The 70329-nt window shown below is 39.5% G+C and overlaps 1 long non-coding RNA gene across 2 annotated transcripts; it reads right to left on the reverse strand.

Annotated features, from left to right (window-relative positions):
- Positions 1-33535: 33535 nt before the first annotated feature.
- On the reverse strand, positions 33536-42977 carry LOC108504399. Of its 2 annotated transcripts, XR_001877093.1 has the most exons (5): positions 42856-42977; positions 40204-40272; positions 38949-39085; positions 35170-35289; positions 33536-33712 (listed from the first exon to the last, which is right to left on the reverse strand). It is a non-coding gene; the product is annotated as an uncharacterized LOC108504399 (long non-coding RNA). The 2 variants fall into 2 exon arrangements; XR_001877094.1 differs by lacking the exon at positions 38949-39085.
- Positions 42978-70329: the final 27352 nt, after the last annotated feature.

Consider the following 70329-nt stretch of genomic DNA (forward strand, 5'->3'; position numbering starts at 1 on the left):
TTACTACTCTCTTGGTAGTGCCCGCTACCAAGAAAACTAGTTACTAGTAATGTCTACTACTACTCTCCTGGTGCCTACCACTTCTTGCCTTTTTAAAGATTTTTTCAAGTCCATCAGGTCAAACTATCCTGTTGTTCCCAGCAGTCTAATCTATTTGTACAGTTATATAATACCAGGATCTAATATGATTTTTAGCCTGTCTTAAGCTCCTCAAGGAAGGAATTAAGACTCTCGAAAGTTGTTACCTCCATTTGTATCACCTGGTCCAGAAAGACCAACCTACAAATCTGCTCCCGTGTAGGACAGCATTATCAGCCAGCATTTTAACAGACATTTTCTGTTTATTCTGCCTGTATATAATTTCATTTACATTTCTGTATAAATTTATTCAGCCTGGTAGTGCCCCTCTGCTCCCTTAGAGAAAGGCAGGTGTAATCTATGACTCTCTTGGCCACTGTCAGAGGCCGGAGATTGAGCTAGAAGGGTGTTTGCTCTGACTCCATAGAGTCACTCTCACTATTTTCTTCAAACTTCATTTGCCAGCACTTGACTAAGAGAAAAGAGTAACTTTCAGAACCATTGACCTGCCCTGCCCTACTGTGAGCTCCTCCTATCTCTTTTCAAAAGTCGGTGGGAGAGCATGGTATAGCAGCTCATGGCATTCTTGCTTGGAGAAGAAGAGCAGCTTTGTTTGGAAGACAAACATAATGAAAACAGAACACAAATTGCTTGATCCTGTTCATCAATATGCTGAATCATGAGCTATTATTATTTTGTTGTTGTCATCTTTAATTAAATTTTCATCTTTAATTAAATTTACATTAAAATGTACCTTGTGAGTAATCTATGTGCCAATTTTTTTCATCTATTTCTAATAGATGAATAGCTCTTTTTAAAACTTTGACTCAACGTGGAAGTACTGAAACAGATTTGGTGAAATGTAATTTAGTTTAATTGATGTGTTTTACAATGTTCCTCTAATATCACCTACTAATCAAACCACTGAATGATTTTCGTGTTTTAAAATGTGAGATCATAGATGTGCCAAGACTCTACCAGTTTAATGAGTGGGATATGAAAAAGGTGTGAATGAGATACTAGATTATCTACTGAAATATACTTTAATTGGCTTTTTTCTCTCAACAAAATTTGCTTCAGATTAAAGACAGCTCTTTTTTTTCTGGGAGCTTTGAAAATCAAGCTTTTAGCTTCCTTTTAAATGCCATTTGGAATAATTAGTCACATTCTACTTTTGTACAGTGGTAGCACAAGTTGGCTACCCAGACGTCAGCCCCAAGTATTTTGGCATTAGTCCAAAATCATTGTGCAACTGCCAAGGTAATAGAAAATATCCTATAATAGCTGCCTGTCATGTTTTGCTTTCTCTGTTGTCTTTACTTGTTTTCTTGAAGAACACCAGCTTGACTAATCCTGCCTGTATCATCAGCATATTCCATATATTCCTATCTTAGGTGACTCTCTGCTCCTACTGAGGTCTATGACAGTATCACCGAGGAGGATAAGGACTTTGAAAGTGATGGACAGGAATTTTAGGGAGGCATTTTGAGAAGTACCTACTGGAGCTGGGCACACATTTGTCTCCTGAAACTACTCAGGGGTGGCAGTGTAAGGTTGGTAGTGTCCTGCAGTGAATGAGACTGAAAAGTGATGCCGGTTATCGAGCCAGCTCTTACTAATCATGCTGTCTCTGACTCTCCCTCTTGCTTGTGCCAACTAAATGTTATGCCACGAACTTTTGGCTATTTCAACCAGACAGGAAAGTTTTCAGCTATTGTAGTGAAATCTCTGTAAGGCCTGAATAATTCACCTCCCGAACAAAATCCAATATAAAGCTTCCCCTGTGCTCTCTCATTCTGAAGGAGACAAATTTTCTACTTATTTTGGTAATGTTCAGCTGTTTTCAGTGCATGTAAAACATCCTAATCTTGTGAATTTCAACGTTGTGGAGGGAATGTCTATTAGGTGAGATATTACCTCTACTGGCTGTATGGGATCTGCTTCCCCAGTCCAAGATAACTTTTCTATACTGGGGCAACTCTGTAATTTGGGGATGGAATACCATGTTCTGGAAAGGTAGGACTTAGCAACTCCCATTGAGTAGAGTCAGTAGTCAAAGCTGTTCCTTCAGGAGGTGCACCCAGGTCGGGTGAACCCTTCAGTAATGTCTGTTGGAGAAAGTTGATAATTTCTGGTATCACCACCACAATTCCTTAGGTCTTCAATTGGATTTACAAATTTTATATTTCCATTTGCTTCTCTTGAAAATAAGCTTGGATGAACCGACAAGCTTATCTGCTTTTTCCAACTACGTTAATTAGCATTGTGAAGATCGCTGCCTCTCTGTCAAACCTTGTCTTTCTTACATTAGATCATCATAGCTACAACATCACTACCTCATTAACTGTCTAGAGCTTTCTTTGCCACACTGTAGTTATCTTAATATTTAGTGTTCAATGTCATGAGAAAGCACTAGAAATACAAGTAGTCCTGAATGAGTCACTAAAACTGAGCTCAGCTTTGTGAAGAAAAGCAGATAGAAACTTCATTTTAGCCCAGGACTTTATTGCACCTTTGAATTATGTGCTGGAGGATGTGGAGCAGAAAGTCTAGCTCTGCTACATAATTTGGCCCAAATATGTGCATGGGTCATAAAGAGAGCACCGAATGTCCTCAGTGTCACTGAGGACAAGCTGTAGCTTTTACTCCATGACTGACTACTTTGGTTCCAGCAAAATGCATCGTAATCAGAATGTTTTTCAAAATGGTTTTGGCAATTAACATCTGTAAGTATCTTGAGTGATTTGTTTTCTAAAAGAGTTAGATATTTAAGAAGAGGAAGGAAATGTTTATCTTGTTGTTAAGCTCATAATTAGGATTCTGAGAGTGCAGAACCCACTTTGACTGCAAATTATTAATACCAGTTTTGTTTATTCATGTTAAAGGAATGTTAACAGAGCAGTTTCATGCATCTATTTAATCATTCAAGGTCTCTTTACTTGTACTTGGTTTATGTTGTAAAATATTATCTCTAAAAAAATCTTTCATTAACCTTAAGTAAGTGTTAAATAAATATTTGATCTTGTGAGCAAACTAATTTCATCTAAGGGTAAAAGCATCTAGATATACTGCTTTGTTTTTTAAATGATGGTTTCCCAGATCTTATCAAACTAGGGTGACCACTCAATAATTAAACTGAAGATCATGAAAGAATTAAGCTAGAATTAACATAAAGCTCTGTTTTAATCCAAACTCTACCTCAAGAAGCAGCAACCCAAATGAAGAATTACTGAGATGTTTGATATGCTGTCAAAAATTACAACAAAATACATCTCTAAAACAGGCAGGAGTGCAAGTCGGGTTTCTAGGGAAACCCAAGATCTAAACATTTAAGATCTACATCTGTAGGTGTGAGGAAAAAAAATGGACAGACTGTTTCACACAGAGAGCCTACAACCCAAAGTTGGGACAAGACAAGTAACAAATAAATAAACAATAATGGGATGGGGGCAGAAGGGGCAGAAGGAGTGATCATTTGTGATTGAGAGCCTCATCTAAACAAATAGCCTTATTACTGGTACTCTGAATCATATTCCTCTCCAAATCAGTCACTTGAGGACACAGTCAGAGCTTTGATCTCTGGAATCATAGAATTGATTATGGAATTGTAGAATCATAGAATATTCTGAGTTGAAGGGGCCCAACAAAGATAATCAAAGTCCAACCCCTTGGCCCTGCACAGGACAGCACCAAGAATCACACCATGCCGGAGAGTGTTGTCCAAATGCTCTTGGACTCTGGCAGGCTTGGTGCTGTCACGACTTCCCTGGAGAGCCTGTTCCAGGACCCAACCTCCCCTGACACACCTTAAGGCCACTCCCTTGGGTCTTGTCACTGGTGACCACCGAGAAGAGATCAGTGCCTGGCCCTCCTCTTCCCCTCACAAGGAAGTTGTAACTGCAGTGAGGTCTCCCCTCAGTCTCCTCTTCTCCAGGCTGAACAGACCGAGTGACCTCAACTGGTCCTTGAATGGATTCCCTCTGGACCCTTCACTATCTTTATAGCACTCCTTTGGACACTTTCTAATAGCTTAAGGTCTTTCTTATATTGCAGTGCCCAAAAATGCACACAATATTCAAGGTGAGGTCACCCTAGTGCAGAGCACAGTGGGATAATCACCTCCCTGGACTGGCAGGCCCTCCTGGCTGCCAAGGCAGTGCTGACTTGTATTCTACTTGCCATTGACCATGGCACTGCACTCCAGCCGCTTGCTCCCCAGTCTGCTCATATATCCCGAGTTGCCCCACCCCAGGTGCAGAATATGGCACTCGTCTTTGTTAAATCATCAGTCACAGCAGGGGACTTCCAAGCCCTCTAATTTGTTGAGGTCTCTCTGCAGGGCCTCTCTGCCTTCAAGGGGGTCAACAGCTCCCCCCAATTTAGTATCATCTGCAGACTTACTTAGTATTCCTTCGAGTCCTGCATGCAAGTCCTTAAAGAAAATGTTGATGAGCACAGTCTAGGCATCTAAAAGACTATGGAAGAAAAGCACATATATTTCATAGATCTCTGCTACTGCTTTCAACTCTTGATTTTTGTTTTTTTAGAGGCATCAGCATCTTTTCAGATGCAGGAAACAGGGAGAGACGTCTTTTGTATGTAGGACAGCACAACAGTGCTGCCAATGGTTGCAAGCCAAGAACTGTGGTGTTCTGTTCACACTATGCCAATCCTTTTGTCACAGTGTTATCTCCACACCTAAACACTGAAACCATCTGCATACACATGACACCAACAGCTATTATGTGGCGCTTGCAGCTGCATCCCAGACACCAGTTATTGTACTGCTGGGTGGCTAGAATAAATTAATTCTTCCCATCAATTATGCAAATACTTCCTCCCATACTCTTCTGTCATTCATTTAGGTGAATGACAATTGTATGGTTACATGGTCAGACAGGTAAACTCTGCCTAGAAAAGGGAAGAACTGCTTGCAACCTTTAAAAAGCACATGAACATCTTTTCATCAGCTGAGATGACTCAAAACTTTTAGTAAAATAATGATGTTTAAAATGACCATGAGAAAATGGGAATTTCCAAAAAGTGTAGTAATTGCAAGAGATGAAATAAGTACCTTCCTCTGTACTATCATTGCCAGGACTCTATTCATGGTACTGTGTATTTAACCTCCCAGTTGGAGTAGATGATTTTTGTAGGCTCATTCCATCAGAACTATTCTATTCTATTCTATTCTATTCTATTCTATTCTATTCTATTCTATTCTATTCTATTCTATTCTATTCTATTCTATTCTATTCNTATTCTATTCTATTCTATTCTATTCTATTCTATTCTATTCTATTCTATTCTATTCTATTCTATTCTATTCTATTCTGTTCTATTCTATTCTATTCTATTCTGTTCTATTCTATTCTATTCTATTCTATTCTATTCTATTCTACCTTTCCATGCAGATAAAAACAAAACAAATCCAGATTAATGGAGCTCACATTACCATTAGCAATTAAAAACCGTACCCTTACAAAGACTGAGAGACTCATATGACTAGCAAGATGAGGAACCTTAGCCAACTCCAGTTTAGCCTAAAACTATGTGTGGATAGGCATTCAGATCTAAATCTGTCCCTGAAATACCTATAACTTACATAGGCTAGAAGAAGAAGAAGATCTCTGAGCCCACATTGTGAAACAGGAAATAAAGTGCTTTAAAGAAATTTATCATGATTATATCAATTTATGGTGGACAACAGAATTGAGTCTAGCCCAGATCAGTCACATTGCTTAAGTAAAATTCACTGCTTTCCTGGCAACACTATTTAAATTATTATACTGATGAGCTCCACTGGCAGTATTTTCACTTTGACTGAAGGTGATAAGTGAACCTTTCTTTCAGTTTTTGGAGGACATGTGAAGGAGTGCTGGTTCACAGAATTCAAGTGAGTATCTGGCCCAAAAGCCTGTGTGCTATCTTACATCTCACAACTGTCTCAGAGTATTTCAATAGCTCTGTGTACATCTGAAAACCCTCTGACAAAAAGACATGAGTGCTCCCATGACAGCAGGATTTGTTTCATTAGCCTAATGGGCCTTTGGACCAGAAATCTCACAGATATCCTGTGCCCTTATGTGACTCCAAACTAGAAATGAAGAGGCTCTAGCCACCTCGTGGAGTGTGGTTTCTTGTCTCAATGATGCCTCTGTGCTGAAAATAGATTGCTTGTTGCTGCAGTGCTTTTGGTAAACTCCAAAATCTGTGGTGTACTGACACAATAAACCATGGTATGGCTTTAGGTCTAAAACCACTGAGGTGGCTTGAAAGTTGCTATCAATTTACCATGGTTAAAGAGAGGGTTTTAAGAAATGCTGCTCTGCAAGTCTTGTCATTTAGCATCTCCTAAAGGAGTGCTTGTCACTCCTGTAACACTACAGAGCTGGGCCATTGATGTCCAGAGCAGAGGAATACATAATTTGATCTAGAAATTAGAGCCTTCTCCAAAGGGACAGATTTTTGAAAATCCATCTGCCTAGAATGACATCTTTGACCTTCACCTCTTCTGCAGACTGCACTGTCCTTTCCAGTCAGGTGACCATGATATCTTTTGAGGGACTATCATCATGGCACTGGTATTTCTGCCCTATCAAGCCGGAGAAACAGACTCCTGCTTCCAGTCTTTCCAAGGAAGCTGTGAGGCTGAGGTTTATGAAAATAAATACAAAGACACATACAAGAAGTTATCTGCATGGTGAGAAACAATTACTTATGATTGCCAATATCTAATTTGTCTCCTACAGGAAAAAATGGATGACTTTTCGTCTCTGAGCGCAATAGATACAGAGCATACCTTAGATAAAGGACACACAAATAGCACTACATGTACTGCTGCTGTTTCAGTAGTAAAGTTAATTCTGCTCCTGACTTAGATGAGTTAACCAGCTGAGATAAACCTCATTAATGTAATGTCTTCTGGGGATGCTTTCCTTTAGTCTCCTTAACTGCTGTTACTTTCCCACCTGGACTGCACTGTGAGGGAAATCACTTGATCTGCTGCAGTTAAAGATGTCTCACCATTTCCATTATAAGCTTCTTCAAAAAGACAGTGCAGGCTTCAATCTAGCATCAAAGTCAGAGAAGTAAAGTAAAGGTTTCACCATGTTTTAAAAAAACTGTCTTTTATGATTCTTGTAAGCAAGAGTCCAGACAAAATACATTTGCTCTTTGGAGCACTTTGCTGCATTTCTATTACACAAAACAGCTATTAATTTCTCGGCATGTTTGAAGACATGTTTTTCTCAGCATGTTTTTCACCTCTGTGAAAAAGAAGAGCTAGGTCCTCTCCTTAGATTAAAAAAAAAATAAAATAATAATAGTCTTATTGGAATTTAAATGTTTCTTCTTATCCCTGAGAGACCTTTTTCTCTATATATCAATAGCTGGTTGAAACACTGGAGTGTGAGGATGCTGAGCTTTTATATCCACATTCCATTTTTCTTGCAGTTAAACAAATGTTTCCAATTAAGGAGGAAAAAGTGAGAGATTTATCCAAAAGCAAAACAGGCTGGAAGGGCTTTCACTTTCTTTGTCAGCAGCTTGCCTCTCTCCTGCTGCTGCTGTTCACAACTCTGTCAGCTCTGCCAATGTGGCTGCTTGTGAGACTGTACTAAAGAATTGATTAAGGTTAAAAACACATGAAACTTTGGATATGTTCTGAGCACAGAGTAACGTTAACTCCAAACAGTCAGTGACCCAAGAGATGGAGCATTTTTGCCAAGCTTTTTTTTTCCCTTTGGTTTTGAACAGAAATATCAGCCCCAGAGTAAGAAATTTGCCTTATGTAGTGTGTTGGTTTTGGCTGGGGTAGGATTAATTTTCTTCACAGTGGCTGATATGGGGCTACATTTTCGATTTGTGTTGAGCACAGGCTTGATAATGTAGAGATGTTTTTGTTATTGCTGAGCAGGACTTACACAGAGCCAAGGCCTCTTCTGCTTTTCATAATGCCACGCTGACAAGAAGGCTGAAGGTGCTTGGGAGGTTGGGAGGAGACACAGCCAGGACAGGTGACCCAAACTGACCAAAGGGATATTCCAGACCATATGACATCACGCTCAGTTTGTTTTCCTGACTCCAGAAACCTAGAGGCTGACCTTGAGTCTCCCCTGGTGCTTTCTGCCAGAGGCTCCAAGTAGGGCCATACTGTATTGTGCCAGGGAGCACTCCAGTATATAAAGTGGGGAAAAGAAAGGAGGAAGTGGGAGACACCAGGAATTATGGCATTTGTCTTCCTGAATAGTCATTACACTTAATGGGGCCCTGCTCTCCTGGAGGTGGCAAAACACCTGCCTGCCCATGGGCAGCAGTGAATGAATTCCTTCTTTTGCTTTGCTTGTGTGTTCCTCTTTTGCTTTCCCTATTAAGTTGCCTTTATCTCAACTCACGAGTTTTCCAGCTTTTACCCTTCTGATTCACTCCCTGATCCTGCTGGTGGGGAAGTGAGAGAGCAGCTGTGTGGTGCTTGGTTGCTGGCTGGGGTTAAACCACAACAACTGGTCAGTACAGCAAAGCAACTGCAGGCTTCGGAAATCCAGGACAAGGGATGGACAACAAAAACCAGGCACTGTAATGTACTGTTGCAGCATTTGTTGACCTGTCTGGATCTAGATGCCTCTACTTGCAGATAAGTACTAAGTCCCATACTCTGCTACTGTGGGACACATGGAAAATTACTGTAATTGTGATCCTACAGATGCCTAACATTTTCTTGCCCAGAAATATTTTTATTTCTCAAGCACAGATACTTGAGATTAGTTCTCTTGATGCTTTTCCTAGTCTGTTCCATATTTTACAAAAGGCCATATCTTACCAGTAATCCCTGGAAGTATTAAAGTAGGAGCTACAGCATGAGATTGCAATCTTGTAGGAAGGAAGCAGGGAAGAGAAGACTGAAGTTCACACAAGTAGCTGTCACTGCATTAATATTAGGTGATACAAAATTGAACTTTGTGCCTTCCAATAATTTCATCCATTCCATTCTATTTCACATTCTGAAGGCTTCAAATGTCATTTTTCACTGAAGCTTTCTCTCATTTTTCCCCGTCTCAGCTCCAAAATACCAAACCATATAGGCCTTAGATAAAGTTCTTTTCTTCTTCTGTTTCCATTATTAAGTTTATTCCAGGGCTAACTCTTAAAAGTGTGGCATGAGCAGCAAGAGAATGGCAATTTAGTCTTCTTTGCTGTCCTGGGAATATGGGGGCAGTTTGGGAGACTGGCAGAGAGCAGTGCAGAGGTGTGTTAGTCTAGGACCATGGGGCAGCCTGATCTCTAGCTCTCAACTAGACCCTCATTGCATGTTTGGCCCATGTTCTGCCCAGAAACACAGACAATGGTGATTTTATTGTCATGAGCATAATCCCTAAGTCATTCCTTGCAGAGATGAAAGATCCACTAACAAGAAAAACATCTTTGCCACTGGATTTTGCTAAACAGCTTGATTTTGCTCTGAAATGTATTTTGAGTGATCACAGAGACACTCGTGGCTGAAATATGTCTTTTACTGTCTCCTTCTGGACAGTTCAGGTGTCTTGTTGTCTAAGCTGCATAATGGATATGAAGTGATACCTTCCTGGGTGACACATTCCCTCCCTGTGTCAGCTCAGCCCTTCCCTGCCCCAGTCTCACAAGTACAGCCAGATTGTGGCTGTAGTACTGGAAATGGTTGTCTTACAACACAGTCCATTAATTCACTCAGACAGAAAATAGGCTGTTTAGCAGCATATATAAACCTTATGAGCCATGGTGTGATTGCAGCTATGAGAAGATCAAATCTGCACCAAATCTTAACCCAGAGAGGTGGCTTAGCAATGCTGCCCTCTTATCACCACAGCAGAGGAAGTACTGCTAATTTTCCACTCTAAGCTGTCAAAAATACCAGGTAAATATGACATTGGTGGCTCTCTGTTGCTAAAAAAATTACAAGAATAGTGTATAATTAACTGTTCAAAATTCAGCTTTATAAATACCTCAAGAACAGAGCAAGCAATGGATGAACTTCCACTTCTGGGAGGTAAGGCTGGCAGTGTCAGGGAGTTTCCAAGAGTTTGAAGAGTTTCCAAGCCCAGCTGACCTCATCCCATACAGAGCAGAACACCTTATGCACCTGGATGTACAGCAGCACAAAGAAAACTTAAGATAATATTATGCATTTGTATTATGCATTCACACATCCTAGCATAACTCTGCTAATACAATGTTTTGTTTTTTTTTTTAATCTATTGGATCTTTCAGAATTCTGTATTGATAAATAGACATTACTCTTTTCCAGTCATCACTCAGCTGCCAACATGTAACATAAAGGGGATACTGTAGGTGATATCTTAAATATTTTAAATGTCTTAACTTGCTGAAAAATAAGTCTATTGCTATTCTTCTTACAACCTCCTGCTTGTTGCTGTTACATACATTTGAAGGGGAAAGTAGCAGTGTTAGAGGGAATTTATAGCACAGCTTTAAATCTCAGCTCACCCAGTTCCTTCTTATCTTTTTTTTAATCACTGTGTGTAAGCTAGATACTTTAATTCCTGAGAAGAACGGGACCATCTCTCTTCTTTCAAACACTTAATGTCCTGTCCAGTGTTAATCTGTTCCAAAGTCTCCACTGCTGTTAATATCACAGTCCTAGGAAGCAGGTTTCCCGATCTGCATGAGAAAAGTGATCTGATTCCTCATCCCACATAATAAAGGCATTACAATCCATGTGGCTTTTCCCTGGATTTCTAGAAAGGGCTAAGTTAGCAAGAAACTGTTGAATCACTCATGATCTGAAGATGTGTCAGGTATCAAGAGTTATCTAGACACAAAAGCATTTGCAATTTAAGAGGAAAGAGGTGCCTAAACACCTGCTGAAAGCCTTTATGACTCCCAACTCTGATCTCAGCTTCAGGCTCCATTCATGCATGAGGGATTGGCACAGGAGACTGAGAGAACTGTTTTAAAAGCCGATATTACATTTTAGAGAGTTGCAGGACTTCTCTTTCCACTTCCTTTAGTGGACTTCCTGTACAATGGACAACCACCTAATAATGAAGAGAACTGTTCCATGTTCATATCTCCAGGTCTTATGCAGAGCTGATAAACTCAGGTTTTTTATGTTTCACCCACCCTCCTGAATTTGCTGCCAGTGGAAGAAGCTATAAAATATAATATCTGTCTTACTCAGTAAGCTATTTTTCAAAAAATTTAATGAATTGATCAAATCCTGACCTTATTTTACTATACTAAAAATGCAAAGTATTGCACAAATCAAGAAGCTGTGTATCTTTTAATTGTTGTTATGTAATCCATTTGTGTCCCAAAGTGATTTCCATATTTTTTATTGTTAAAGTATAAAGAAAAAAATTATTTTTGTGTTTTCTAGAGTCATAGGTAATATTAAATATTGAACTGCAGGGGTTGTTTCTCAGTTAAAAGCTAACATAGATCCTAAAAGCATAAGTATATAACAAAGATAGATTTAGTACTAATTTTGTGGAGAGCTTTGCACTGTGTGCCAATTCCAACCCTAAGTTATTGTCACTTGATAAGAGAATGCAATTTTATAAGACATATTTTGTGCTGTCACAGAAAATATTTGATGAATACTGTGTATTCAAGCAGAATAAATATCTGAAATAATAAAACAAATGGCCTACTGGACTTTCTTGAGAAAGAAATTAGTATTTTGTCAAGCACTTACATTCCTTTACATATGTTAAATAACATCAGAGAACTAGGTAGGATGCATATCTATATAGCTGTATATGTATTCTAAGTTTATAAACTGGTCTCATGAATAAGGAATAAAGTGATAGAGATTAAGTACTTAGAATTCTGTATAGCTTTTGATACTTACTGTCCCACATAGTATTCTCATAAGCAAGCTCTACGTGTTAATACTGTCAGACAGGTGCAGAAGTAATTGAAAAATCGTTTTGATATTGGGTACCAGTCTTTCACTCTCAGGCTGAACAGATATCAGAAGACTACCCTGGGCTTTATATAATAATTATTTTCATTTTTAATGAGGCAGAGAGACTATTAATCAAATTTTGAGATGACATTAAACTGAAAGGGGCTGTAAATCATTCTGTTTCCTTGAATTTTCCCATAACCTAATAGGTAATAGTCTCAAACTATGAAATCAGCGTGGAAACGGTCATTGACTTATCTGACATGTCTTGATTTCATCTTGGTATATATGCAGACAAAGAGCATTTGTCAAGAATAGAATGCAATATGGCCTAAACAGATCTAAAGGTGAATTGTAAGCTTCCTTATCAGCATGTTGACCTTATTAGACTTCCCATTGCCTGGAAGAGAAAATGCCTCACAGGAACCCTGCATGCCATCATGCTGGAACAGAGTTGGATATTACAGGAAACACCATCATCACTTTACATGTTATCTAACCCATAAAGAAATTGGAAAGGATGGAGAAAGAGACAAGTGAGACATAAACTTGGACTGAATCAAGGGGTCCATTTGCAGCACTACTCTGTGGGAACTCCTGCATGACTGGTTGTACGAAGCACTCAGCATCTCTCTCTTGGTCTTTAAAGCCACTGGAAAAGCAGCTCTTGCCCATGCTCTGCACTTTGCCAGCTCAACCCAAAGCAGATCCAAAAGCAATGTTTCTCTTTGTCTAACATCCTATAAGGAGCCTCTTATGCTGCAGATCTTACGGAAGTAGCGAAGGTTAGCTCAGCATTCTATATCTAGGGCTTCAGACATTTCCTTCCCTGCATCTCTTCCTTTAGTCTGTCTCACACAACATGCAAGCTGATGTGTATTCCAGTCAGAGCTTCCCAGTTCTCCCATGTATTTACAGGAAATCTGAATGCTCACGGAGTGCTCTGGGTGTCATGGTGGTGTCAAAATGCCTTACTGATTATAATCCTTTATCTCTTGGACTTCCCAATAGGAATAATAATAACGCATTAATCTCTGCCGTCTCTAACACATCACTTGTTGATTGGGAGGGCAGGTGTCTGTGCAGTGCTGAGTTCAATAGCTACATTTACTCATACTAAGTGCAAAATAACATGGTTGCACAGACTTATTTTCCTTATGCAATTGCTAAAGTGTATCTGACATCTTCGCATTTTCCGAAGGTTAATAGCACTCACCTCTCAAATCCATACTTCAGCCTATCTGACTTCCTGCGTAGAAAGCAAAGTGTTTATGTTCTCTGCACTGGCAAGAATAGAGTAGGTGAATGATAAATGCTGTAGTATTCTGTGCTGCTCCTGATAAGGTTATCTTCGAAGATTTTAATAACCCACAACATTACAGAGAAGTTACCCTCTGTCTAGGTAAGCACAACAGCTGTTTGCACTGCTAACATTGGACTGCCATCATTTGCACATTAATTGAGAAAAGTTTTAAGGCTTTCTGGACTATTTTAGTCATGCTGGTATTATGATTTTGTTTGTTCAAGCCACTTTTTTCTAATTTACTTCTGATTTTATTGTTAAAGGTGACAGACACACTACAACAGAAATGCTGTCTGCACTTGGTAAAGCATATATAGAAAGGCATGTGATCTATTTTCATAGAGAAGGACTATTTTGTGCTGGTACTATGAACCCTGGAGAATGTGCTCTGGAAAATCTGCTCTCACACAAAACAGAGTGGAGCAAAACAATCCATAATTGCTCTGCATTTTCAAACCTTTCTTTCTGGCCTGCAGGAATCAAGGGAGGGACAGATTAGAGAAACCAGTGTGACTTGACAGGGGAAACATTAACCAAGCAAAAAGTCCCCCTCCAACTCCAATATCTGGCTTGTCTAACTTAATCACCTCTTTGCTCTTCTCAAAATATTTAATCTCCTCCTCCTTCACAGACTCCAATTCAAAAAGTCAACTCTCTAACATCATCTCCATGACCTATCTTACAGTAAAGGCTTTTCCCCCAAGTTACTTCACGTCCATCTTCTCTCCCACAATCTCTCCTTGACTTGGAAGGAGATGTTTCTTATTTCTTGTGTGAAGTTTCCCACTGCCTTTGTCCAGGATTTGTCAAAAGTGCTTGGGGGAAGGAAGGGTATTGTTATATTTGTTATTGCTAAATAAGGATTTTCTTTTCACCTTTTACTTATGTGTAGGCAGTATGGAAGTTCTGGAAAAAACCCGAAACATCAAAATACATATCCTGATTACTGAACTGCTTTAATTTGCACTGCAGTAGTGTGTCCTGGGAGTTACAGTTGAAGAGCATGCTATCTTGCTTACTCTCTGTGACTGAACAATAAAATTTATTCTGTGGCATGGCAAACCTGTATGGAAGAGACAACTTTTTTAAACACTACACTGTTCACCCACGAGCTCTCACAGTTGTAGCCCCCTCAGGACATTCCCTAGAAGACCACCAGAACAAGACGACAAGATGACACAGTATTTCACATGTCTGCCACGTATAACTGAATGTCTTCCTACTGTGGAAACGAAAAGATATTTAGAACCTCTGTAGTTAAGCAGAATGGATTCAATGACTTAAGAATATACCACAGTTTGGAACATGTGTTCCTCTAAAGCATCACATCTCTCTCCACCCAGTCTGTCCCTTCACACACCAAGTTTCTCACAGAGCATTCAGCAGCAAAAAAATGTAGATTTAATTTTATTATGCTCAGGAGATCAGTTAATGTATTTCACATGCAAATATGACAGCAATGACCCTGATTCAGGAGGCTTGTTATTTCTGGAGCTGGCATATGGTTCTCTGTAACAGCAGGCGTAATGATTGCAATAAATTGTCTCCTAATGCCATGTAATGAACTCTGATTTGTGTTAATTTGGGCACTACTTAGCAATTTCATGTTAATTTTTTAAATCATTTTTTGATAAGACACTGTGTGTGAATTCAGCTTCATGTTTGGGTTCTTAGCAATGTCAAGAACACAGTCTGGCATATAAATTCAGCTTTTATTGACAACCATGTATCATTAACAAAAATACAGAAGTGCAAGAAGGACAGACCCCAAAGATACTTTCTCTTGTGTGTTAGTAAACACACAATCTTTTTGTTTTTAAATTTCTAATTCTAGTTTTTGGAGAATACTTAGTTAATCATTACAATAAAAAGCCAATTCCTTTCATGCAGCAGCACTTCAAAAATCTTCTAGAATAAGGACTATAATTTTGGCTCCAATGAAAACTCTGGCCTGAAATAGCCTAAAACAAAGCACGAAAGGAGTCAACAGAAAGACCTTCACCGACTAGTAGAATTAAAAAGAAGCTCCTAAAGTATTAACAAGATAGACCCCAATTTTGCAAACAGTGAGACACCTGGAATCCATTCAAGCTCTTGCATGAAGTTTTTAACAGTATCTATATTACATTAGAAAGGATTTGGACCGCTTGAGTGAAATATATAAACTTCCTTCCTTCTTCTCTGGGGAGGTAGGACACCTTGAGTGGGCTCCCCACGACCCAGCATCTCATTCATACGGTCAATTGCATTTAGGTAAGGGTGGTGACAGATACTGCAGTATCAGATAGAAATGGGCTTCAAGCTAACTGGGGTAGGATTATTACTCATTTAAAAGGGTAACAAAGAAGGAATGATACAGAAACAGGTGATTGGTCACTCATGCTTCTGTAAGAAATTTCAAAATATGCGTTCAGACAGGTCATTCAGACATTGGAATGGGCTGCCCAGGGAAGTAGTGGATTCTCCGTCCCTGGGGATTTTTACAAAGAGACTGGATGTGGCACTTAGTGCCATGGTCTAGTAACCACAGTGGTAGTGGATCAAGGGTTGGACTTGATGATCTCGAAGGTCCCTTCCAACCCAGCTGATTCTACGATTCTATGATTTGATGTAGTAGTAGTGGTCGATACTATAATTTACTAGTAGGGAGTTTTTTAGATTGTAATAATCTAAAATTATTATTGACCCTGGTTGAGCAAGGAGGGTGGACCAGATGATCCTACTGTGGTCCTTTTCCTTCCTGTGAAGTTAATTCTGAGTTATATTTTCATCCTATCAGCTGCCACTGAGTAATTATTTATCCTTATACTGTATGCATCCACTTTACCTCTCCATCCTCTTCAATCCTTGGATTAATTCAGAGCAGAGTGAAGGCTGTTTTGTGTTAACAAATACAGGCAGGAAATACCTTTTCTCTACCTTAGTCCTGTTTAAGATTATTACTGGTATGGGTATATGCAAACCAGCCTACACTTGAGTGTGCACACTTTATTCAGCTCAGGTTTCCTCATCATCAGAGAAAATTAGAATATATCCTGTGGACACAGCTTGGCCTTTGCTCATAAGCAAGTCACCTGGGTGAAAGATATTTAGAAATATTGGTTTCCCTTTTCTTCATCGGTTTTCCCTTTTCTTCCTCATTTCTATGTAACAAGTAGCCTGTCAAAGAATTTTATGTACACAAAAAATAATTAAACACTTGCAAAACCTGATGGCCAAGGAAACTATTTGCAAACAGATAAACAAACTGTGCAGGGTGGAGGGAGTCTGCTGTTTTCAGCTGTTCTCCCAGCATGCCCCAGTATGACAATTAGCTATTGGGACTAGGAGAGAGCAAATAACACCACAAACTGGAATTAGTTTTGGTTATTCTTCCACCTGTCTTTTTTCATCCTCTCCCAGTCCAATGCAATGGAGTTATCTTTTATAAAAAAGAAGATAAGCTACCATACAGAAAAACATGACAAACATAGACCTCTACTCTTTGAGTCCTCAATCTCTTCTTTTTCCATTTTTTTCCCCATGGCAAATGTGATTTTAATAACTGCAATGTTCAGTACAGTTATTCCATTCCTGCTGGTGGAAGTAAAACATTAATTTATCACCCTTCATCTTAGTGACCCTCATGGGCTCAGTGGGAGTTCTTATACTCTGGTCAGTCTAGGGCCAACATCCAAGACTTGGGAGTGAATGATTACAGTTGTAGACAGAGCAAAGATTACAGTCAAGGTTGAATTACTGTGCTGACTTCACTCCCACCTTTTTCAGACTTTTTTGAATTTGGAGCCTATCCTGAATGCATTTCCATTCCATTTCCTTTAAAGAAAGCCTACTTTACTTTGGCATGTGAGCAACAGAATAAAATAAATAACCCATATGCCCATTTTGTATACTCATAATTTGTGTATCTCAACCATAGCATTATGCATCTGATAACGTACTGTACTGAATGCCTGAGGGAAAAATATTATGGCAAGCTTTGTAGCAGTACTTTCCTAATTACACCTTCCCAGCTAACAGCAATTTGCAGCTGAGCAAGTAGTAATAGTATTTTAGTGTTAAATAACCCTGATGGATTTTCTTCTATGAATTTCTTCTGTGAATTTGTGCTAGTGAGTGCTAGCAAGGGCCTTTTGCTGGTGAGTCAGAGATGTCCTAGTCACATTTGAAGTCTTATGGAGATTAGCCAAGGGCCTCTGAGGTAATTGAAACCAACAGGGAAAGACCAGGGAAATATCTTAAAGGAATTAAGGGGTGTTTCTCTAAGAAGGTGAAATGGCTGACAGTCCAGCTGAAGTGCATGTGTCTCACCAGCTTCATGTCCCAGAGTCATTCAGAGCACGGGAGAGCTGGGCTTACAGTTCTAACACCAGGATACTGTTCCATGCCCACTAAGACCTGATGTCATACAGGGTTGGAGACTCATAAAGTACTGTGTGGATTCGCCTCTGTGCTTTTACTGCTCTTACATTGCTCCTCAGGACTGCTTTTGACCACTGGTAGAAAGGAGGATAGTAGGGAAGACTTCTGGGATGTATGTCTGTGCTTCTAAAAGACTTATACCAGCCTCACTCTTGCCCCAAGTGAGGGTGGAGGAAGCACAAATAATATTGGGAATGGTGAGGCACATAGTCTGGTACACAAGGTAAGGAAAGTCAGGGTGCTGCCTGAGAAAAAGAGGGTCGGGTTAAAGAAGGCAAAGTCCAAACTGAATCTCTCCATCCTAGTTCTTTCTCCTTGCCATCATCAACCACTCTCATGGATTTTAGCCTCTACACTTAATGTAGACCAAATAAATATAAAACTGTGTGTATAAAGGCCTTACCTGACGACTTTTTGCATGTAACATGTTATGAATGAGTTTCCTTCCGCTGTTGGCTAACTGATTACAGCTACAATAAGTTTACTCTTTGCTTTCATTGTTAGGTCAACAACTGAATTAAAGACTACTGTGAAAGAAAACTTTCATTCCATTGCTCCTACTCCATAAGTCAAAAAGTGAACTGGTGTATGTCATTAGTACATGTATAGATATAAAAATAACCTAGGCAAATTGTTTCACTGTACACAGCAAGTAACAAACAGCCTCACATTGGTAGCAATTTTCAATGTAATTAAATAAAACTTATAACTGAAACCCAAACACGTGAAAAAAAAAAAAGGTATTGGTTGTATTAGAGAAAAAAAAAGAATTGGGAGGCACCGCTAGAGGATAAAATGGATTTGTAGTTTAGGTAAAATATCTTTGTGTAATAGAAAAGGTAGTTCAGAAATGGCCCCCAAATTTACAGGATAACATAAGAGCTTTTGCTTTTATTTTAAAATATGAATTCTAATCTTTCATATAAAGTACATGATATATGCAGAAGAAAAGATGAGTTGTAGCATCAGCTCTAGCAATACCTTACTTTGTATTGAACGACAAAAAGCAGTAGAAAGGGAATGAATCTGGGTGTGTTTAATAGGAAAAGAAATAAAAAATTACTCAAAGCTTTAAAGCCTCATGACTCCAGCACACACTGAACTAAGACTGACTTTAGGATCTATTCTGAACTCAGACTTGGAAAGTCCTGTTCCCTTGGAAATTCAAAGAAACAGTTTATGCCTTTATTCCAAGGACTCTGTTAGGCTGAATGTCATCAGCTATGCATCTGCAATTCATTTGGTATCTTATGCAGTAGTTAAGCTGGCTAGTCATGGATAAATGGTAGGGAAATAAATAAATAGATACAAGCAGCTTTCTGAGATCTTGGGCTTGCTTAGCATCTCATTGTACCTCTCTTTTCAACAAGTCACTGAACAGCAGAATGGATTGCTCAGTAAAAGCTGACATTTAGAAAGAAAAAGAACACATCTTTAACAGTCTGTTCCTAGCAAAGCCATAAATACATATATATATAAGCTCAGCCAACTTTCTGATTTGCTTTTTCTTTTTTTTTTCCCCCCTGAATATGCATGTTAGCAAAAGCAATCTGTTGAAGTCAGGGTTTAAAAAGCACAAAAATAAAAATTAATTATGTTGCTCAGAGAGAGTGCTTTGTCTTCACGCTTGAGTCAAAGGTCTCTGTGTTTTATCCAGGCATGGATAAAACTGATTCATGACTGCTGATTCCCTCACTGCATGGGTTGTTGCTGGGTGCTAAGGTTTCGGGAAAATGTGGCTTTGAAAAGTCAGGACAAAAAACAAGGACTTAAAAGTCAAGACTAATTAAATACCTAGAAGTTTTCTACAAGTCTGGAAATGTCTCCCTGTGTGTTTTATGTGTACAGCTTGTAGCATCATGCAATCTTGACTGCAGTTCCTGCTTAGGACTGTAATACCACATATATAACCTATTAGCTCCTACATAACCACTCTAAGTTCTTCAAAAACACTGGCTTTGTTGTAGATTAATTAAGGTAGATTAATTAATTAAGGTAGATTCCTTACATCCTTCAGCTTGGGTGTTGTACTGGGTGACACTTAATGGTCCCTTCCAACCCAAACTATTCTACAACTCCCTGTAAAGCAAGTTTTTCAGATCTGAAATCAGTCTCATGGCTATCAAATGAAGACTTCTTCCATGGTCCTGCAGGATCAGCACATCAGCACATTAATGAGGTTCTCGCTCAGGTTATGGACTGAGGGTCCTCCCTCTTTGCCTGCTTCTTATCCCTGTGCTTTTACTTTTAAGCCAATGAAGGAATGACTTGAATACCGGGTACAAAACAGTTGATGGAAGCTTTAGTGCACTGTGAGTAGGATTGCAAATCTTTGGCTTCATTTGGGGTGGAGTAGGGTTCATTTGGAGGCTGCTTTCACTTTCAATTAATGGTAGCCCTACTGTGCATTTGCTTGTTATGTGATTCAGCTGTACAATGACAATCCTACAATGGATACTATTTTGCAATGAAATCCAGAGCCTTTGATATCTTCAACACTTGCTTGGACAAAACCCTCAGAAGCCTAACCTAATGATACGAAGCACAGGCCTCCAGAGGACCCTCCCCACACCAATCTTGCTCCGATTCTATCAGGGTTTTTTCATCACTTATAAGAAAAGGTTGTTTAATGTAGAAAGAGGTCTTTTCCTCATGTGACAGGACAACACTTTGCTTTATCACAGATAACCATAATTTTCACTAATGTAACTCACAGTTCAGGAGTTCTAATCTCTTCTTCCAGCTGGTGGTAGGGTCAGAAAAACTGCAGAGGTATTTCTAAGGAAAGGTGAGGCATGGTTCCAATACTTTTGTGCAAGAAAAATTTCAATGGAAAACCTGCTGAAAAGGTCGAAGTGTTGTAAAGTGTGCAGATAAAGACAAGTATGACATTTACCTAAAATACAATAATTAAAGAGCAAATGTGTCATGCTGAAGTATATTGGGCAGGGTGGTCACACTAAGTCCACAGCACTATTTGCCCAAGAGCAGCTGATTTACTTTTTCCTTTTTTCACATTAAATACAAAATAATTTAAAAAGAAATGCAGTTTCCCTGAAAGTCCCATGTCACTGCATAAACTGAAGATAATACAAGCTCTGGATTTCAGAGGCAGAGTAGAAATGTGTTTCTGCTCGAACAGGAAGATCTATCATCAGATAATAGAAAGTAATACTGATCAAATAAATACAGCATAAATAAATCAATTCATAATAAATGAAGACGCGGAGTTGCAGGTTTCTTAGGCTACTCCCACTTATTGACCCAGGAAACTGGAAGTTAGCTGGCATTGAAAAATAGGGCTGCTTATTTGTTGGAATGAAACATGGAAGCTTTTAACAAAGAAATGTCAACAGAGGCAAACAGCTGTGAAAGCTGAGGCTGCAGCCCCAGCACAGGCAGGTTCTGGTACAAATACCCATGCAGGATACTCCCAGACCATCTCCTCACTCTGCCTGTTCCCAAGACCCACAACATATGGCCTCTCCATTCTGCTGGCTACAGTAGCGATGTTATCTAAAACGATGGGACACAATGGGCCTTTTAAAAACATCGTGCCTTGATTATGCTTGCCAGTTTCACACTTCATTTTCCTTTCTTCTTTCCCTATCTTATTGTCTAAAACAGTGCATCTCACTTTTCTGCTTGTGCATATTTCTCTTTCTCTCCCTGGGAAATTTAATGACCTTCCTTTCCTACCTACAGTGACAAGACCTTGCCTTGTTTGTCTTGTCGGCTAAGAAGTCTTTAAACCAGGGGAATTTATGAACCTAGTAGCTCAGAAAGCAGATGGTGTGGAGTGTACAAGACTGGCTGGGAAGGTGAAAGGAAGTACAGAAAAATCTAAATCTTTTCACCACAATCTATGTTGATCTATTTCAATCTTCAGACCAAAGTACTCTCAGGATATTCACTCCAGAATTTTATCTGCTTGCAGCCCATCATTACTTGAAATATAGAAGTACACATGATATCACTTCTGATCTAAATTATTCTAGAAGTCTGTGATACACCCATGCTCTAATAATGTCCCTGATGTACCTTGGTGATATGGTTTGAAGCTGGCTCCCTGCCAAGTCTCCAAACCTTACCACCAGAAGTTCCCCCCCCCCCAACCTCAGGGAGAAGAGGGAGAAAAAACTAAGAAAAAACCCGAAACGAGAGAGAAACAACCAAAGTAAGATATATAAATATATTTACACTTATATACAATTTCACAAGGGAAAGGGAAGGGGGAAGGGAAAAGGAATAAAACTAAAATAAAATATATAGATATCCCAAGATCCAATATCCAACAACTAAGAAGTTAGCAAAGAAAAACAGCTCACTACTCCCCTGGGACAACTGAGAGCCGCTCCGGAACGACCGCCGGCAACCTCCGTCTCCCAAGGTTGACAAGGCCCAACCAGGCCTTGCTCCCCAACACAGCAGACTCAACAGCAGGGAACCTGCACCTCCAAGTCTCCGGAAGGAAAGAGAGAGCAAAGGCCTCTCCTCCTCTCTTCTTATAATCTGGCTTATGTAAAAATCGTAGGAAATACTGGGTATATCTGGACCCTTCCTTAGTTACAAACTGGTCACCAAGGAAGGCCTAGCCCAAACCACCACACTTGGGGATGTAGGAAAACTGACTGGGATCTCTCCAAGCTCCCATTTGGTCTTTCTTTCTCTGACATTGATGCAACATACAACTTTTGAAGAGGATTGAGATATACTATTCGAGGTGGGTGAAGTCCTTCAGGCATAAATCAAAGTGAACTGAATGTCAGTTGAATTTGGGATTTGTATTCAGGAGGAAAGGTCCATCTGTGAAGCACCCTAGAGGCAAAAACAAGGCCTAAAGGCTCTCAATGATCAAACACTCTGAAGTCTATCCTTTTTCCCTCCTCCTCAGGCTAGGGAAAGCTACACAAACCCTTTTCTGAATGACACACTCCTGGCAGCTCTGATCTGTTCTTCAGTGAGGAGATGTGGTCAAACCCTGCCTGCTGAGTCCTCCCTGAGTGGATTGTAGCACAGCTTCTGCCTGGGGAGGATTTCATGGGGAAAAGCCTGGGCTTTTATCACCCCTCCTGAGATGTACTGCGTGAAGCCTGGAAGTGAACTTTCCCCTCATCTCTCTGTTGCTGCTGGTACTGAGTTTGGGAGTGTCTGGTTGCTGGCAGCACTGCCTGGCAAAGTACCATTATTTTCCCTCTCTTGGTCAAGCAGTTCAAAGTTCATCTGGGCCACCATGGATGACAAGGAGGGAATCAGGATGGGAAGCACAGGCAAGGGACTAGAGGTCCAGAGGAGGAAGTTTTCCTCTGGGCAGAACAGAAACAATCACACAACTCACATCACCAGTACGGGTGTAGCCACACCATCCCCTATTCTCAGTAAAGGTGGCACACAGTTCACTGTGGGAGTGGAGTTAAATTCAGCTGTTGGCCTGTCACAAGTGGTATTCCCCATGGCTCAGTACTGGAGACAAATCTGTTTAATATCTTTAGTGATGATCTGGATCATCTGCCTGTTTGCAGACAGTCAGTTTGCAGACAACACCAAGTTGGGTGAGAGTGTTGATCTGCTGGAGAGTAGGAAGGCTCTGCAGAGGGATCTGGACAGGCCAAGGCCGGTTGCATCAGATTAAAAAAATCTTTACAACCCCATGCAACACTGCATGCTTGGGAAAGAGTGGCTGGAAAGCTGACTAATGGAAAAGGACCTGGGGACCTTGGTTGACATCCACATGAATGTGCGTCAGAAATGTGTCAGAAATAGTGTGGGCAGTGTGGCCAGCAGGACTAGGCAAGTGATCATCCCCTTTTACTCAGCACTGGTGAACCCCCACCTCAAACACTCTGTTCAGTTTTGGGTCCCTCACCACAAGAAAGATGCTGAGGTGCTGGAGCAACTCCAGAGAAGGGCAGTGATGCTGGCAAAGGGCACAAGTGTTACAAGTAGCAGCCAAGGAAACTGGGGTTGTTTAGCCCGGAGAAAAGAAGGCTCAGGGGGGACCTTATCTCTTTCTGCAGCTTCTCTCAGGTAACAAGTGACAGGATGAGAGGAAATGACCTCAAGTTGCACCAGGGGAGGAGGTATCGAATATTGGATATTAGGAAAAATTTCTTACTGAAAGTGTGGTCAGGCATTGGAATAGGCTTCCCAGGTAAGTGGTGGAATCACCATCCCTGAAAGTGTCAAAAAGGTGTGTGTGGTTGTGGCATTGGGGGATGTGGTTTAGTGGTGAACATGGTGGTGCTGGGTCAATGGTTGGACTTGGGGATCGTGGAAGTCTTTTCCAACTTTAAAGATTCTACGATTTCTGGGAGGAATAAGATCAAAATGCTATACATGGATGTTGAGGGAACATGTTTTAATCAGCACAGCTGCAGGTCATAACTGAGGCAACCATTCCTTCCCAGGAGTGTTTGATATATGCAGGTGGTCTGCTGAGAAGTACTGAGTCTATGTAGGTGTGAAAGGTGAGGTACCTTTTATTTTTGTTCCCTGCTGATATGTGCCTGATGAAAACAACATCTGCTTGAGTTAGCACTTCAATACTGCGCCACTCATTTGTTAGCATCACTGTTTGCAAGGTTTTGCAAAGTCAGCATGCTGCACCAGTAGTATCTTCCTGAAGGCATCAGAATTTACAGAAGTCATCTATTCCCCCTCAACAGACTGTTCAGCGAGGTGTCCATTTGAAAGGTGATAAAGAGTTACACCAAAAATCCAATCTTAGCAGCAATATTTCTGATTTTAAGAATGTCTGACAACTAATCAGCACCCAGCTGTCTCAGATTGATAACAGAACTTAAATAGCCCTTCTAACAGCACCCTACTCCCACCTCCAACCCTGAGATCCTTAGCAGGGAAAAGCAGTCTCTTTAAAACCAGTTTTTAGCAGCCAGATAAAAGTGATTAGTCCAGTCTGCATACTGCCATTGCCTCTTTTTAAAGAAAAGAAATCTGAGGGAAATAGTCTGAAACAAAGACCAAAAGGTAAACCAGAATGATTATACCTTGTTTCTCCCTGTCCCTCACCGGTATTCTTTCTTTCAAATTCAAATGTTCATTTATCTCTTCATTTGTGCTATAACTCTGGGTCTGACATAATTAGCCCCCAATTAGTGATCATGTTTTTGGCTTGTAATTTTAAATTTTCTTTTTCTCATCTTAAGCTTTCCTCACCAAATAGAGCACTTACAGGGGAAAGCTAGTTTTTTTCTTTCTAAAACAAAAAGTAAATCTTCCTCAATGTAGTCTAGTCCAGATACTGGATATTCTGGAAAAGAACCCTACCACGAAAGTCACAGCAATATGACTGAGTGGTATGGGACTGTGAAACTGCAGATTTAATTTTAAAAATTTGGGTCACAATGGCCATGAAAATATATAAAAGATGAATGGTTCCATTTTCAAAAGCACTCTGCATCCAAAGTACTTGAAGGAACTTTCAGTTGCCAAACAAGTAATTTGGGCATGAGGCTATTCAGCAATTTCGACACTGATTTCATACGTATTTGGAGACCAATTTTCAAATGTGTACACCCCATTATGTACACAAGACTTTCCTCAAAAGGCAATGAAAGTACAATTCCTTTTTTTTAATGAAACAGAGACATTCAGATGATCTGAGCATTTTTTAAAACTTTGCCACCAAAGGATCACTTTATGTGTTTGTATTTAAAAATCTTGGCCAAGATCATTCGGATTATTAAATACAGAGCAGAGGGAATAGTTTTTGGAAAATGTTGGCCATAATCCCACAAAGTGATCTATTACATTATGATTTCTATAATGGATGACATCACCTCTTTTTGATTCATCTTACTTGATATGTCTAATGCCTGAAGAGAATTTAATTGTTAAACTGTGGAAGGTTCCCTCATGTGTCAAACCTCACAGGAGGGCTCTCATTTCCCTCCATCACTCAGTCTTCATTCTCTCCACATGGAACCAATCAATTGAAAGATAATATCTTCCAAGTACTGTAATTGCTGTTACTCTCCACACAATGTCATGTTGTGCCCTTAATTCTGACTGTGTCCATTGTTACTGTAGGCTACTGGCAATGTATCAACATTTAGCAAGGATTTAGTCTTTTGGCATAGCCACCTCCTATGGATTTTTATTTAAAACATGATTCCTTATATTCTCTGTGGGCCGCTGGGAAGAAAAGTTGTAAGTGATGTTAAAAAAGGAGCTTTCTGGCTCCTTTTACTAACTCCTCATTTGTAAGGGAGACTGAGAAAATTTGATACGTAAATGGAAGGTAGAAAATTCACTTCTCTGATGTTGGCTCAAGTTAACATTTTATTCTCGATGCTCACATCATACAATAAGCCAATCAGTTTCCAAACAGCACATGGTATGGCAATACAGAAAATCCTGGAGCTTGAAGGTATGTCTTCATCACACAGCTTAGAAACTATTGGAAGAGTGCAGAGAAATATGTTAGTCGGCCTCTTGCTTCATGAATCCTAAGAACATCTGGACCCTATTTCATCTCATTTTGCAGATGAACCATCACTCTGTTCTATGTTGCTTTCTTTGTTCATGCTCATGTATATTTGTATGACATCCAAAAATATTTGTCTCATTGAGTGAGCTTATACAGTCCTTTTTTCCTACAGCCTGGAGTTTGGCTCTCACCAACTTTGGACTGAAACATGGGCATAACTTGTGTACTACTAATGGCTTGTCCAAGGTTTTCCCTCCAGTAGGTTTCTTCTTACTTGCTATGTTTCCTTCCTAGTTACTTTTACATCTTCCCAGACAACGCTGACCTTGATCTCCAGCCACTCACTCGTCAGTCTGTATGTACATCCAGGTTTGTCCCTTCCCAGGTGCAGAATCTGGTACTTATCTTCATTAAACTTCATATGGTTGGTGATTGTCCAACCCTCTAATTTGTAGAGGTCTCTCTGCAAGGCCCTTTGCCTTCAAGGGAGTCAACAGCTCCTCCTGATCATTGGCAAACTTACTAAGTATACCTTTGAGTCCTGCACCCAAGTAATTTATGAAGATGTTGAAGAGCACTGGGCCTAAAATAGATCCCTGGGGGACCCCATTAGTGACCAGTCACCAGCCTGATGTAACCTCATTTACTGTTGCCCTTTGTGTCTGACCCATGAGCCAGTTGTTCACCCACCTCATGACATGTTTATCCAGCTGCATGCTAGACATTTTGTCCAGAAAAATACTGTGAAAGATAGTATCAAAAGCTTTACTGAAATCTAAAATCATTACATCATCTGCCTTCCCTTGATCAGCTAGATGGATTACCTTGTCATACAAGGAAATTAAGTTTGGCAAGCAGGACTTTCCCCTCCAACCAATGATTGTATTCTCCTTCAGGTGTTTTTCAATACCTCCCAGAATACCTCTCCATAACTTTACCAGTCACTGAAGTGAGACTCGCTATGATTCTGTAATCTCTCCTGTGAGGAAAGGCTGAGACAGTGAGGAATGTTCAGTCCAAATATGAAAAATTTCAAAGGGGGGATTATATCACACCTGAAGGGATGCTACAAAGAGAATGGAGCTCAGCTCTTTTCAGCAGTGCCCAGTGACAGGGTCATAACTGAAACAAAGAGGGTCCTCCTGAACATCAGGAAACACTTTTAAACTGCTGGTGTGACTAAGCACTGACACAGGTTGCCCAGAGAGATTGTGGAGTCTCCCTCCTTAGAGATATTAAAAACAGGTGTAGATATGGTCCTCAGCAACTAGCCCTGTTACAGCAGAGTGTTAGACCAGATGATCTCCAGTTTTCTTCCAACCTCAACCATTTTGTGATACTGTGAAGTAGCAAGCCATAATATGACACTGTGGTTTGTTAAATCTTGTGAGAACCTTTGAAATTGAAAGAACTTCATTTATAGACTTCCTTAAGGCCTTCACTGCAGTCCCATACATCCTTATCTCCAACTTGAAGCGACATGGATTTAACAGATGGACTGGCCAGGGGGATAAAGAATTGGCCGGCTGGATGCAGTCAGAGGAGTCGTCAATGGCTTTATGACTAGGTGGAGGCTGGTGATGAGTGCTGTCCCTCAGAACTCTGTGCTCTTCAATATCTCCATCAATGACACAGACAGTGAGTGGTGATGACAGAAAGTTGAGCACAACAGGAGGAAGGGGTGCCATCCAGAGGGACCTGAACAAATTTCATAGGTGGGACCATGAGGATCTCATGAAGTTTAACGAGTCCAAATGCAAAGTGTTGCATCTGGACTGAGGCAATTCCAGATATGACTACAGAATGAGAGAAGTTGTCATGGAGAGCAGCCCTGCTCTCAAGAAGGACTTGGGGGTTCTCGTGGACGAAAAGCTGAACGTGAGCCGGCAATGTGCCTTCACAGCCCAGAAGGTCAACTGCGTCCTGTGATGCATCAATAGAGAAGTGGCCTGCAGGGTGAGGGAGGTGATTCTGCCCCTCTCCTCTGTACTCATGAGTCCCCACCTGTAGTACTGTGTCCAGATCTGGGGTCCTCAACACAAGAAAGATGCAGACCTGTTTGAGTGGGTCCAGAGGAGGGCCACAAAGATGATCAGAGGGATGGAGCATCTCTCCTAGACAGACCGACTGAGAGAGCTGGGGTTGTTCAGCATGGAGAAGAGAAGGTTTCAGGGACACCTCATTGAGGCCTTCTGGTACCTTAAGTGGGTTTATAAACAGGAGGGAAGGGGACCATTTATATCAGCAGACAGTGACAGAACAAGGGGCAATGGTTTTAAACTGAAAGAGGGCAGGTTTAGTTTAGATGTTAGGAAGAAGTTCTTTACTCGGAAGGTGGTGAAGCACTGAAACAGGTTGCCCAAAGATGATGTGGATGTCCTATCCCATCAAGGCCAGGTTGGATGGAGCTCTGAGCAACCTGATCTAATGAGTAACATCTCTGCCCATGGCAGGGGAGCTGGAACTAGATGGTCTTTAAGGTCCGTTTCAACCCTAACCATTCTATGATTCTAAAATTCTATAAGAATATTGGACTAAATAACTAATTAAAGGAAACAAAGAAAAAATTCCCTTACCTTGCAGGGCAGTCTGATTCCAGCATAAAACCACATGATGTGCAGATCTCTCAAGCTATGAGAAATCACAGGGCAACAAAACAAGTAACTTCTCTGTACCAGTGACACAAGACCAAGACATGTGGCAGTCATTTTCCCGAAAAAAAACAGAGGGTTTTGAAGCTCTGAATCAGGCTTAAGACCCAACAATATAAAACATGGTAACTCTCAATTTGCACTCAGTAATCAACAAGACACATGCACAAGCTGGAGATCTGACCAAGAGGTTAGTTATGTGAAGAAACATGCATAGAATGAGACGGCACTGGAATCACTCCCAACAAGACTGATTTTTGAGGAACACCTCTGAACACATTTAAGTTGAACAGGATATTGTGTTTATTTGATTAGACACGTTTGTCTCTGACCAAGCCTTCTTTGTCATTCTAGAAGCCCTGACTGCAGCAGGCTTTCACTAATCTTCCATCATCTTGCAGACTGGAGGAAATGATTAGAAATGTCCATTCCCAATAGGCTTTCCTACAGGAAAGATAAATCCAAACTTATTGCTTAGAGATCATTTCAGGCATGACAACATGCAAGCACACTGTTCATGAAGTTTATTTCATATTATTATAATACTGGCTGATCTCATTGTTTATATAAGTGCTCAATTTTTATTTGAGTTCTCTTAATCACTCATCCTCAGTGATGTCTGCCAAAGAAAAAGGCTGATTTCTGCTCTTTGTTAGAGTACTGTAACCTGGCAGGGCTGGCTTGTCTTCTCAGAGCATGTATAGCATAGATTTTCAAAACGTCATGTTCTAGAAGGTTACAGACTAAACAGATTTCAACTAATGGAGTGTCTTCAGTGTTTGAGAAAAGAGAAAGTTTGAAGCTTAGGTGCTTATTACAAAGTCATCCCTGCTCCTTCAATAACTCATTTTGATATTTTTTAATTTGCAAAAATGTGTCTGTGATCCCATAGGCTCTTAACTACTCTGTAATGAGTGTGTATGAACAGATGGAAAATGTTTTCAATTTCTGAGAGAACTGCTAATGGATGTCACCAGCTATTAGAAAAGCTCAGGTGGTTCCATTTTGGGAGAATAGGTATTGTCATAAGCCTCTTCATTTTTAATGAAATGTTTGCTCATTTATATCTTTATGGTAAGTTTAAGGCTGCCTGTACTAGTGAAAAAAGATTAGAACTTGAGCTGGAAATTATTCACTGTATAGTAGTCCAGAACCTTAGGTCCAAACATTTCACCTGAAAACAAAAGTTTGTTGTAGGTCACATTATTATGAGGAAAAATTAATAACTGGGAAAAAAAATTAATTCCATCAGGGTTAGATTTTCCCCCCTTTTTTTTTCTAAGAGATGCAGAAAAAAATTAAAAACAAAAGAAGAAAAATTTCTGGTTTCTTATCTGAAAATATAGAACTATTTTAACATCAAAGTGGAAAGGAACTCTTTTCCTACATAAAATTTGATAATTTTGCTCTGCTAATCTGTTTAGATTTTTAGTCACTAGCCCAGATGAGATTTCATACTGCTTTTGAGCTCCCTCTAGCATCAGACATTAGGATCTTCCCATGATAAGGATCTGAGATATGAAATATAAAAGGATAACAGAAAACTCAATAAGCAAGTTTTCCCTTCTATTTCTCTTTGAGGGACAGAATTAATACAGTGAATAGGGCTGAGATGTTTTCCTGGCTGTGAATTGAAGACTAGATGGAATGTAGGCACGGTCATATTGGGACAGAGTGGTATTACTGGGTTGCCTGCCCTTCTTTCTCCACTTACTACAAAAGACAGAGTTCAGAAATATAGATTGCTCCTCTCTGCTCTGGTGTAGGCTCACATTGCTAAACTGCATTGAGAGACTGCTTTGATCAAACAGCTGTGAGCTGCGTGAGACTGAATTAACATATAAAGGTACCTCAGTGTACTCTATATAGGTTGGTATTTTTGAGATTTAAATGCGTAAAAGGTCCTTTGGAAAATGTCTTGCACTATTTCTCCAGGAACCTGATGCACAAAGAGCAACACCACAGTCAGACCTCCTTCAGCACTCGTGCCAGAACTAAAGAAGTTTTCACCCATATGTTTCTCCTTCTTTTAGGTCTAAATGTTTCCAATTCAGTCTTCAATTTGCCCAATGAAGTGGGCAAAAGAATAGCGGCTATGACAGGTAGAACACCACCTAGATCAATCTTTTCTCTACCTTTGCGGTGTGAAGGACAACAGTGCTCAGAAGAAGAAATTACTTTTCTCAGCTGTCCCGTGAAGGCACTGACTTCCTTTGCAGTCTTTCCCTGAGTGACAAGTGAGGTTGCAAGTGTTTATTCAGTGACTGGAATAAAGAGGAAGATGGATGAAGGAGCTCAAAGGGAAGTGTTAACACCTGCAGAGGGTGGAAGAAAGAACAGAGCAGACTCAGGGTAGAATATCCTCCTCATAAGATTCTGCACTGCAAACATTTCCTAGGAACACCTTGAACATTTATACATTTATTTTACTCTCACATTCAACAACTCTAGACATAGTGAACAGTCTCTATTATGCAAGATGCTGTACAAATTATATTTATTTGCCTCAGAAACATTACACTAAGAACCATAAGCCCCAACAGATGGACTAGACACACTCCAATGTGGCTAGCTGATGCATGGACCACAGCTAACAATTTTCTATATCTAATTAAAAAGAAAAAAAATCAAATGAAAAAATAAATTTCAGTTTCTGCATTGAAAACTGCAAAGAAAATTGATATTTTAAGTTCAATCTGAGTGAAAAGAATTAGACATGTATGCCAATGATGGTACGTTAACTTCCTCTGGTAAAATAGAAATGCTTTAATGACCTCACTTAGTCCAGTCCTGCCAACATTTCAGCATCTTCCCAGTTAATTACTTCCAGAGTAAGAAATGATATTGGGAACAATTAGGCATTGCATGTCACTGCAGCTCCTAATTCTGTTGTCTATATTCCTCTGCAGTCAGGCTGAGTTTGTTTTAAGTTTATTTTATTTCAGCTTATCTCACATCAGAAGAAGTGGAAACTTCGTGAACAGCTGGGAAGTGGCAAATCCCGTATTCTGACTCATAAAAGTAGCAGGTAAACCAAAGAAAAACTATTCCAAAGGCACAGAATGGCAGTAACTTTGCTTCTCAACAGCTCTGCGCTGAAGGTAACAGATGCACTTCTTTGAAACCAGTCTGTTGGAATTTCACAGAGGGGCAGAAAATGCAGAAAAAACCCCAAACACAAAAAGCCCAGCTGTTGGGTTGAAATTGTCTTGAAGTGGAGCTACAATCCAGGGAGGTGGAGAAACATGCTGGGAACCAAGAACTGAAAATACTGTTTCAGTATACATTGACAGAAGGGTTTTGCAAAAGTGCTGTTTTCTCAACAACCACCTGGTCCACCAAGACTGTGGCTTTTTCCATCCACGTTTGATACTGTCTACTGAAAGCAGTGCCTTTTAAAGACAGGTTGCTCACCTGCCTAGCACCACAACTCAAGTTACAGCAAGATTTACTGAGCACAAGCACTACTTTCCACCTGGTGGGATTAACCATGATAAATGAGCTTTTTAAAACACTAAATTCTGGCACGAAGGAGAGTTCCTACTTGTGTTTCAGTAAAATGGAGCTAGTAATAAGTATTTATTTTCTATGCAGCTGGAATAAAACAGGGCATAGCACAAATGAAATTTTTGGCAAAAGGAAAGAGTGTTTAATATAGAGCTTCTGCAGAAAAGGTCCTCTTTGATAAAGAAGCTCTGCAGCTTAAAGGCTGCTGCTTTCAGAGAACATAACAGGTTTTCAGACAATATGGAAAAATGCTAAAAAACAATCTCCAAGGCAGAGATGAATACTGTGTGGAGTACAAAGGAATTGCATGAAAAGTTCTGTTGCAAACCTTCTGAGCAAGCAAGGACCAAGCTTGGCTGCTGAAGATGACTCAAGTTGAATTTTCAAAAGTAAGAAACTAAAAAGTTTGTTTCTTTGATAGTTGATAGGTTCCTTTTTTCACTAGTTTTATCCTGGGGATTTGGATTATTTTGGGTACACAAAATCTCAGCATGCTCAAACAACAGCAGCAGAAAAATTAGATAATTCTGGCAGCAGCACGAGGAAAGAGGTGCATGGTCTTATTGTGTTGGATAAGGAGCACATACAAAAACACACAGTCCACAGCTGTATTGAACTCATGCCCAGCACCTCAGCCTGTGCCTCTTCACAAACAGTTTTCCCTCTGCTGTCCTCAGGGGCTACTTTCGTGTTCTTTCTGTCTGCTCTTTTAAAAACCCCTCCCTTATCTTCCTTCAGTGATGTTCTTCATGTCCCCTTTCTCAAAATTTCCTTCTTAGATTCAAGCTTTCTTTTCAGAGATTTATGCCCATATGCCTCTGTCTTTTCATACACTCTGATGTGTATCATCACAACATGCAGTAGCCAGAGGTAGCTTTGAAGGGGACCTGATTGTCAGAAGCTGTTTAGGCCCCAGGGAAGCTGATGGGAGCTAAGATTCTAACCTTAAGCACTCAACTTTGGAATAATTTGTTCTGTGAAATCTGTCAGTCCTAATGTTGTCTGTTATTTAGACATTCCTACAAGTCTTGTTTTGTTTAAGGTGTTATCACAGCCCTTTTATACCACATAATTGTGTGAGTATCTCAACCTTTGTCTTGGAAGAAATCCTTTTTGATTCCTCTTGGTTGTAGAGGAAAATGGAAAAATGAAGACAGGAGTGTTAATTAAAACACACAACTTGTGTTATATGGATTTTATTTCACTCTCACAGTCTGGGAATAGAAGCAACAAAGCCAGTGTCCCCTCTGCATCCAGAAAACACATATCATATCTCCAAAATGAGGACAAATTAAGGAGGCTTGAAGGTGAATATCTATTCACGCAGGAGTTGACTTATCAATAACACAATCATTTTTCAGACGAATTGCAGATCCAGTTATTGTTTTTTTCCAACCCTGAAAGTCAAAGAAAGCTTCTTAAAATAAAGATAGCTTTCATAAATTTTCTTTTGAAATTTTAAATGTGTTTCATGTAAGCTTTCAACTTTACTGCAGTGTCTCAGTTTGGTGAATAGTATCTGAAAAAAAAATCTGATTGAGAAATATGTATGAGTCAGCAATCATGATGCCTCTAGCAAAGCTGGAATAATGAGTATGAGCCAGTAAACTATTAACTGCCTTTATTACAGCTGGCTAAGAATCAGTAACAGCTATTAAAAATATATAATTGAGATGAAGTTCAATTTTTTTTTTTGCATAGTAGAAAACCTGAAGGAATGATTGGATGTTAAGAGTCCTTTTGGTTCTGTAGGTAGCAATTTATGTTCACATCAAAAAAAGTAAAAAAAGTTCATGTTTTTTGAAGCTTTTCATAAGATGTGCTCTAAAAGAGTGAAATGTATGTGTACTGTATTTACATGGGAGGGTTTTGGTAGTGGGGCAGTTGAAGGGGTGGCTTCTGTGAGGGACATGAGAAGCTGCTCCTATGTGCAACAGAGGCAGTTCCAGCCAGACCCAAGACAAAACTACCACTGGCTGAAACTGAGTCTGTGAGAAATGTTGGTGGACTCTCTGAGATAATGTATTTAAGAAGGGGCATAACAACTGCTGGGAGAGAAAAGTTGGAATGTGCAAGAGAAACAAATCTGTAGACACCAAGGTCAGTGAAGGAGAAGGGCTAGGAGGTACTGCAGGTGCCAGAGCTGAGATTCACCTGCAGTCTGTGATGTGGACCATGGTGATGCAGGTTGTCCCCCTGCAGCGCATGGAGACACATGAAGGAGCAGATATCCGCCCTATATCCAGTGTAGGACCCTGTGCCACAGCAAATGGATATGCCCCGAAAGAAGATGCAGCCGTTTGAGACCCTACACTTGAGTAGGTTCCTGCCAGGACTTGTGGCCCTGGAGAGGGGAGTCCATTGCTGGAGATAGTTTTTGTATCTCTATGGGGAACAGGGATCCAGGAGAAGTCCATTGCTGAAGGATTGCACTTCATGGATAGAACCTATGCTAGAGCAGTTCTTGAAGATCTGCAGCCCATAGGAAGTCTGTCAGGTGCCCACTAAGCAGCTCTGTCACTGCTCAGCGTGATGGGAGAGAAAATGAAAAACCCATGGATTGAGATAAAAGCAGCTTAGTAGAGAAAAGCAAGGTCCACATGGTGAAACAAAGGAAAACACAGAGGTTTTATTCTCTACTTCCCATTAGCAGGTGATGACCTGCCACTACCTGCGAAGTAGGGGCTTTGGTAGTGGTTGGTCCAGAAGACAAATGCTTTAATAACTAATTCCCTCACCCCTCCTTCCTCCTTCTCTTACTCTTATTGATGACTCATATTGTTAAATGGTATGGAACATCCCTTTGGTCAGTTTAAGTTAGTTGTCTTGGGTAGGTCCCCTCCCAACCTCTTACCCAACCGCAGGTTTTGAGGCTTGGGGCCAGGTGGTAGTGGTTTGGAGAAACAGCCATGGTGGTGTGCGAGAAAAGCTCAGCAGGAGCCAAAACACTGGTGTGTTATTCATACTCTTCTAGCTGCAAGTACAAAGAACAGCACTATGAAGGCACTATGAAGAAAGTTAAGTACATCCCGGTCAGACCCAATACATTTAATAATATGCAACATTTAACAATATGTATTTCTTAATACATACGAATTTAATGTGACTGTAAATTAGAGAATTTAGAAAAAATAAAAAATATCAAGAACGTATTTTTAAGAGAACCTCACCCTGGGTTCTTTACTTTTTTTACAAAGTCACAAGCATTCTTAGTTTCAACAAGATTGTATCTTATAAAGGGGTGGGAAGGGGGAATCAACATTTCTTTCCTTGGACCAACTTCTCTGTTTCTGTCAACATAAATTTTACCATTGGAATTTAGTCTGACCTTGTATCTAACTTAAACTCTTATCTTTTGCAGACTATGCAGACTTGTTTTTTTCTCTTCTTTCACAAATACTTCTAGACAAAAAGAAAGGCATTACACAAATGTTAGCTGGATGCCTCGTCCCTGCATTAGCAGAACAAGTTCATGCAGCCCCTTTTCTGATCTGCTTTGTCAGTTTTCCCCTGAGAGAATAAAAGTGTCAGACTTCTTAGGATTTATTTATGTAACAGGGAGGCATCCAATGCATGAGTTTTGCCACTTCCAGACATTACTCAAAGCATATTGTACAGCAAAAGTTTACTAAGGAAGATTACAGAGCTTTACTAATAATCCTCCTCTGATCCTTGCATTGCAGTGGTCTGGATGATTTACAGATATCTGGTAGCCCAGATGGATTAGGGGTGGTAGAAGTCCAGGACAAATAGGCATGGAGCATGTGCAGTTTAGCTGCATGGGGTGTGCAGTGAAATTCATTTTTTGACACTCCAGATTTCAAGAACAGCATCTAAGTTGTGTCCAACTTGGCCAGGTCACATTGATCAGCTTCCAAGAGAAAAAACAGGATGACATTCACAGAAAAACCTGCAGGAGGGGGGCACAATTGTGCTTTCTGGGCCTGCTAAATAGATCTGGTAAATCTATTTGTGGTACTTGATCAGGGTTTCATCAATGGAAGTCCCAAGCAGGTACTTTTCCTTCAAAATATATTACCATCCCAAAATGCTTGCCAAATCAGTTCCGGATTAAAGCATTAACAACATTTTGGACAGAAAGGGAAAATGCATAATGTAAGAGACAAGAGAACACGGGTGCAAGCCCTCTCCACTATGAGACAGTATCATAACCTATTTGGGCATCCAGCTACAAAACTAAGAAAAGATCTATGCAGTCCATCAGGTTTCAATTTTAACATAAAAAATGAAAACGAAAAAGAAAATTATGGAGTTTTCTCCTAATCTCAACCTAGTGCTTGCTAGCGCCGTGAGATACTAGTACTGAAGAAACAGTTTTCCTCATCACATTTTGGCTGTCCCTTACAACCAAATATATTTTGTGAGAGATCTGAAAAAAATATATGCAGAGATATTTCAATTGCATTACCCATAATGCTGAAACACTTTGGATCCCTGGTCATGAATAGGATGCCTAGAGGATACCAATTGGACAACATATCAGAAAATGTTATGTCCACCCATTCATTAACAGTTGAAGGCAAATACAGTTTGATGTGTGAATACAAAGAAACAATAGCAGTGTAAGTGGTCAGCTCAAAATACTATCTACTTGACTGTTTCAGATTTTGTTTTGTTCAGATCATTTCAGATGATTTCCAATATTTTTGTGGAAGTCACAATAAAGCAAAGCTTTAGGAAGGCAACAAAGATGACATTTTCATAGTATGTACAGCCAATGCCTCTGAAGTATTAAGGAATCACAGTAGAACAAATTACCAAAGGAATTGTTTGAAAATTGTTTGAAAAGATTTAGAGGGTGACTGGCATTGCTGTATGCTTTTTTGACTAAAGTAATCTCAGGTATCCTATATTTTTCAGTTGTATGACATTAACTAGCTTCAGTCCAATTTACTACACGCCCTTTGCCTGAAAAGTGTACACCATAAAATGTACATGAAAGAATACTACTTCTTCCTCGTAGATCTGATGTAGAAGTAAAGAGAATATCCACAAATGGTCTGAGATTTTACAAACATCAGGAAACACAAAATAAAATGATAAGTCACAGCTCATTTCATCCATTTCAACTTCAGCCTCACATAAATGCTACAATTCCTATAGGATGACATTACTTCCTCTTAGATGCAGTGACAGGGACTACAAGCCTTTTCCATACTAGCCTACTATCTGCACGTTTTAATTTATTACAATTATGTATATCTCATCACAAACATATTTAGATAAAAAATAGTTCCAGAATTACAGAAAAATTGTCTACAAATGTATATGTAGCCCAGAAACCCAATCATATCCTGGGCTGCGTTTAAAGCAGCGTGGCCAGCAGGTCGAGGGATGTGACTCTGCCCTTCTATTTTGCTCTGGTGAGACACCACCTGGAGTGCTCCATCCAGCTTTGGGGTCCCCAGCACAGAAAGGACATGGACCTGCTGGAATGAGTCCAAAAGAGGGACAAGGAGATGATCAGAGGGATGGAAAGGAAAGGCTAAAAGAATTGGGATTGTTCAGCCTGTAAAAGAAAAGGCTTCACGTTGACCTATTTGCAGCCTGCCAGTACCTGAAGGGAGCCTACGAGAAAGATGGGGAGAAACTTTTTGTAAGATCATGTAGTGACAGGACAAGGGGGAAGGGCTTCAAACTGAAAGAGAGTAGGTTTAGATTAGATATTAGGAAGAAATTCTTTACTTTGAGAGTGGTGAGGCACTGGAACAAGTCACCCAGAGAAGTTGTGGATGCCCCATTCCTGGAAGTGTTCAAGGCCAGGTTGGATGGGGCTTTGAGCAACCTGGTCTAGTGGAAGGTGTCCCAGCCTATGGAGGTTGGAACTAGATTATTTTTAAGGTCTCTCTCACCCAAAGCCATTCTATGGTTCTGTGTTATCATTCTGTGTTTCTATACTATGCACTGCAATGCCTTACAATGAATAACATAACACACACACGCGCACAAAATATGTAAAGGTGAGTTCAGCATCCCTCTTTTCTGTTTTTAACAGCTTTAACACCAGTATTGTGCAGTGCAAGTTTTAAAGGGTTTAAATACAGCTAATCAATTTAAGAAGACAAAATGTTTTTATTAGTTTTCCAAGGCAGACTGGAATAAAACACTAAATATTTGATAGAAAATCATAGAAATAGAAATGCTCAGCATAACTATTCTTAAAATGATATAACTTAATGTGAAACATGAAATAGGGAGACTAAGAGTGTACTATGAACATTTTTCTTAAAAGCCGAAATACTGAAATTAAATAAACAAACTCTGGTAGAAGAAATAGACTCACTGTTTTTGAAGACTGTGAAATGAGACCTAATGGTTGTATAACCTTTTAAAGGTTATGCAACTAAACATTGTTTGCAGCCTTGGTATGCCAGAATTCAATGACAAAATTAGTCAACAGTGTAATTTATGAGGGACTCTCCTGGTTCCCTCCTTACACAAATCAAATTTGGAGGCAGAATAATGTCTTATGATAGCACGGTAGTACTTGCTGAATGTGTTGTGTGGCAGCTTGCAATATACCTTCATCTGAAATCACATTTATAAAAGGAATGTTCAATTTGAAACCATTTTTACTCCATTTACTGACACCTAATCCATAATTCTTACTACCTTGTGTATTTCCACAGGTAAGACATTACACCATGCAGACAGCAGTGAAAAATGGGGACAACGGAGAAAGTTCTTGCAGGTGAAAGGAAGAATGCCACTCTGTTCTTCCTGTTTCCCACTTAATGGCTTCCAGATCTCTAGAAATCAAAGCAGTTGGTGTGAAGGACTCTTCTTTGAATCAACCCTAGGTATAAAAGGGCCAAGCAAGACCAAGGAGCGATCACTTTCCGGTATGTGCACCCTGCCTGAAGTACCTAGGAGAACAGGACCTTGATGGTCAGCCACATCAATGCCTCTCTTCATCAGACATTTCTTGAAAAGGCAGAAAAATGAAGGTTGCTGGTGCTGGGTACTCCAGCAGAGGGGCTTTGCTTTCCCATCAGGTCATTGCAGAAGGCACATTAAAGCTGCTCACAGCTAATGTACCTTTTCCACCAGATCATCTTTATTCTTCAGATGTTAATATTTTTCTTATGTCCCTAGTAATTCCACAGTGCAGGGACAGGCCTTTAGATTTAGCTTAAGTGGGTCCATGAAATCTAAGGGCAGTTTAGGATAAACAAATTTGCATATGAAATTATGTAACACTAGTGACACTGCTCTGACTGGATTGCTCATTTTCATTTTCTTTTAATTCAAAACCTCCCACGTCTGGAGTTATCTGTCGCTGCCATTCAGACTCATCTTCAGATGGAATGAACAGTCCTCTATTCCACCACCATCCCATCTATTACACCTGATGCCATTTGCATGTTTTTTAATGGAGATAATTCCGGTCAGTTGAATCACAAGACGCAAACACAAGTTGCCAAGGGAATGTAGTTTACTCCAGAGGCGTGGCTGTGAAAGCTGTTACAAGGGCTCAGTATTCATGCTTTCTGAAATATTTTTCTCTCTGGCATGATGGTTGCATCTAAAGAGGAAGAGTAATTTTTGTGGGGGCAGCACCTTTCCACTGCAAGATATAGGAATCCTTAAAAGGAGCTGGACAACAGGGAAGATATCCTCCAGTGAACTGCATAATGTCATGTGACATTTTGGCATATCAAATCTCTCAGCTATTCTTTTAGTATGGGTCCCTTCGAGAACCTTTTCTGCAGAGTCTGGTAGATGGTTTCAAGCAATGTAAATCACCAGACCTATGTCTAAATAATGCTTTTCATGGTACCTCAGTCAAACAGTGTTTCCTGCTCTTTCTTGCTCTGGGCATAACCTTCCCCATGACCTTTCAGTGATGTCCTGCTGCATTTCTCACCTAAATCTTCTTATTTTTGAGACCAACCATGCTGGACCAGGTAGTTAGGTCCTTACTTATCAGATGTCACTACAGAAAGAAAAAAAAAAAGATGGCACAGATGTTTGATCACGGTTCTGGGTTTTCCTAGACACTGATGTTTGTTTCTGCCAGATTCAAACCACAGGGATGTGGAAGCTTCAGGAAATACCTTCTGAAGTCAAGAGCTGTTCACTCAGGAGCTATAGGAAGATTAAATAACTCAGTGAGCTGGGATCAGAGCTCCAGCTGTTTAACCCCTTCAAATGCTCCATCCAGTTGTCTGCGTTGCCTTCCCTGGTGAAGTTTTAATGTGTGCAAATCTGTAATTTACACACTTAACCCTAAACTTGTAGTTTGCTGGGCTTCTTTAATGTAGTTTAAATTCTACTTTTATGATTAAACTGTTCAAAAATGCCTTGGACAATTTGGAGAGTGGGTGACACTTAATAGTTAAAATTATTATATTTAGATTCTTTTTTTATTATCCTGAAGTCTGTCAGTATGGGAATAGCAACTTCAAGTGATGGTTAGTTATTGAGAACAGCATTTGGATTATTACCTTTCCAGAAAAGTACTCCCATTTCTGCTGAGAAACTGTCTTAATTTCCTTTTATTACTAGAACTTAATGAGATAGTAATATAAAATATAATTAATTTTATAATAATTTTAAAATTTATACGTTAACCAAAGGGGGATTCTGTCTACAGAGTCCATTTGGATCTTTGATCTGCCTGCTAAAAATGCCAAAAAATGTCTACCAGTTACTGCAAGGACTAATGATGACCTCTGACCCTGAAGGCCCAAGTAATCTCTGCCTTGGTTTCTCAGCTATTAAATATGATGGGGAATACAGATCACTGTAGGCTGTGAGCCTTTTTCTTGTTTCATCTTTTAAAGCTCCAATTCTGCAGTGCATACAAGCACAACTTTATCATTGTGACAGCACTACTGTCAGTGGAGCTGCTCCAAGAATAAGGTCAGAGTGTGCATTCCTACAAGGCCATGGATTGAAAAATATTTGGGGTGAGATTTATTCCCCAGTTAAGAACCTAAATGGTGCCTAGCACAATAGATTCTTCTACTTGTTTGTGGCTTTCTCAGTAAAAAAGTTTGTTATAATAGTAATAAAGTGAGAAGTTCTAGCTGTTCTTTATTATTTTACAGCACTGTCATATTTCACATCTGGTACTGTGTTTGACTTTTATTCCCAGCCCTGTTAATATGTGATATATCCATAGAACTGCAAAGTCAGAAGATTGATTGGACATTTCTAATAAATATTAAGCCCTAGTCTTATACAGTTGCCCATCTAGAGAAAGGACAAGCACCTGTTTTGCAGAGGTCTGAATTTCTAGCATGTTGTTGGCCAACTGGAACACGCAGGTTGCATTCAAAAGCAAATTTGCTTGAATGGGTTGATGTGCTTCAGATAGGCAAAAAATAAGCATGAAATTCTAAGGACTGTTTCTCTGGTCTTATTTCAGCTTCTTTTCACAAGACTGCACAATACAGTTATCAGGTATCGGGCATTGAACAGCCTTTCATGTATTATTTAGGTAAAAGCTCAGCTGTTTTAGATGGCAAAACAGTGCAATCTAAAGTGAGTGTTATCCATTATTTTCACTTGGGCCAAGATTTATTTTAGCCCAATTTCCTGTCTACAGGGAAATGCAGCTGGTGGGTGAGTTCTCACTCCTATTACTGACTCCTAGAGAGCTTCCTTAAGGAATCCAGTGCCAACTCCCCACTGATTATTGATTCCATCAAGCTCAATGAACTCAAATGAATAAATAGTTCCTAATTTGTTGTGACATTGCACAGATGTGTTTATTTTTTAAAGAAGGGAGCTGTGACAGTGTACTTCCCATTCAGCACTGGTACAACTTGGTTTGTATTGGCAAGGATGGGGAGAGAAGGGTGGGCCATGCCAGGCAGCTTGCATGATGAGATGTTTGCAATTACTGCTCCTCAACAGAGTCTCTGGGCTTCCTTTCACTCTTTGTGCCTTTGATTCCCTTTTCTAATATATAGATTGCTGAGCAGTTAAAGGCAGGGACCATAATTTAGATCTATCTCTGCAAAAGGGGGTTCATGCCCAGGTCACAAATTTGCAGTTACAATCTAGATTACATCAGAGCTGAGACAAAGCTGATCTCACCTGCCACCCAAGGCATTTTTTCATGGACAATTTTCACTGCATTCCTGGATCCTGGCAGTATAACTGCATCTGTGTAACTCAGTGTCCTGGAACAGTCTTATGCTTCTATGATCATATTGTTCTGTATCCAGAGATAATATCAGTATGGCTTAAGAGCCCTGAAGTGTTGGAGAAGACTGAGTGATCACTCTTTGGGTTTTAAAATTCACTTCTTTTTATCTCTGGATTACTATGACATTCTGATGTCTAAGGTTTTAAATTAATGCGCAGAAAACCAATGACGAGTGCGATGATTTAACACCAGCCAGTAACTAAGCACAACACAGACACCCACTCACTATCCCCCACAGTGGGATGAGGGAGAGAATTGAAAGAATAAAGGTTAGAAAATCTCAGGGGTTGAGATAAAGGCAGTTTAATATGTAAAGTAAAAGCCACACAAGCAAGCCAAGCAAACAAAGAATTAATTCACCTCTTCCCATCAGCAGGCAGGTGTACAACCATCTCCAGGTAAGCAGTGCTCTGTCACATGTAATGGTTACTTTGGAAAACAAATGCCATCTCCAAACATCCCCTGCTTCCTTCTTCTTCCCCCAGCTCTGTATACTGAGCATGATATCATAACAATATGGAATATCCCTTGCATCAATTGGGGTCAGCTCTCCTGGCTGTGTTCCCTCACAGCTTCTTGTGCACCTCCAGCCTCCTCAATGGTGGGGTCAGCAATAACTAAAGTAACCCTGCATTATCAATGCTGTTTTCAGTACAAATCCAAAACATAACCCCATTCCAACTTTTGGAATGAAGAAAATTAACTCTACCCCAGCAAAAACCAGCACAGACTGTCTGAAATGATAGGAAGTTCGAGAGGCCAGGTAAGGGAGTAGTTTCCCAACGCTGTCAGGTTTGTTTTCAGGAAACCTGGATTCAAATTCCAGCTTGATGTATATTGCCAGACACAAACTTAATGTTACAGTTAACTGACCTGTAAAAGGTGATCTTATTAGTTCTTTTTTCCCCCCTTATCTCTGCCAGTTTTCCAGGGCAGAAAATGTCTCTCACTCTCTGTTCGAGCCAGAGATTTTTAGAATGGTGACACCATCTCTGCTGGGGCCTTAAGGCATGGCCATAATAGTAAAAACAGCAATACATTTTATTCAGAGAAAAAAAAGTAAGGAATTAGATATGTTTTTTTCTGAAAGCACTGTGTGCTGCAAAGGCAATTTTTCTTCTGTAATAAAACAAAAAATGATACAGCAGTAAATCTCAATGTGCTCTTCTCTCAGTAACATAATTTTACAGAAGTCTAGCAAGACAACTTATGTGTCTTTCCTTTCTTTTATTTTCTCTAAAAATAGTTACTCAACCTGGTGAGTTGAAACTGGAAATTGATGTTCTGCATCGGTGATTAAGTAGCCCAATTAGCCCCAGAGTTTAATCACTAAATATTTTGGTTTGGAGTACAATTGGAATATACTCTTTGAATTCTATTTACAATTTTGTGGGCAATAAAAAGAAGTAAGTTGGAGGAGAGCTTCTGCCCTCAATCTGTATCTGTTACCACTGCTTTTTTCTTTTTTTTTTTAAAGTTTTAGGCCCTTCATTCCCAGGAGTTTCTCTCGTTCCTTATACTTACCTCAGTAAGAGGGATGTTGTGCCAGAAATGGAAGTACGAAATAGAAGACATCAGAGCATAGAGTACTTCTCCACTCATCAGGAATTCTTCACTGAGTAACTACCAGAACTCTATGGTTCACTGGCTGAATATGTGGATAAACAACTAAAGACTCAGCTCCAGGAAGAAAGATGTTTTGTTTCTTGAAGGCTATCAGGAGTAAAGGTCCTTATCAAACCCTCTGCCTTCAGATATGGGAATAAACTACTCCCAGCTTTCTGGTTTGGAAAATCTTGTCAGCAGGGGTTTGTTAGTGAGATTTCTGATACACACCTGCAACAGTCTCTGATACAGTTCCATAATTCTGTATTTAAGAGAATGCAAAGCTTATCATACAAACAAGACAGCACTCAGATGTGCTGAGAATCTGACACACTTAGATTCCTTGCCCATTTCCAATCTACGGCTTTGTCAGATTTTTTGAGTCAGGAAGAACAAGCCCTTTCTTCTTCTTACGTATCCCAGTCTCTGGGATTTAAGAGAGGAAAGAAGGAGAGCAGCCCAACTACACAGTGATGTTTTACACAAAACCCAGGGCCAGTCTGAGGACACAGGTTGCTACTCTGAGGCCTTCCCATCCATGTAACCTCCACGCTGAGACCTGTCACCCACACATACTGAAGTGCACAGAGATAAATGAATGAATGCTTGTGGACTCCTCTGCTCTGGACTGACCTAGGCAACTACTTGAGCAGCAACGAGACGATACTTGCACTTGAGAAAGACAATTCAGTGAAAGCAAAGTCAGTGGCAGGGTAAAACTGTTCCTTGATATAAATGTGTAGGGTTTAAAATAGAAATATCCAGTGCATTAAAATGATAAAAAGCAAATTAACATAGAAATTCATTAACAACATTGAGAATCTCACAGTAATGCCTGCCAACCCAGGTACTAAATCAAAATTTGAATTTAATAAAATCACTCATTTGCTAAAGGTCACAGTGCTTCAGGTAAGCTACTAGTTTTTTCTCAGTCCGCTGTGTTTATAATTACCAACCACTGTATTTTCTCTTTCTTACATTTCTTTGGAGGCTCTGCTGCTTTGTTCTTATTCTCCAATGGCTACATGAGGCTGGAAAAAGGAATTACCATCCAAGATACTGAAATTTCAAAATTCTACATTGTCTTAAATTGGGATGAAAATCTCAGAATATTTTGTAAACAAAATATGCAGAAATATTTTACTCTCACCATACACAGCATTTCATTTCAACAAGCTCAGAGCTGGTAATCTGATAGTCTTATTCTGTTATTTAGCTAAAAAAAACAGGATGGGTAAAAATGTTAGGACTTTTTTGAAACTAATCCTTTCAACTTTCTGATAGAAAGACTTAACAATAATTGTACAGTAAGAACTTGAATGAAAATAACATTTATCTGCAAGATATTTTCATTCTGTAACATCAGCATTTTTCAACAGGTCACCTTAGAAAATTTTCAGCTTAGTTTAATGTATGCAACATCAGCTTTATGTTTATCATTTTGTGGGGCTCTACCATTTTTTTTAGAGGCAGTAGTACCTGCAGAACTTACCTTTGAATTTGGAGGACAAGACTGTACATCATGGTAGGAGGTATTCATGAAAGTAAAAGAGAATAAGATAGGAAAAAAAAACGATGCATATTTAAGTCAACAGAAGCAGATTATTGTGGAACTGCTTGTATGAGAATAATCTCTCCGTTGTAGTACCTATAAAAAGATGCTTAAACCCCTGAATCAGCCATGGGGCTCCTGGTAGATAATGGAGAAGTCTATAAACCTTTTGCACAGAATCTCCCTTAGCATTGATTTGGTGTGTGATGTACAGTGTTGTGAGCAGGAAGAGGGCTTGCTTTTTATAGAGTTTGAGACCTGAATGAAAAAAACACTTAAAAACACTTAAAAACCTTTGCAACGGTAATGGTCACTACACATATTTGACATCCGTGTTTTGATTTTAACTGCACAGTAACAAAATTACTAAGCATCAACAGTTTCAAAAGCTTACAATAATTGTCTCATGTTCTGTTAAAGTCTGCCTAGAGTTCCCTCTTTCTCTTCCATTCTTTTCCCCTCTATCATCAGCCCAAGAGCACGATGACTGTCAGCTGCACAGCTTCTCTTCTTCAGCACTGGAGATGGATGTGGAAGGCAGACTCTTTACTCTTCCCAGTTGAATGATTCTTCCTCTCTCCTGTCAAGCAGGATCATAATAGCTACGGGTGGGACAAATGGGATTTTTGTGTCTGCTGACTTTATAAAATCTCAGTAGCATCATTCTTCCCCTCCCCTGCCTAAAAAACTTCCCTTAGCACTAATAGGCTTGGTGCTACCAGGAACTTTTAAACATTTATTTATATCCCTATTATGATTCAAATCATGTTGTCAATGCTACATTTAAAAATCTGTCACCAAGCTCCTTCAGTATCCCACATGGGAGTACTGAAGGAGAAGCAGAAAAGCAGCTGAACTCAGAACCCAAGGTTATCTCTGCTAAACTACAGGGAATGATTCAAACTTTCAGGTTAAGTTCCTTTGCATTTCCTGTGCTACAAGTTGCTGGGGTCAAGTTTGTTATTACCTATTATAACAACACAAACCGAAGGAGAATTGTTAATCTTTTTTTTTTTATTTTCTACTGGAAAGTGAAGTACTGCAGAGAGATGTATGTGTGAATCTAAGTACAAGGAATGCTTAAAAATAACAGTAAGATCCTTCCACATTAAATGTGTATAAGGAAACTTCAGGGATGCTGATATTGTAGGGCTTTACAAGTTTCATTCATACTTGTGTTTTTCTATATTTATGCCACTCAAATCAACATACCCAGAAAGCACAAATAAAATCTTGCCATTAGAAAGGTATAACCGCATTCAAGGAACATATACATGTTTTTATTTTTTTAATGACTTTCTTATAAGATGCCATATTTACCATATTCCATACCATATCAATATACACTCCTGCTCCTTTTGCAAAAATACATCCTACATTGCTGTTCACTCAGCCCCTCCTGAAGAGAAGTATCACTTGATCACTGCACTCCTGACCACAATTGCCACATCTACTGCTTTTGCACAGGTAGATAAGAACACATGCTCTTATGCCCAGTTGTTTGCTGTAGAGCTTGTCATATAGCCATCAGCACAACAGACATGCTTCACACAGAGATGACAGAGCACGTAGTTTAGAAGCTTTCTAGTAAGGAATAGGAGCAGGGAATGCATACTCATTAGTTGGTCAGAAGTGCTGCTCTTTGAAATGGAAGCATTTTCCCACCTTCTCAGTTAACTGTCTTGAAGGACTTGTTGACATACAAGCTGTGTTTACCTCCCACCAATTTGCATCTGGGTGGGAGACCAAAGTTCACAGATTGATGTCTCAAGCAGCCACCAGGCTGCTAAACATAGTTGCCCTCCTGAACACTGAAGAAGATTATATTCCATAAAAGCTTCCCTCAACTTCTCTGGAAGCCCCTGGTCTGCAAGACTCTTATTCTTTCTGAATTAGTGTTTTTGAAATCTGACCTCTAATCTTTTCTGTATAATAGTGCAAGAGTTCTCATATGATTTCCATTTTAGTAGGTTCAATTGAGCTACGTGCTGGCTAGATTATAAATGCTGTGCATACTTCTCTGTCATGTGGTTTTTCCACTTTAATCCTGATACAATTGTGTTTTGAAGTAAATACCAACTTTTAGGGTATCTGTGCACTATCCTGAACACAATGGCTCTTGCTTTTGTGATAATGCAGCTATTAAACAATAGGAACAATGATAATAATAAGTATTGCTAGCTAATTAACATTGGTCGTAGTTTTCCAAGTTTTAAGATTGTTACAAAACTTGATTGCATACATGGAAGCAGTGTTAATTCCCCTTTGATAAAAAAAAAAATTATTAATTGTGATTGTCATGTGTGGGTTTATGTTAGCTAGTTATTTTCAAGGACAGGGCAGCAATTGCTTGATCTTGTATAAGTTCTTTTTACAATAATGCTGACTGAATAAGTGGTTGCTAAGGTCAATTACTCCTCAATTTGATTAGGTCAGACCAGAGCCCGTAATGATTTCTCCTGTATCCTCAGATACAACCCTGCACTTAAAAACCCTAACTTTAGCATTATGTCTTCAATGGACTTCCCCTGCAAACCTCGCCAGGCAGAACAAGGACATTCAAAATGCATGAGGACAACCAGTGCCGACTTGGAGTTCATGTTTACTCTTCTGTGTCATTACTGACAGTACCTCTCTGGCAGAGGTTTTGTTTCACTTATACAAAGGGTCGTCCAGACAGAAAACAAAAGACCCAATTTCCTTCAGCTTGGAATGTTGTTTAGCTTAAAACTGTTGTGAATTCTGGCCTCCAGAAACAGCTCTCGAGAGTCAAGATGAACAAGGGACCCTCAGCTGTACCATGAGGGTGTGTAGTTTGTGGCAGTCCCTTGTCAGGCGAAAGAGATGTACTTGGTAGAATCGTCCTTAATTTGACAGTATTCTGCTATTTTTGGAGGTGCAAATCCAGAATAAAGACATGCTTCTAGGGTGAGGCATGATGGCTGAGAAAGATAAAATTAGATAACTGTAAATGTGAGACTAGCACATTAGAATTATTTTTGGGAGTAGCAGTTCAGTCACCTCACAAGGCTGTTAATATGCTTCTGCATGTGTAAAATAGAGCTGATAGAACACAGCTGCTTGATTAACTCCTGATGGTCCAAGCAGTTGGTTCTTAGCAGAGGAAATACAGAATTTACCTAATGAATGAGTAATCCCCACTCAAACATTGCTCCTGTCACCTTTGGCTTTTCAAGGAAACGATCATTATCCTTGTAGTCTCAGGGAGTGCCTCCTCTGCCATCAGTATTTCAGGAATAATTAAAATGATAGGATAGTTGAAGGCTTTCAGTACATATTAGACCAACGTTCTCAGCTGGTGCATGAAACAAGCAATAAAACAATTTAATTCAGAACACACCAATTGCAAAAGGAGGAACAGGTCAAACTGCTATACAGTCATGTGTCAAACCTTTAACCCTGGTAACTAGACATATATTCCAAAATAAAGTGTGTTCAAAACATGTTTTAAATTTTGAGGAGTCTTTGGGTGAACAAATTAAAACTATTCAGCCCTGACATCCTTTGGTACAGACCACAACCTCTTCCCCTCCCTCTGAGTAACAAAGGCATTTTCCTATTTACAGAGTAATCTAGAGCAACTCCAGAAGAAAAATGCTGTTCATGGAGTGCTGACATATGTTCAGGTCAACAACTTAGACAAGGTACAAAAAGAAAGCATGGTATCCATCCATACCACAATGTGTCTCTCATGCAATAGTTTTCAGTAGTTAGATGTGTGTTAAGTGATGCAGATGATTACTTTGCAAATTTCTGTGTATACAAAGGACCCAGACAAGTAGATTTTCATTGACCCCAAAGTTTCAGGTTTTTATTTTATATTCTAGAGAACTTTTATTGTACCCTTTGACAGTATTAAACACATGTTTGTGCTTAAACATAAAGAGATTTAATGAGCAATGCATTGGGCAAGATCCTACTGCCGTAAGCAGTTCTGTCAAGAGTCTGCAAAGATATGTCATGAGATGGTTTCTTACATACACTGGCACGAGCCCCAGTACCATGATCAGCGATAGGGCATCTTAACCTTGTATTTGGTTCATCCTCCAGCCTCACCTCTGTTTACCAGAGGTGATATCTGAGCATTCATATTCTACAAAGGTTACAAAATAATATGGTGACATTTCATCATCCACTAAAAATGTTTGGAATTAATTAACCTACTTTTTGTTGCTAATAAAGAAATCTTCATTCAGGGACTGTGTGGTACTGGGCCCATCAAACTTTTAAATCTTTCCTCTGAGTTGAAATGGCTTGTTGTGATCACATACTTCAAAGAACTATCATTTGTCTTTCAGTTAAGCTTAAATGATGAAAATTTTTCCTCCTGGCTTTCAAACTGTATACTTCTTTGGAACCACTTTTTTTTTTTAATTCTATGTAATAGGTTGTCTAATCAAATTACTAGTTGTGTTTAATTTAGTCAATGGAACCTAGTGTCTTAGTCTCTGGTGGCAGACATGCTGATTTTTAATGAATTAGTTGATTTTCTGGCAGTTTATGAACTGCTTTTGCTGAATATATCAATTATCATCACTGTGTAATCAAATTTGCCAATTATGTGGCACAGTGTTAGTTCACTGAGCAAATGCAAAGAAAAGTTTGTGACCAAAACCGCTGGGTCTGTACGATTTCCATGAAAAGGTAGAAACAATCACTTTATAGAGTTAATCCAGAAATTCTATAGTTCCTTTTAATTATCTTCTTTTCTTTCTCTCACGAAAGCAGTATCTTGAATCCTCCTCCTTACCTAAAGTCACAAAGCTAGATTGTGATTGCTTCTAATTATTTTATATCTCAGAAAACCTTTTGGTAAACAACTATGAGAGACACACTCCTGTCAACAGAAGAGACCAAATTAGACAGAATAACATAAACAGAAAAGTCTGTCAGCTGTGACAGCTTTGTGACAGATTTATCTCCCACCCAAAATGCCTTTCTCCTGGTCACAGATACTTATAAAACATGCTTTCTGCAAGCATTGCTCCCAAAAACCCACTCCCCTCACCAAAATCCAGAGTAGTCTCTACACATTCTTTTGCAAAAGTGAACTGGTCATAAAATACATCGAATTTTTAATACAAGCCTAGCCATCTCTTTTAATAAGGAGAGTTATAAGAGAAGGAATAGTTTACAGTGGCATTTTTTCTTTTCTTCAAAATGTAACAAACTCGAAAAGCTAAACAAAAGGGATTTGGGAGCTCCAAAGGAACATATGAAAGTGCTCAGAGTTAGACTCAACATGGTGGTTACTCTGAGCTGGCATATTGAGGATCTGGGGGCTGTGAAGAAATAAAGTGGGGCTCAGGGTGTGTTCTGATCTGGTTATAAATCGCACCAACATCACTGAGAATTTTTAGAAGTCCCCTTCAGTAGTACACTGTCTTCTCTCTTCTAAACAAGGCTTTTTCTGAAGCCAACCTGAAAGCCACATACAACACATACAGCTCTACAAATTTCCTGTACAGACAAAGTGCCCTTCCCTTTCATCGTCACGTAAGGAATGAGACCCACCAGTTTCACCCAGCATGAAGATTGATGCCACTGTAGCAGGAGAAAAGGACATCAGTACATGGACTGCAAATGAATGCCACTTGACTTCTGAGCTTTGGAGAACTTCTCTGGCGGATTTTGAAGTGACACAAACTTAGCAAGCTCATGAATGTCATTAAGATTCTGCCGAGCCTCAGTTCTACATCAGCAGTGCTTGGAGCACCTGCCTCTCTGCACACACCACACCACAGATCAAGTGGAGCTAAACAAGATATTTTAGTCCTGTTGCCTTCTGCTGTAGTGAAATTAGCTCCATTCCATGTTTGTAAAGCATCCTTGTGAATAAATTTATATGTAAATATATGTATATTTTAATATATTTATTATTCCTAGTGCAGAAGGCATTAAGGAAACCAAGCATTGTTGGTTGTAGGGAAGCAAAGCTGGACTGATGGTGTTTGTTTTAATCATAACAGTTGGTGTGCAATTATGGGAAAATGCAATGAGTTTTAGGGCTGTGTGAAGCTTACTCAAAGGCACAAATGAAAGGGTGTGTTTTCTGCTTGTGCTTCATCTGTCTGCCCTAAAAAAATAAACCTTGTTTTTCTACTCCATCTAGACCATCTATCATATGGGAGAACTGGAATGCCAGAAGGAGCTGGCTGGGGAAACATCTTTCAGAGGAGCTGGTGAGGCAGTCTCATGGTTGGGTAGCTGGGAGCCCTACAGAGCTCTGTCATCCATGGTGTTGACTCGTGCAAAACACAGAGTTCTTAGTGCTTCCAGGGCTTCTCCCAGGAGAGGCAGAGTTCTCTGGCTGCAAATGTTGCAGATTTTCTTTATTACTGAAGAATGCATGAACATGTTTGGTTTTTTTCCCTCGGTAGCGCACTCTGGTTTCCTTGCAGCCTCAGACAGCAATGTGGGAGGAAAGACAGACAGCTGAGTAGCCCAAGTCTACTTTCTTTGTCAGGGACTAAAGCAAAAAAAGATTTCTTTAATACAGTGTTGGTCTTAGTGACCTTTACTGAGCTCCTGTCCTTTCCCAAGACAGAGAATTAGTCTCCCTTCTATTCTTGATTTGAAGTGATAAGCTTGTTCCTTTGCCATGGGAATGGACAATGGATAAAAATCAATTCTCATTTAAGAAGATACAGCAGTTTGCCTTTGCCTTTTCCTGCTGGCTGTATTGATTCCCTGAGCTCTCAGAGACACCATCAATCCTGCTGCAGTCCAGCTTTATTTGAAAAGGAACTATGATGATGGGTACAGTTCCTGAGAAAAGTCTATTCTGTCTCCTCCTTGCTCTTCTGAGAGACAAACCAAGGCCATTTATTTCATCTATGGTGGTGTGCAGAGATTCTCTGGAGGAGCTTGCAGCCTTGTGTCATGAGTGGCACTGCAATGGAAATTTCAGTGCTTGTCACTGCCGGTCTCTTGCTTATCTGGACCAGCAAAAGAAAAAGCAAATTTACTTTGAGGAAGAAACAGAAACCCAACAGTTTTTTCCTGATGGCATTTTAGACAGTATTTTCCTAATGGTCCCTTGACTTTTAATTGCTTCGAGATGGTCAAAGTTTGTAGCATCCTGTCCAAACATTGCTTGTGTATCTGCCCTGTCTCATAATAGATTTTTTTATAAGAAGAGATTGAATTGTCAGTTAACTAATAGTAATCACCCCATTGGAAATTGTATCTGAAACGTTAATCTCCATGGACACTATGCTAATATAAATGACTGTTCAGGGTAAGGAGAAAGTGGAAAGTCAGGTGTCCATGGCTTCAAACATTCATGCTCTTATAGACCAGTAGGTAGAGTGTTCTCATCCCTTTTTCACAAACAGAAAATCCAAGACCAAGGAGCTCTAATGCAGCAGGTTATTTATGACTCAGCTTTTATTGATTGTGGCAAGGTTGACTGGTGCAAAAGTTCCCTATCTCACACAACTATAAACATTTCTCTAATTGATTGCTTTGCAATTTAGATGATTTTTATCTGTCCCAGTGTAGCTTGGAAGTCACAATAACTGGTTACCACCATCACTAAAACAAAACTATGACTTGGTTTAATGACTTCCATAAAGGCAGTTGGGCACACTGTGATCGGTCTATTTCAAAAGCGTTGCCTTTTTGCTACACAGCTTTACATTAACTAGCAGAACAGAAACCCTATCCATAACTAGAGTTCTTATGTGCTTCAATAAGAAAAAAAGTTTCTTTTTTTGGTTTTGTCTGGATATATGTATTTCCCATTCTGCTGTCCCAAGCTGTCTAGACTCTAGCACAAGCAATACTTATTTGTGTTGTCCTTTACCTAGTAATGTATTGTTCCCACAGAAACTCTTCCAGCCCATTAGTACAGTTCTAGATAAGACATTAATTAAGGTATTTTAATTAAACTGGGGCTTGAATCAGGTTTGACATCTTTCCAGGAAAGATCAAGGTAGTTTGGATACTCTAAAAGAAAAAGAGCAAGTCATTTGGTCCTGTAACGCAAACAGTGTTAGGCAAACCTGACATCCTCTTCCAAAAAATGCCCTATCATATGGCTTCAAACGTGCAATGATAATGCTCCCCTATAGTAAGCAGTGTAGCCTACAATTCTGCCACAGATATGTCTCCTGGAAGGGAAAAGCTGATGGACCAGTGAGCTGTGGACATGCCTGCCCTGCTCTTGTGTCTGCCTGAAACACTTCTACCATGACTTACTTGTTTCCACTGATATCTGCGCTCAAGGGTCTTTCTTCTCCTTCTACCAACCCTTCATTTCACACCAGTGGGGAGGTCTCGGGAGGAAGCATTAAACCTTTTAGCACCAGCTTATAAAATATGCCATACCCTGTCTTGGGGTGCAAGGATGATCAGATAGGTCTAGGCTGTCTGTGTTGAACTCTTGTCCTAGTTTCTAGACTGACAAGTTTGCAAACTGAACTGCATTAAACACCATCTTTAAACCAATCTTTTTATACACGTGAAATAAGGTGTCTCTTTAATTTTCCCACAATTTATGCAGACAACAAGATCCGTAGGGAAAAAAAACCCACAAAAATCCACAAACCAAGGAGAAAGTTATATCAGGTGCCTGAAGCACTTGCTATTATGCAGGATTTATTTACAGACACAGCTATAAGAAATCACCTATTGCATGCATCTCAACATTCACTTCTGGATTTCAAAACTCAAAACTATTCTGTCATGTCTCTTTTCAGTGAGAATTCCCTGCTCATTTTCCCTGGGCCTTATAGATAAGGACTCTGATATTTGCAATAAATATGGGACTGGTACGAAAAGCTCAATATGTCCTTGCTCACTGCTAGCAATAAGAAACACTTTTTATGGATAATGAAAATTTCTCTGCTTTCCTGCAGAATTTTCTCCACACTTTCTAATTACTCGTAGACTTTACTTGCAAATGCTCTTATTCTGCACAAATGGATGTATGCTGGGTTGTGGTGGTCACTTTCACCTGCTATTGTGTCAGAATGAGAACAGTTACTCTGTTTTGAGAACATTGAATCTGATTTTCTTTTTTTCCAGAGACCAAAAAAACCAAAAGGGCTCGTGACAGTGCAAGGCATTTATAAAACTCAGACTCCTATTGCTGGATGCAGGAGAGTCCTGAGATTGTAGGATCTGTCACTGGCTGACCACAAGAGTTAAGCTTTCAAACTATTCACAACTGCATCTTAGCTTCTTATTTGAAGGTAGGTGCTAGGTCTCTGTAAGATAACCTTTAGTCCTTGTAGAATAAACCCAGCTATACAAGGTTCACTGGGCAGGTATTGGCAGTTAGATCTGTTTTTTTACAGCAGTTGAAACAAGTTAATTATTTAATGAGTTTTGAAGTGCATAAATATGTTTCCTTCCCAATGAAAAATTGATGCTATAAGGCAATGAACAGTTTGTTTCTGCCCAGTCAATAAGGTTTTCAGACGTATGAAAATAACGTTAATCCATAGGGGAGCATTAAGGATCAGTAGTGTGCATGAGAGGAAGCCTTTCAGTTTCTCTTATTTGAAATTTGCAAAAATATATTTGAAAACTGCTGAAACGAAGAAGTTATCAATCAGATTCAAGAAACGAGCTAAGAAACTTGGAGCACATTTGGGGGGATGGTTTTTTAAAGATTTCTGTTTTTCATTAACATCTGTTGCATATGCAGAGCCATGCAGAAATAAGCTTAAAGGTTCTAGGAGCTAACAGTGATAAAGAAAGAGTTCAGGGAGGCTTTACCATGAATAAATAAAAGGAGGTTTTCTGTCACTCAAAAATAAAACTTCCCTGCACTTTCTTCTCCTTAAAATTACTCAAAATATACACTCACAGGTGTTTGGGTTTTAATTTTTTGGCAGCAGGAAGCTTCAATTCCTCATTTGCACATGAAGGTCCATGCAGAGTATTGTGCTCTGGCTGAAGTGTTTTGAGAAGTGATTAATTATTCATGTTCTTTACAGTCAGGAGAACACTTTGGTGCAGGCTTAGGGCAGGTGGCACACGCAGAGGGAAATCTTGTGTTCCTCCTGCACTTCAGAGTGCACCCCAACACGTGCACATTTGAAGGGAGAACTGTAGTGCTCAGAAGTCTCCTGGCAAGGAGAATTTCACAGGAAATACCACTATATCACCATTTTGCTCTTGTGCTTCCTCAGGTATCTGCTTTTAGCAACAGTTGGACACAACATGTTGTGGGAGGTAGAGATGACCCTGTGTGGCCATTACCATGTCCCAAAACCTTGCTGGAAAGAAGTCTATACATTCAAAAGCAAATGCAAAACAATGTACTGGTACAATAACAGCTGGATTAAAAAAATGTTAAAGACATCAAGCAGTAAATGGTTAGCTTGGAATCCTCAATCAACATTAAGTCAAGCTCAAATTTAGCAAACAACCCTGAAGCTTCTCCCTAAAAATGATTCATATTTGATAGCCCCTTCCTCTACAGACAACATAATGAACACACATTTTAACATGAACTTTGATGTGCACTCTCCCTGAGTTTTTGTTGAGTAGCCCTGATTCAATACTGAAATTCTGTTCGACTTTCCACCCATACTAAAAAGAATTAACCAGTTCTTATTTTATTTTGTAATTGAATTTTATCGGCATAGAGCTATTACTAGCAAAAGCTGTGAAGCGAAAATGAAAATACAAGTATAGCTATTTTATTTGTTAAAAGTTAAAACTGTTTATCCTGCCATTTTTTTTAATGCATTCTTTAGTAAGTAGATAACAGCTTATTTGGCTAACCAGTCAACTTATTTTGAGAGCCTTGTGGAAAGGTTTCCAATTTTAAAAGATTATGTGTGTATGTATATATCTATATCTAGATATAGATATAAAACTCAGTGCTAAGCATAACAGGTGAAGGATTCCAACAGCTAGAAGAGAAGGCAGCTGGGGAAAGACTGTGCAGAGCTGACATACTGCCATGTGAATGAGCAGGAAGAAAAGAGAGGCATCTTGTCTTCATCACTGTGGATGCACAAAATACAGAAAAGGGAGTACATATTATTTTACTTCCTCTGTACTCCTACACTACAATTTTACAATTGGCCAGTGTGAAGTAATATACAGGTCCAGCACAAATGCTGCTCTGTGTGACATTTTTTCCACAGGAGATGTAGATTTCACATTTGTAGTGCTGTCTCCATGTAAGCTAAACTTACAGTTTATAAATTGAACATGTGTTCTCTCCATGAGGAGAAAACAAATCAGTCACTTGGGTTCCTATTTACTCTTAGAGGTCCTGACCACAGGGATGGCAAAATCCCACCCTAATTCCACTCTTAGCCAGCTGCCCTAGAAACATTGTCAACTGGAAATGAACTGGAACAAACTTTTACAAAACATATATACTTTATCCAAGACAAGTGGAACTGTAAAAATTTCCAATTTACAAAGCATATTGTCTTACAATTTAATTATGTCAGGAGCAAATAAGCATCAACAACAAAATAGATCTAAGTCTTTCCTTTTCAAATAAAAACCCCTACGGAAACTGAAATACCATCACAGAATATTGCATCCCTAATTATTATATAAGCTTACTTTTAAAGTCAACAGTGTTGCAATTTTGCTTTCAGTAGAGTAATACTTATGTTCTGGTGGAAAATATGTACTGCCTTGCTTTGTAGTAAATTCATTTTGGGCAAAGATAGGTTTGCTAAGTATAAAATAAGACTTGGTTTGGAAAATGTTATTTTAATTGAATTTTACTGACCCAATGAAAGAAAACTTTCCTATTCCTCATCTAACCAATGCTCAAAGGTCCAGAAACAAAATGCCTATTCTACAAGCAGCAACTCTAAAATAAACCAGTATAAACATTGGCCTTCATACTTTGTTCTACTTTGTAAGGATTGCTTTCTAGACATACAGCAATTAGTTCTGACTTGAATGTCACTGAAAAGTGTGAAATGCTTATTGAGTTTTGAAGAGCTTAACTACCATTTCTTTAAAAAAACTCAAATCCCCAAGCACTTTTAGGATGATGCTGATTTAAATCCACACAGCTGTTTGTGCACTCACCCCAGTGGAATGGAGAAGAGAATCAGAAGGGTAAAAGTGCAAAAAACTCCTGTGTTGAGATAGACAGTTTAAAAAGTAAAGTAAAAGCTGTGGACACAAATAAAATAAAACAAGGAATTCATTCTCCACTTCCCATGAGCAGGCAGGTGCTCAGCCATCTCCAGGAAAGCTGGGTTCCATCATGCATAACAGTTAGCTGGGAAGACAAATGCTGTCACTTCATCTTCTTCATCACTTCATCTTCTCAGCTTTTATTACTGAGCATGACATTATATGGTGTGGAATTATCCCTTTGGTCAGTCAGGGTCCACTGTCACAGCTGTGTCGCCTCCCAACTTGTTCACCTCCATCCTGCTCGCTGGTGGGGCAGTGGGAGGAGCAGTAAAGGCCTTGCTGGTGTGTAACCACTGCAAAACAACAAAAAAAAGTGTTAGTTTAATGGTGTGGTTTGATTACAGCCAGCAATGCTGTCTCACTGCTCTCCTGCGCTGTCTTTCTGCATTTTATTACCTTGACTGTGAACTCCAGAGGGAGGGTTTGTATTTTTGTCTTTTTTTTTCCTCTTTGTTCTATTATAGTTATTGAGAAGAACCCCTATATGTTGCTTGATATTATTGCAATTGATGAAGATTAATTAGGGTGACCTGTGAAAGTGACTTTCCTTTTCACTTAATAGCTCTGTTTTATTAAGTGATGAAAAGAAAGAAAACCTATAGTTACACTTCTTCAAGCTTGTTCTCTGTTTATTTTTTTAAAATAAAAGTCCTATTTTTTTGGGAAAGGTTTTGGATAACCATGGGTAAAATAAAAGCCAGAAAAATGTCTCACATGAAAGTTCCTGTGGCCTTATTGCCAGAACTTAAATACCTGGGTTCTCTCTTTCATATTAAAATAATTCTTGGTATATCTCACTCCGCAAAACAAAATAAAAGAGACTTTTAAGCCACAGGTGCTGAGTACAGGTGAAGCTATCCCAACCCAAAGGAGGCACTGCAATATAGCTTGACATGCTCCAGCAGAACTGGCACTATTGTTCCAGTTCTTCACCTGTTGTCCATTCAGCTGAGTCAGTGCCTCATAAGGTCAAATTCACTTCCACAATGGAAACAGGAGCTACTATTGGCAATTTGTTCTTTGCCATTTCAGCCTTGGTGACTCGTTGAAGTGGTTGACAGCGGACTTTGTCAGACAGAGTGGTAAGGGGTAACCAGTGGTAAGTTTTCTGAAAATAAGAGGAACTTTTAATTACCTTTAAAGAAAATAAGGCTGAACTCTAAACACCACATATGTATATTCTTCATTTTCAGCACAGCAGTTCTGCTGGAGATTACAGGAAATCCAGATACAGTGACAGTGATGTTGCTCCTATGCTTTTTTCAAAAACGTCTAGATGTATTACACAAGGAAGAAAATTTATGCTAAGAAAAATGTTTCAACAAATCCAAATTCTCCACAAGGGGTATAGATTTTCAACAAACTTCTCAATTTTCCTTCAGGAAAAGCAAATGAAAAAAAAAAGTCATTTCACATCAACCCAACCCAAACAAAAGTTACTTCTGTACACCAGATAGTTAATTAATGATATGATTAACTTCACTATATAATTCTCTGTTTTAACACACAACCTCCTGGAAACAGTTCAACATGACCACTTAATTGTAGTGACAAATGGGAGACTCAAAGTTGAGCTATCAGAGGATTTAGGACTAGACCCCCTTCAGTGAAACAGCCTTGCCATCCACTGACAAATGGAAAATAAGGCATTGCTTTGAGAAATCAGAGGCTGTCAGACCTTGTGCTGCTCCATAGCAAGGTATAACATAGTATTTGATGTACTATTCTGAATACGATGTGAATAGAGAGAAAATGAATTTAAACAGTTGTACAAAGAGGTGTGGGCCAAGAAGGTCAGCTCTGTGCCTCTGGGCAGCGAGCAGCCACCTTGTTTTCAGTGACTTGTTTCACATGGGTCTCATTTCTATGACAAGGACAGTCCCTCTTGAACAGCAGGATGTTATAATCCTGTCTGCTTTGACTCTGATGACTCTCCAGTTTGAAACTACTGATCTGCCCATCATGTGGCTCTGACAGTGCAGGGAGGTGACATGTGGGGGTCACCACTGTGAAGTCAGTGTTAGACTTTGGCATCAATGTTACTCAGAGTAAGCAAAAGCAGGACTGACAAGTAGGAGTTATGGCCATAACTGCATTCCATATCCATGACACAAAATTTGGTGGCATTCAGCATCTCTGTGACACCAGGACCACACTGACTGCTTGCTCATGTGAGATTGTGCTAAAGTAAAACTTTTAAAATCACAACCAGGACAATTGAACCAGAGATATTCTTGTTCCTAGGTATGTAACCCTGCAAACGAGCCTGTCTCTCCACTGTCAGCAGCGTTCATCAACCCTGGAAAATTATCACTTTGGTGATAATCTTTTGGGCTGACTGCTGTCCTGTGCAGGATTGTTATGTCAGACCACTGGTAACCAGGTAACTCTTGAAAAAAGAAGTACAATGAACTTCAGACAGTACAGCTCCTACAAAATTTTCTACAGCTCTTCTGCAACTTAGCTATGCTTGCCTTGGTTTTATGTAGTGGTTATTCAGTTACTTTTTAAAAGGCAGTGGATGTAGAGGTGCACCAATTGCTATTTATTCTTTTATGTGTTTAGGAGCACTTTTTTCTTCAGAGTGGTGCCGTGACTCTCACAGGATAGGGGAAGGAAAAATCTTTTAACAAGGATGACCTTCAGACAGCCTTAGTTCTGAATGTGCTCCAGTCATGGCAGCCATTCACCACACTCCTCTGGAATTTCCATATTAATCCACACGAAAGGTGAGAACATGAATACGCTTAATGCTTTCCTGACTGCTTTGCAATAGCACCTAAAGATCCAAGAACTTCCTGGCTGCAAGATAAGAGGAGATAATGTCTCCTTTTTAGCACTATTTCACCAGAAATACAGATTGGAAAAGACCTCCTGAATTGCTTTTGTGACTTTCCGAATCCCACAGAGAGATTGTATTTTAAAAAATGCTTTAAAAGCTTTTTTCCCCCCACAACTGCTTCTTCTGAAGGATGGTGAACAGCTAGAAACAATGCAGGATCTTTGTGATATGAGTTGCATGACTGTCTGACAGCAGAATTTTCTCAAGGAAGGACTCAACAATTTATGCAGTTGAAATCCCCAACTTCTACGCTAACGACAAAGGGTAGCCAATTTAATTACCAACAACCTTGAGGTGCATAATTCATTATCAATTTTACTCATATAAATATCCTGGATGTAAAAGAGGTTGGAACACACATGTCTAATCAGGAAAGCAGCTCTGTAAGTCTGATTGTTTTCCTTGCTCTTTAACTGGTGGCAAGGAAAAAACCCAAACAAAACAACAACCAAAAACACCCCACCCAAACCCAAAATAACCCAAAAAAACCCCACTCAACAAACCCAAGACAATATATTTGATTAGTATAGTGGAAAAATATGCCCAAAGAAGTAATTAGAAAACACTTCCCTGAATCTTTGAAATTTCTTCTGGCTTCACATGCAAATACTCTTCCCTTCTAACACAATTTTGTCATGAAGCATCGTGGCAGTGACAAGAGTTAGTCACAGAAATGAGGAAAAGCAAGGACTTTCAGAGGTCACATAGACTGTCCTCTTGAATCCACTACAGAATTAACTGTATCTGGATTCACTAACATGTTTCTTAAAACCCATTTTAGAGAGTCTTGTCACTAGATACTCCACAACATCTCTGCCTATCAGCCACCGTGATCAGGATGAAGATTTTTCCAAATATTTAGTGTCATCTCGTGTGCTCTAAATTAAGTTAATTGCTATTTATTTTGACTTTGAGAAGCAGAACTGATTAGGAAGTCACATTTTCACTCTGCAGGGAATTTCAGCCTCCAAATGATATTGTTATCCCAAGCCAGAGAAAGAAGCCAAAATGACATTTTTTTTCCTCAAAGTTAAAATGTTTAACCTTGGATTAAGATGACCAAAATGTTTTTGAGAATGTCAAACTCTTTGTCTAATTATCCTTTCATAATCATCTGCATGAAATAATTCAAAGAAAATGTTTTAGCGTTAGCAGAAGGTTACATGAAATCTGAAATTATGTGCTTTGTATTTCTGACTGAAATTGCTAGTGAAACTTTCACATTCATGTGGCTTGATTGTTTTTAAAATAAATTACGTTCTCCATTGGAAGATTTTCCCAAGTCATTGATAGATTGCAGCCAACAGATTGCTTGGGGTTTTTTTTTTGTTTGTTTGGTTTTTTTTGTTTGTGTTTTTTTTTTTTTTTTTTGTAAGGACAGTGACTGTGGCTAAATAGCTTTTTTTAAATTTTCATTTTATTTGCAATGAAAAATTGTGTTAAAATATTTCATGAAAACCAACAAAGACTAATATTTTATGAGATTCTACTGAAGTTATTTTACTATTATCACCAATCTCCAAAACTTTAGCTTCAGAATAAATCTAGACATATGGGTATGAAACTGCTAGAGCTGAGACAGGGGCTTTGCACCAGAGACCTCTAACACCATTGAAGTCATTGATGTTGCATTCTTTGCTGAGCTGCTTGAATTAAACATTGCTAGGGAGGGGAACAGCAGATCTACTTTCTTTCCTTTGAATTCTGAGCTGAAAACTCCTTGCACCTTATGAGCATGCCTATCACTGCACGTAGTGCATCATTACTGGTGAGAGATAGGGCATAGCCCCAGGAATGTATGTAGAGATCAGGAGAAACCTCTGGAAAATAAACTTATGGAAAAGTCAAAACGCTTTCTAGTTCAATGCAGTGGATTGACAGAAACAGCCTGTAGTGAGTGAAACAAAAAACCCACCTGTTTTAGGCTGTGTTTCCAATGACAAAGCTAAGAATTATGTGCAGGATGATTTAACAGGCTCTGATCTCACAAACTTCAACCTTGGACTCCTGCACTCCCAATCAACCCACATTACTAAGTCCAGATTGCTGCTCCTCTTTTACCACATAGGACACTTGATCTAGATGCAGACAGAAATAAAGCCCTGTTGCTCTGCTGCTCTTTGCTGAACCTGCATTTCCCACTCCTGCCTGATCTAAAGCTGACTTATTGCCTCTAGAACTGACAACAACCTATTTGTCACTGAAACAATATCAGCATAACAAGAGAGGAATGGAGCAACAGATGTTTATCCCAGACCAGGATTTCAAACATCTAAGGAGACTAAATGGCTTCTTCTGTTCAAATAATGAGCTTGCACAAAGCCCCTAGGCAAAATACAAATGCCAGCCTGACAGCTTCACAGTTCAGAAACTGCACACCGGTGTTTACTGTCCCTGCTAAATCAAGCCCTCTCTACATCTCACCCAAATTTCCATAGACTTCTGGTGAAATCTTCCTCTGTAAAGGCTATATTGTACCACAACACATCACTGTTGGTCCAAGTGAGACACAGTACAACTGTTTCATATTTTGACAACAAACCCCCAAATTATCTCTTCTTCTAAAGCTCAGGAATATTTTTTTGGCTACATCACACACTCTGTGAGCTGTCATGTGTTGCATCTTCTTACACCTTCTTCTTCAAACCGCTTTTGGAAGCATTACTGTTTAATGCCAGCAAAATATGTGTTATTTGCTAGTGTTACCAAAGCTTCCTTTGCAACATCTGCTCTCTGATTAGGAGGGCAGTGATAGTAGAAATGAATACACAATGTTTTAGCACAGTAAATAATTTGTTAATGCATAGGAGGTGTCAGTACTCTTCCAGCTAACAAAACAGCTGTCATCCAAGTTTCAGGAGATTCGAGTTACAGCCAGGGCTGTGAAACCTGCTGACATTTAGCAATAAGAGCTAGTTTCTGGACACTAGTTTCTGTTGGGACTCGCCATTCAACATTACTAAAAAGAGGAAAGATCCCAACTTACTGGCAGACAAAGTATTTCAGAGGAGCCTTTATAACAGCGGTGAAACAACTAAGCGCCTCACTGCACTGATTTCTAGTGGCAGAGTCTCTAAAGTGTCTATAAAATGGTCTAATTTGACTGGTTTTAATCCATGATTCTTGTTATCTTAGGCTGAGTGATGATTTTGTTCAAAATAGCCAGAATACAGTTGCTTAAAATAAGATTTCTTTTTTCTATTTTTTTTTCTGAACAGTTTTCCTTTTCTATATTACAGTTCAAATAGTGTGTGACCATTTAAGATACACTTAGTGCATCTGTACAGTCATTTTTCACATATGTAGAGGGGCTCATTTCTTCTTTCAGGGTAGTACTAAATTTTGTGTGAAATGAAATACTAAGCTATTGTTCTGGCCTTGTGTTCTTTTCATGCACTATATTCATTGTGATAGGTAGTGACACATAAAATGTCCTCAGAAGATAGACAATTTCGTCCTCTACTTAGAATTCTCCCTATTAATTTAAATGATAGAGAATTTATACTGCTTGCGAAAAATCTATTTTCCAAGTTGATATGTTCTTTACATTAAATCTGCGAGAAAAGGGCATGAAAATTATAAAATCTCTCTCTTCTCTTCATGTTGATTTTATTTTTTCCCCCTTAGTTTTAATTTTACACTAATGTGGGATGTTATTTTTCATTTGACCTGCCTGAATTTTGTCAGCTCAGGCCTTTTATCAGAATAGACAACATCTGATGTTTTCTCAACGACTAGGACCTTTGAGTACTGTCATTATGTGACATTTCTCTTAAGAGAAATCAGTTTCTAACCTATTGTCTCAGAAGTTACATTTTAACCGGAGAATGGGTATTTAGATTAAAAAGGCGGCCTCTTCATCCAAAAAATCAGATATATCCTCAAACTCAATTCTAAATGTATTTGCACATATATATGTGTATAAAGGTGTATATACACACACATACACATGTATACATCTATATACACATATATGTATATATATGTGTGTATATATATAAGTCAATCTTGAGATTTTTAAAAATGTTTCTAACAGGCAAACCCACAAGTATACACACATCTTCATAAGTTTTTAAGGTAAAAGAAAATGTGTGTTTCCAAACTGAAATCTGAAGGACCAATACTTGACAAGATAGAGAAAAAAACATCTAGCAAAACCTGAAAAGCAAATGGATCATAATGACTTATTCTTGGACTTCATTACTATAAATCTCCTTAAAATTTGGGAATGGATTTTGATAATGTATAATGATGTCTGACTGCTGAAATGTCACTGACTTAAAGATTTCTGGTGGAAGACATTCAGAGGTTTGGGAATGATAACTCTTGAAAAGCCTCAGTGCCCATGCTGTCAAGACACCATATCACAAGCTGAATTGAAGGCAAAATTGCTTATTTGGAGTATTAATATCCATTGGTTATAGCAGGGTAATTGTTTAAGGTATTCCCCCATACATACACCCACACAAAAATTAATTATATCTAGCCTACAAATTCTGCTTTAAAGAGTTTAACAGCTGTTTTTCTCAGGACCTTAAGCTTCTTAAATTTTTGATCCTCTAGCTTAACAACTAAAGTGTCTTCCACAGATTTACTTTGAAAAAAGTAAATCTAATGTGCTCTAATATCACTGACAAATGTTTACTTACCATAGACTGTAGGTGCTGTTCACTTATGTTCTCTGTGTAAGTAATTTTCCATAAAATTCAGCTTGTGAAAGTCCAGGGAAAAACTAGCTTTTATCTTAATGAAAAGCTTTTTTTTAACTTCTTATACTGTCAATAATGGAAAAGAAAAATATTCTGCAACCTGTACTTCACTATTCTCCCTCCAACTTCTGTAATTTGTTGCATTTTTTCCTTGTATTTTTTTATATGGCCATAAGGTTAATTACAATATACACCTTATTCACATCCCTAGTCAGAAGCTATTTTGCATAGGATTTAATGACTCTGGGATATATAATTTCATTTAAAAGTGCTCTGTATGCCACCAGTGATCTCTGAGTATCATAACAGCAAAGGACTTCTGCTACTGCTGTGGAGGAAATAAACAGTCTTATGCCTTCTGGTATCTTGTGCCCAATTAGATCTGCCAAGCTAATATAACACACTGAGCCAAGCTTCTCACAACTGTGTGTTTCCATCTTTCCTGAATTGTAGGACTATACACTGAATCATTTACCTCTCCCAACACACTCCATTAATGTGGCCTTAGGCCACCCTTCGGTTCACCCCCCTAATTTCTACTTATCAAAGTCTTCCCAGCCATTGACAGAAGCACATTGTCCCAGTGAAGGAGGCATGGAAAAGAGAGGCCCAGCAGTACCCAATGACTCACACATGTTAGAGATGGCTCCACTGGACCCTGAAACAGCCAAAGAAGGTAGTAAAGTCAGTGCTCCTGCCAGCTACTACTGTTTTATTGCCATAGGTAGTCATCTGCTTTGCTTGCCTAAACCTCACAGTAGGATACTGAGAAATTTTGACAGTATGAATAGGAAGGAAATAGGAGAACTCTGTGTTCCAGCTGCTAGATCTTATGGCAAATCAGACATCTACTTTCAGTTCATTTGCAGTATGATGAAATGTCTACTATTCATTTCCAGTATGATGCAATGTGCATCACTCTGCTACTTGAGGAAGAGTCCTGGCTATCCAGACAAGACCTTTTGGATCAGCAGTATCTGAATCCTGAGGCTGACTCTGCTTCCCACAGGCGATTGTGCTGATTGCCAAGACATACATTGCTTTCAACAGAGAAGCTCCCCAGGCCTGTGGCCCACTTGCACAGGCAGAAATGTCCACCACTTATCCTTCCCACCACAGAGTCTGTAGTTGTAGATCAGGCAGAAAAAAGGGCAGTATAAAGAGAGAGTTCTGGGCATTCCTCTCCTAGCCCCATCTGTTTTTCTGCCCTGATAGATCCCATCATTCCTTACACTCCCCAAAACCTTCAGCCATTTAGGACTCCTCAAGAGGCATAGTTTCCTCTTCCTCCTTTTAGAATCTGACTTTTCTAGCATTTTGGTTATTCTGTCAGTGAAAACTAAACTCATTTCCGCTTCCTCTCTGGGTAGTATTACAATGCCCTGCTTTCTCCACTGTCCTCATCCTTCTATTGTAAGCCTTCCTACCTCAGTATCCTCTTTCTTATATGACACACAAAGGCAGTTTTGCATATTGGGAACACAAAGAATCTCATTCTGCTTGTATGCCACTGGGATATATTTGCTCTCTGCATGTAATTAAGTCTACTAAGTATCTGCTGATATTCAAATTCATAGAACCATGGAGACCTTTTAAGCAGAACCTTGGCAATATTTCAACAGACCATTTTTGGGGGGAGGGGTGGGGGTAGGCAGTGAAGGGAGAAGGGTGGGGAGAGAAGAGGATTGTTTTAATTTTCTCCACTGAGTTATAGCCTACATTTCCAGTAAGTGCCTACTCCCAAGCCAAAACAGTAAAATCTGGTAGTTGTGGATCTTTAATAAGGGGGTCTGCAGCTGGTGTTTTCTTACGCTCTCACATACTTAAATTTGACATGTCTAGAGGCAAGAGATTTCTGGGGAAGATAGTGCTAGACTGTTGTGAAATTGGATAAACGCCCAAAATTCCTGACTCTGGTCACAGAGATACTGAAGGTGGTAAACAAGGATAATCTTAAACTGTACCAGGGGAGGTTAAGGTTAGAGATTAGAAAGAAATTCTCTACAGAAAGAGTGATCAGCTGTTGGAATGGGCTGCCCAGGGAGATGGAGGAGTCATCGTCCCTGGAGGTGTTTAAGAAGAGACTGGATGTGGTACTTAGTGCCATTGTCTAATTGACAGGGTGGTGTTGGGCCATGGGTTGGACTTGATGATCTCAGAGGTCTTTTCCAACCTGGTTGATTCTGCAATTCTGTGATTCTGTGATATTAAGATGAGCAGCAGCTTCTCCTTCCCTGTTTAAGAAGAGCATGTGTTGTTCCTTTCATAGTGGGTGCCGAAACTGGCCAAGGAAGGGCCTGAACCCATCTTCAACCCTGGCCATGCTATTATGTGCAAGTGCTAGGACTGGATTTGGAAAGAAAAGAAAACTCTTGCCCACTGTTGTGCCTTGAATGCAGCCAACACAGCCCTTCACTCTAATGGCTTAACACTTCTGCATTTGCTGTGGACACGTTGAACCCAGAGTAGCAATGCTCAGGTCTAACCAGTGAGGTTACATCTTCTCCTAGGCCCATACCTGACCTTCAGCAGAGATAGTTCCTCCCCCTGCTCTGCCAGCATAGAACACAGAGCTTGCAGAGAGGGCCAATGTCTTCCTGTCGCACTTCTTGCTGTTGCTTTTCCCCCAGCACTGCTGAATCTCTGTAGATAAGAATCAGACCTTTTGCATTTAACTTTTTTAACAAAGAAGACAGATTAGATCTTTTAGGGGAAGGAGCTGCCTGGGACCTGTTTGATCTTCTGTCTGCATTCACAGTTTTTTCTGTTTTTCCAAGCAGTCAAGGAACTGTTTCAATATTTTTTAATAAGGCTGGGAAGAATCCTTGTGTGTGTCTCTTATGATCATCTGATATTTTACTGCCATATTTTTAGTGATGAACAGGCCTGTTGAGAGCACAGATTATTTTCTTATAAAATCACTATAAAGGGAGGTCCTAGGTAAAGAGATTTTCATGCATGAGGAATTGTAAATTCATTCATTGCACTTTCATAGGAAGATGAAAGGACTGATTGCCACAAAATATTTCCCTGGCTTTTACATGGAACTGTATTTATAAACAGGTGCAGTTGTGTCTACAACTCTTATTACAAATTCTATCTGGAGCTTTTATAGACAACTGGAACCAAATTTGAATGCCGAATAGTAACATGACAAAGACAGATGTTGGCTTTATCTCCAAAATCATCTATATGAAAAAAATCTATGTCTTGAAACCAGATCAGCTCTACCCCTGGACATAAGGCATGCTGAAGTTTGAGGTATTCCAAATCTTCAGCTGAATTGAGTAATGGGACTGCATCACTAGTTCTTCTCTCGCTGTTAGGAATTTGATACAAGCAGAAGGTATGCTGTCATGATTGCCATCTGACAAAGGACATGTCACAGACAGCAAAGAATTAGCCCATCAATGAAATGCCACTGCAATTTTCTTTTCTATCACTCTTTCTCTCTTTTTTGGCAAAGATCAAAACCCAAAAAGCATGGATTGGGACATGTCAAAAATGGAATTGGGGTAGGTAGTGAAGGAGATAGGTTATAAAACTAAATATCACACTTCCTACATTAATCTAAAACTTCTGCAATGTTTTAAGAAGCTTAAGCATTAAGTACAAGAATTTAAAATTTACAGACCATTTATATCTTTGCACATTTAGGGCAGGATTTAAGTCACTAAATTTGAGGGTTTCTCAGAAATAAAGATTGTACAGATCAAGACCTCAACTAATAATTAAAACCAGACAGCAACACAGAATTTACCGTTCTCTGGATTTCTCTGCTTAACATAGAGGCAGTTTAGACAACCATTTTAGACCTTGTGCATAAGTTACAGAAGACTAAAATTGACTGTGGTGAGTGCCACCATTACCTTGTAACCCAAATCTTGGACACACAGAATTGAAGAATTTGAATAAGGGGAAGGGTTAGCTGTTCTCTGTCCCTGGCATGTGATGTGTGCATTGACTTTAGGGTTTCTTTGGGGGAATCATTAAATGGCTTGAGTTGGAAGGAGCCTTAAAGATCATCTCATTCCAACCCAATGCAACAGGCAGGGACACCTTCCACTAGACCAGGTTGTTCAGAGCTTCATCCAACCTGGCCTTGAACACTTCCAGGGATGTGGCAACCACAACTTCTCTGGGCAACCTGTTCCAGTATCTCACCACCCTCACAGTAAAGAATTTCTTCCTAATATCTCAGGTAAACCTGCCCTCTGTCAGTTTGAAGACATTCCTCCTTGTCCTGTCATTATGTGCTCTTGTAAATAGTCTTTCTCCATCTTTCTTGTAGGCTCCCTTCAGATACTGGAAGGCTGCAATTAGGTCATTGTAAAGCCTTTTCTTCTCCAGGCTGTACAGTTCCAAGTCTCTTGGCCTTTCCACATAGAAGTGGTGCTCCATCCCTGTAAGCTAATTGGTGTTCCTTCTCTGGACTCGCCCCAACACATCAATGTCCTTCCTGTGCTGAAGATCCCAGAGCTGGATGCAGCACTACAGGTGGGGACTCAGTAGAGAGGAATAGAGGGGTAGAATTCCCTTTCTCGATCTGCTGTCCATGCTGCTTTGGATGCAGTCTGGGATACAACTATTTTTCTGTGCTACAAGTGCCCATTGCCAGGTCATGTCCAGCCTCTCATCCACCAGCACCCCCAAATTCCCTTGTCAGGGCTGCTCTCAATCTGTTCATCATCCAGCCTGGATTGATATCAGGGATTGCCCTGATCCACGTGCACCATCTTGGACATGATGTTGTTAAACCTCATGATATTCCCATGGGCCCATCGCTTGATCTAGTCCAGGTCCCTCTGGATTGCATCCCATCCTTCAGATGTGTCAACAGCAACACTCAGCTTGGTGTCATCTGCAAATTTCCTGAGGGCGCACTTGATCCCTTTGTCTACATCATTAATGAAGATATTAAATAACACTGGTCCCAATACAGACCCCCGAGGGACACCACTTGTCACTGG

Source organism: Lepidothrix coronata, unplaced genomic scaffold (assembly GCF_001604755.1).
Source record: "Lepidothrix coronata isolate B3197 unplaced genomic scaffold, Lepidothrix_coronata-1.0 Scaffold162, whole genome shotgun sequence".
Classification (NCBI taxonomy): Eukaryota; Metazoa; Chordata; class Aves; order Passeriformes; family Pipridae; genus Lepidothrix; species Lepidothrix coronata.